This window comes from Chanos chanos, chromosome 8 (genome assembly GCF_902362185.1).
Source record: "Chanos chanos chromosome 8, fChaCha1.1, whole genome shotgun sequence".
In the NCBI taxonomy this organism is placed as follows: domain Eukaryota; kingdom Metazoa; phylum Chordata; class Actinopteri; order Gonorynchiformes; family Chanidae; genus Chanos; species Chanos chanos.
Genome location: NC_044502.1, coordinates 34,534,357 through 34,606,445, shown reverse-complemented (window position 1 = coordinate 34,606,445; position 72,089 = coordinate 34,534,357). Strand labels below are relative to the sequence as shown.

At 41.2% G+C, this 72,089-nt stretch overlaps 2 protein-coding genes across 2 annotated transcripts; one reads left to right on the top strand and one right to left on the bottom strand.

The window, feature by feature from the left end:
* Nucleotides 1-13,698: 13,698 nt before the first annotated feature.
* Nucleotides 13,699-35,268, bottom strand: emc2 (ER membrane protein complex subunit 2). The gene is made up of 11 exons (XM_030781405.1): nucleotides 35,216-35,268; nucleotides 33,720-33,833; nucleotides 31,200-31,264; nucleotides 30,010-30,095; nucleotides 28,475-28,532; nucleotides 22,506-22,591; nucleotides 22,282-22,341; nucleotides 19,326-19,407; nucleotides 18,974-19,084; nucleotides 17,401-17,505; nucleotides 13,699-14,091 (listed from the first exon to the last, which is right to left on the bottom strand). Exons 1-11 carry the CDS (start codon nucleotides 35,253-35,255, stop codon nucleotides 14,008-14,010), a joined length of 891 nt encoding a protein of 296 aa, XP_030637265.1. The 5' UTR covers nucleotides 35,256-35,268; the 3' UTR covers nucleotides 13,699-14,007.
* An 8,790-nt stretch (nucleotides 35,269-44,058) lies between these two features.
* eif3ea (eukaryotic translation initiation factor 3, subunit E, a) lies at nucleotides 44,059-71,114 on the top strand. Its single transcript, XM_030781644.1, has 13 exons — nucleotides 44,059-44,152; nucleotides 44,658-44,775; nucleotides 45,064-45,181; nucleotides 47,877-47,919; nucleotides 48,570-48,674; nucleotides 54,564-54,689; nucleotides 55,200-55,324; nucleotides 58,372-58,498; nucleotides 59,483-59,584; nucleotides 63,414-63,523; nucleotides 68,941-69,043; nucleotides 69,556-69,690; nucleotides 70,884-71,114. Exons 1-13 carry the CDS (start codon nucleotides 44,063-44,065, stop codon nucleotides 70,920-70,922), a joined length of 1,341 nt encoding a protein of 446 aa, XP_030637504.1. The 5' UTR covers nucleotides 44,059-44,062; the 3' UTR covers nucleotides 70,923-71,114.
* Nucleotides 71,115-72,089: the final 975 nt, after the last annotated feature.

Below are 72,089 nucleotides of genomic sequence, written 5' to 3'. Positions count from 1 at the left end.
AGCTCCGAGCCAAACGAATTCAGACTGAAATAACTCATTCTGCTATTATTTAACATTGAGATGATGGATGGAAGCAATATGACACTTGAAAAGATCTGTCTTCACTAATACACTGCATCTGTTGTGCCATTATGTCAGACTTTTACATCAGAGTGCATATGAAGGGCAGTGACAGATTGGAAATGATAAAAAGAGTAAAATAAATGTGTGAAAGTAGCTGAACGTCTGAGGAAATCCTGGGCTGCTGGTTAGTTCTACCCGTCCAGCAAGTACACCATTTCTAAGCAAATCAAAACTGTTTTTCTTTTTTTTTTCCTTTTGTTTTGTTTTCTTTTGAAAAAAGCTCTGCCTTGGTAGATGACCATAAGAAGGGAGAATTATGCCAAATATTTGAGGACTTAAATGTCTTTAAGACTTAAAAGAACCTTCATTAATTTTGTATTAAGGTTGTTTCCTTATATAACTGTCCAGATAACAGGACATGATATAATATAATCCATTATATAATATATGAATTATATGATATATACTTTAATACATTTTTTCCTTCCATTTTTGTGAAGGATGGTTTAGATTTTTTTTTTCAGCCTATAAAGGCATCACACATCATTCTCTTTCTCAGCATGGTTCCATCTCTCTCTGTCTTGAGCTTCATCTGGTCCTTCCTCTCATCTCTCAATATATATATATATAATACAAAACACCTGGATCAATCTTTTTCCCCCTTTTTCTTAAGCTGACTTCTTATAAGCATGTGGATGGCAGAAAAAAAAAGAACAATGGCAACAAAGCCTAACATGTGGTGTTTCACTACCACTCCCTCCTCTCTACACATGCGTGTAGGCTCATCCTCCAAGCATCACTGCCCAAAACTCAAGGCTCCATTGGGACTCATCTGTAACTGAGCATGAATCACCCATCTCTGGCCATCAAGATCTGCTGTCTGCCCTCTACATGGGGCTGAACCATGGTTCCTCCATTCGAGGCCAGGCACGAGCATGCTCATCCTCTGATGGGCTTCAGATGTTCTCCTCATGGGGGACAGGGCAGGGGAAAGAGGGATTCAGTCATAAACCGGATAGATGGCCTCTCTGGAGTCTGAATCTGGAGGAACTCAGTTAGGACCATGTAACTGTGTAAATCTGTGTTTTTTATATAAGGATGATATATAGCAATGAAGGCTGATAGATCCTTGATGTATTTTCGTGTGTGTGTGTGTGTGTGTGTGTGTGTGTAAAGGGAACAGAAGTTAATATACTTGGAGTTTCTATGCCTACATCCAATACACTGTCATGCATAGTTTTCATGTTCTTCCAGAGTAGACCATATTTTCTTGGGGATACATCAGTCATGGTGAGACCACAGCATCATGAACAAAGCACAGGACATAGAAGCAATGATGAATGGACAGTACAACCAGTGCACAACATCATCAGAAAAAACACTTCTCTTGACTTATACGCAGTATGCATCTTCTCAAAGCTTCTACAAGTCATTCACATGAAAAAGATTGTAGGAGATCTGTTCAGAAGCATATGCCTTTAAGGGAGTCATGGAGGTTAACTGGCCTCAGGCCTCGTCAGTCCCTGGCAGGTGCAGCTTGTTCCAGATGATTACATGAAAAGAGGCCCAGATTTGTTAAGAGTAAACAAATTAACCTTGGGCTTTTATAGGTACACCACACAAAAGCCTACAAACATAACTCTCTTGGGAGAACAAAAAAAACATGTGGTATGTGTTTGAAGTAATATCCACAAAACTGCAAAAATGTTTGATGAAATAACCTTTGGAGATGATGGAATCCACAGGTCTAAAAGTTCACTTGGATTTGATTTAGCAGAATGATTTCAAGAATGTTCTGAAGGATGCATATTTAATGCCAAAGAGACTATTCATTGGGATTTGTTTTGATGAGGAGTTAATAAATGCCAGCTGAAAATAAAAAGGTATCAGGGCCTCTATTCTTTTAAGCCATCCCATTATAACAGCAATTATTATAGCCTGTTTATAATTGTGTTATAACTGTGTAGTTACGTGGTAATTACAGTAATAAACTACCATATTAATACTGTGGATGATCATATTCTAAAGCTGAAATATCTATATGCAGTTGTCTATGGAGAAGGGACACCTCATTGTGATTAAATACAGTTACCCTCTGTTTAGTATGATAATGATATTTTCTGCGTCTAGATCAAATGTTTTAAAGTCATCTTCATCACATTACGTCATTGCTGATATCCTTTAGTAAATGTGATGTCGGAGGTAAAATAGTGGAGGAAATTTATACTTTTATTTATTTCAGTATCATTTGGTTCATTTTTTCACTCCCCCAATCCCATATCCAAGGATCTGTCTTTTTCTTTGACATTATTGTACTCCAAAGATGTTTTCTCAGGGCCTTACTGCTGTTACATTATAGCATAAATGAGGAAGACAGACAGGCAGATGAAAGCAGTACGGGGGTTTGAGTGTGTGTGTGTGTGTGCGTGCGTGTGTGTGTGTTTGTGGAAGAGCAGTTGTATAGAGAAAGAGAGAGAGAGAGAGAAATCATGATGAGTGTTCAACATGCACATGTATTCCCAGGTGATTTCCATGCTGAGCTACATGTGTCCTGAGCGTCACGCTCTCCCACCCTCCTGCTGTACTGCAGCCAGTCAATGAAATCTCTCAGCCCCAATGACCCTCTTTAGTAACTCAGCACCTTTCACACTGAGCCAAGAGCTCTCTGGGAGACTAATCTGACATGGAGACCCACAAGGTATTCCCACAGTCCCACACTCACTGCTCAGCCATGACAGGCTCGAAATGTAAAAGAGAGTGTTCACGCTGGAAAGTGTCTCTACCTTGGAAGTGATATATTTTGTAAGAAAAACTTATTTTTGTGACTGTGCGACTGTTTGAAGCCGTCTGTTCAACACCTCAGAGTGATGGGAAACACCATTAAAGGAATTCCATACATTACACTACAGGGCTGAAAGCAAGAGGTTGTGAAATACACTGAAAGAAACAGAAACTCAGTGGAAAACTCAAAAATGTCTTTTGCACTTGTTCCACATTGAACTTGACTACGGAGGAATTCTCTTACAAAATTATAAAATGCTTTCTCTATTTTATTATTAATTTTTTGATATCTTGGACTTATTGTGGTAGCCCCAAATACTGTAGATAACAGTTTCTAAAACAATTAATCCTCTAGAATCACTGTACATCATTTCTATTTGTGTGTTTCTTTCTCTTCTTGTGACAGTAGTTAAAAATGTACTGTATTTAGAGGTTAAAAATGTATAAATAAACTGCAATATTTCAGTGATAAGTGGATGCAAGCCAAATGACTCATCACAAAGCACATTAAACAAATGATTTAAATACCACCAAGCCACAGCACAGTCCTATGTATGTCGGACAAAGCAATCACTTCAATCACTTTTAGGTTTTCTCATTATTAAGACATCACATCAGCTGGAAAGCTGGAAAACCATGAGAGTGGATTAACTAGGCACAGACAACTGGTGTTTTATCATGTCGATTTCACAACATGGTCAGGACGTGACTTTTTCAAGTTTCGGGACTATTTGAAGGGAATGATAAAGTTTCTTGAGTCTAAGTATAGCCTCAGCAGACATTTATCAGATTGACTTCAGGGGATGACATGTGGATGATAGTTACCCCACCTCCACGCTCCTGAACCCTGAGTTAAGTTACTTTGCAAAGAACACAGCTGGTGGGCCAAAATGCCAAAATGTTTACGGCACGCCATGGAAGCTAAAATGGAGAATGGAAACTGGCACAGGCCACTTCCATCACCTCCAATCTTATCAAAAATGAGAGGAAAGGTAACAACAGAGACTGAACTACCTTTTTCGGCTGTTCACATGGTTGTTCAAAATAGACCAGTGTTTTAACCACTCAGTCACCTGCAGTGCCCACAATTTGAACTGTCACTGTGATTGTAGGATTGGGTCAAATGGTCACCAGTCTGGGAAGGTCCAGCTTAGGAATAATATTAATTACCTTTCTCAAATCACCATAGAAACATCGTCTCTTGGGCGTCAGAGTGGCATGTGTTGCCAAGGCGTCGCCGCTGTTAAAATAAAAAATGTTAGAAGTGCCAGTCTTTGTCCTGTTTGAAGTTTAAAAAAAAAAAAAGGTGGATGCTTGTCTGCAGGCATTAGTGGTTTGTGGAGCCCAGATCATTAATCTTCCCTGACTGCTGGAAACTCAGCCAGGTCAGTGAGTGATCTTACCCCAGCACTCATGCACTAAGGTTCAGCTTCCTCACAGCAGAGGAAGGCTATGTGTTGCTCCCAGTCGCAGACCAGTTGACCTCAAATCACCCCTCCTCCCCCAGCCTAAATATACTTTGGCAATCGAATGTGCCCCAAATAATTAAAAACAAAGAGTCCATCTGAAACTGACTTCACATGCAGATTTAAATACTCAACGGTCCAAGTTTCTGCGTTCAGCGCTTGGTCCTCTGTTCAAATGCAAATGGCGGGGGTGTTTTTGTCTTCTTGAGGTCAGATCTGTGCCTTATCCGTCAAGGTAGTCTCTCAGGCTCTCCATCCAGTCTTTTATTGTTTTCCAGTTGTGAGCAAAATATATTGAAAATAGCCCTACAAGGCATTGACACACAAAGGCTGAAATATTAATGGTCTTAGAGTGCATAATAACTTCGGATTTTAATACTTCTCCCTAAAAATGGCCCCAATTTGGGTTTTAAAGAAACCAGACACATCTTATCCTTGGCACTGGTTTTTAGCCGCAAAAAGTTTTAATGTGCACTGTCCATCATTTGTGGGTGAAAAGGCGCTTTGATCTAGTGAAAAATAAATAAAAAAACATGCAATATATGAATACAATCGCCCAAGGGCCTCAAGTCATCAGCATAAAACAGTTGGTATCGTGGGACACAGTGTATCATGGGACACTGTTATGAGTTAACCCATATGTATGTGAGGTTATGAGTAAAGCATGCCCATTCATAGAAAATAATAGATGGTTGGCTTGTCAGTGGCCTGTATGCTTCACTCTGTCATGGTCTTTTTCATCATTATTATTTTTATTATTATTATTATTATTATTATTATTATTATTAATATTATCAACTTCTTCTTCTTCTTCTTCTTCTTCTTCTTCTTCATCATCATCGGGTTGAAAATTGTTGGCTTTGTGCTGCCTTCCTCTCCAAAGAATTGATAAGACTAACATTAATTACTATCTTAGCCCTGCTTTACCTTGCTTGACAGTACATTCAACTTTAAATCACATACATGCCATGTGCCCTCAGTTTAGGACTCATGGATTGAAATACTTTGACTTATCGGTGGCTTCAACATGTCACCTCAGCAGAATCTTTGGATACCTAGTCATATGCTTAAATCAGTAACTATCATAGTATACAAGATACATTTCCCTGTATTCTTACCTTTTAAGGAACAAAGAGATTCAATACTTGATGTTACAGGCTTGTACTCACACAGCAGCACCACACAGGACTGCAAAGGTTCAGTGGTTGGGGTAAGAGTTTACAGGGCCATGCAGAATTGGATATCGTGTATGTGAGCTTTCTCATCTCGTAACCCCGAATATGATATTATTTTCTCTCCCCTAAATGTGCTGAATACTTTGTTTTCATACCAGAAGCAGTTTCTACATGTAATTTCATCTAAAAGCTGCATGATCAAATTCCTCATCGGTCTTCACATTCCATTTTGTGTGACTCAACGGCATTTCTTTCTTCATTATATATTCAGTATGTAGGCAAGTGCAATGAGCGTTTTATGCTGCAGCTTGGTAATCATCATCTTTTATCATCTCTCTTCTTCACTTCTCCTCTTTGCGGTGCCTCTTTTTTCCTTCATTTTGAGCCCTGTTTTGAAGTGTACAGTCATGATCTCATAAATCTCCAACCCACATGTCATTTTACTCATTTTATTTTAGGTTTAAAAAGTTATTTGGTAACAGAGTTGTTAGATTTCCTTAGCATTCTGTCTCTTCTGTTTTGTCTGGCAGCCTCTGTTTTTTTTTGCTTTATTTTGTGTTGTTTTTCTTCAAACTACAAATTTCGTAGTATAAAGCAACATAACACGCTTGGAAGATGGTGGTATTTGTACAATTCTGCCCTCTGCATCCTGTAGGCTCTTGACTGACAACGACTGTCGCCTAGCATCGAGAAGCCAACACACCCACTCAAGGAAACACTGCTAGTCCAGTTCCCCTGAAATCCCCATCACAGCTGCTAAATGTGGTACACTCTTTTGTTACTAATATAGATACTATTTATTTCTAAATTTTAATAACGAGATGCATATGCGAAAGCAGTTGAGACACCAGGTAAAATCATCCAAAGAGAATTCTTATATTTCTTATTGTTTGCTTCCACAGCAATCTGATTTTTTTAAATGGAAAATTCTGCTTCTTACTGCCAGGTTAATACTACTTTCTGAAAGCTTGAAATCTGTGTGGTGTTCACAATATTATGTTCATAAAGTTGTGATTCAGATGTGTTTTAACAATCTGCCTAAATAGAGCTATGCCGTCTGTGAACTCGTGCCACCGGTACTGACTTTCTGGACTTGATTTTGCCGGCCAGAGCAGTAATTTGGATTGAGATCCAGATCATAAAACAGTTCTTTCATTTCATTTCATTTCATTTTTCAAATGTCTTTCTATTATTGGTTCAAAGTGAGAGAACATTTACTGTTTAGATCCATAAATATCTCAGATATTGAATAAATATGCATAATTTTTTTTATGTTTTTATTTTTAAAAAAATTATACTCTGAAATAGCCAGATATATTCCACAAAGAGTATATTTTAAAATGGAAAATAAACTCAATGTATAAACCATCACTGTACATTTAAACATTCAAACAATGAATCTATAGAACAAGAAGTACTTCATGAGTTTAATGAAACACGTCAGGCTCAGGAAGACTTTAGAAATAATGATTTCTCGGGCTGCCATCCAGTTAAAATAAAATCTGTTTCTCGAGTAATATCTGTTTGCTTACGCTTCATCATCGACATCAACATTATTCAAAAAATATAATGATCATATTGTACAGATTTGGGGTGCTGTGATAATGGCAACAGTCTGAAGTGGCTCAGCCTTTTGCGTCATTCTTCAAGTTTACATTTTCTCTTCACTCTGTGTACAGTCCAAATCTCTTGCATTTTTCTTCAGAGCCTTATGAAAATAAGTATGTTTCATAACCATGCAACTGTAATAATAAAAAAAAATGGACTGAGAGAACCAAGAAAACTGAGAACGTACGAATTTAACAGTGAGATGGCACTTGGCCCCGATAAAAAAAAAAGGAGTAATAACAACAGTGATTTTTGTACTCAGCCACGTGTTGCTGATGGATGTGTAGAGATAGAGACTGAATGGAACCCATCATATTACCTTGGCTGCCGAATCCTGCCCTTTTGCCATTTTTTTCTCTCCACACAAACAGATGGTAGACGGTGATTCCTGCCAACTATTCAGTGTGAAGAGAAGCTTCAGCAGTGTGTTCGCCGTACCAATATTTTAGCATTAATCTCTTGCGCACAAATACCGTCCGACAAAAAACCATATCTGGCTCCATCCATGCGATCTCATCACCACAAATAAGGATGAGGAGAATAGCGACAAAAGAAAAAATGAAAATAATAAAGCCATAGCAATGCGGGGGGAAAAAAAACTGTGACTGATGAGATCATAACCTTGCTACTTCACATTACCAAGTCTGTGTTCCTCAAAAGACAAAGATCAGCAACATGAGTGGTATGTCAGTGATTGAGCTTTTAAGACATTACATCAGCAGGGTGTTTTAAAAGAAGATCCGTCATGAAATAGAAAATTAATAAATAGATAAATAAATAACCTTCACAGACCGTACACCTTAGCTACATGCACTTAAGTGTACAGGATTCAATGGCATTGTACATTAAGCATAAAGATTGAAAAAGTATAAAGCTATAAAGTATGCACGACAGTGGATTATGTTTCTGTCGAATTTCTGACCCAACTTGTACTAAATCTAACTGTCTGGCACCACCGCCCCGTCAAGCAAGGGGACATGCGCAGTCACTGTGACCGTACTGTCACCCTGAACTTGGAATGATCTCTTTGCCCTGCAGATGTGTGGGAGAATCTGCCTTTTTGCCTCCACAAAAAGAGAAATCAAAGAGAGAGAGAGAGAGACAGTGTGTGTTTGTGCTGTTTTTATCATATCTTTGGGTTTCTTGAAACCCTTACATGTCTCTCAATTATCTTTTCTTTTTTTTTCCCTTTAAATTAGCAGTAGCCAATTACGTCCAATTCTGTGGAGAAGTTGAACGTCCTCCATGAGGAAAACAAAACAGCTTACTGGTAAATCAAACCATGCGTGTCCACAGATCTCTTGAGCACATATGGATACCATAAATAACACAGTTGTTGGTTTAAGTGAAGGAAAAAAAAAAAGAAAAAGGAAAAACAAAAGCAGCATCAGAACTTTATAAAATAAAGTTTAGCCACAAGCAACTTCAGCATTGATAAGCTACAAAATGAAGAATCAGTGAAAGTATCATGTATGTTCAGTGAGAACCTGTTTTGCTGACTCATTCCTGAAAGAGTATGTGTGAAGAATGTCTTTGTGTGTGGCTGCGGATGACTGCTGTTACAGAGATATCAAAACCGAGAGGAGGAAGTGTCAACATCAAAGGATGGGAGTGTGGTGGAATTTCTGTCCTTTTCACGTCGGGAATTCTTCTAGAGCCTGTAGACTAAAGTGCCTTTGTCTTGAATCTGAATGAGGTCATTGTTTTAGGAGAGGGTGAAGAAACCAACGAGTACCTGGTTGTGAGGTGTTTAGTGTCAATATACCCTGTGAATTTGAAACCAGTTACCATTAAAATAAAGAAAAGAAAAAAGGAGCAACATTCACAAAACCGGTAGCACAGAGCTCAGAAAGGACCTCAATTTCCCTCTTTTTTTTTTGTTTTTTTTTTTTCCGGCTAAATTTCTTGTACTTTCTCATGACCAGACCATCTCTCTTGGTACTGAAAATTTTCATGCGGCTGCCAATGGTCACCCAGGCTGAGCTCATTTCCGCTTTGGGTCTTGGGCCTAGTGTGGGGTAAGCCACATGCTTCCTGGCCGTGAAGACAATCTGTGAGGGGATTTGTGGTCTCAGAGGATGAGGTTGGAAAGAACAACTGTCTACTGAAGTCGGCAGTGTGCTCCTCTCCTCCCCTTCCATAATTTGACACATGCCATGAGCTGTGACTGAGTGTGTGGACAGAATCTTTGATTCCTTACTGTAGTGTTGCAGTATGCAGAACAGAGAGATTTCTGTACTTCTTACAACGAGTGTTCAACACAGAGTTAGCTACCCCTTCTTAAGAGCCAAGAATTTGCACAACTCTGGCTAAGCTGCTGGATAATCTATTAAATTTGACAAATTTTCCAATCACTACTCAAACTGTTCAAATAAACATTGCACTCAAACACATTTCACTCTTTGTTCTACTGTTTGTAACAGCAGTATGCCTGTGAATAGAATAAAGCTATTGTACGGTTAATGTCAGTCTAGTGATATAAGTGTGAACTGTACTTGAATGAGGGCACTTTATGCTTGTCACGGTAGCAACTCTTCACTTTTAAAGAAAAAATTATATTTAAAAAGCCACCATGACCACTGTAAATCTATTCTGGAATTCTTCCATATATTGACTAACCATAATATTATGATTTGGTTTTTTGGGGGGTTGTTCCTTGACATCTAGTGACACATGGTGCAGTGTTGCTTTTGCATGTGGAATGACTAGTTTTGCAAATAGTTCACAAAATATACCTTTATCACAAAAGGACTGAAAAAAGGACTATGGAAAAAATTGAAATGAGCAACAGTTTCATTTCTTTTTTTTATAGTAGCATTTTCATATTTGCCAGTTGAGTGAGGAGTAAGGAATTTCTGCTTTGTTGGCATTTTGAAAACAGTGCATCAATGCCTCTTTTTTTTTTTTTATTATAACAAAAACTTATGCAATACCCATTTTAAATCAATTAACTTATGAAAAATTTGCTTTCCTCAACAGTCAATATTCTGTGGTTCGGTCTGTATGCTTGGACAGTAAGCACAGTAAGGTAAATGAGCAGTAAAACTCACAAAGCATCCTTCAGTCCTACAATGTGTGTTTGTCATGGCAGCTCCTCGACTTGGAGGATCATTGCTTGTAAAAACAGCTTGTTCCAGGAAAGTATGCATTTCGCTTTAAACAACAGTAGAGACTTAAGGACACAGAATTATTGCTGGGTGAGTTCATCAAAAGTTTGTGTGCATTATGAAATTGCCAATTTTATTGCCAATATAGCTAAGCTTACCCTTCACCCCCTTATAGCATACGAGCAACATGCTCTGGATGCATATGTACCCACACACCCCATAAGGGGCCTCTGTCTTTTTGGAGACAGGTATCATGAATCTGGCTATGTGTCACTGGTGAGTTCAAAAGCACAAAAAACAGCATTCTGTCCTCATTCTCAGTATACCACTGATGGAAATTTCAATACAAATATATTAACTATGTCTTGGACACTGATGTTCCTCTGTGTCTCAGTAGACAAGTTCACATCATGTAGCCTGCAGTCAAACAGCTCAATTATTACAGAATATTTACCATTGAAATAAACTGACAGGCGAGTTGAAGCTCCCTCTTTTTTAAGGGGGCAAATTATGCTGATTTGGTTGGTGGAGGTCAAAGCTAAAAATCAGAGTGTGATAAGGTGTTGCCAGCCTGCTGGGTAAACCCACATTTTTAATATTTCAGTTTATTTCTCAAAAACCTGTTTTGACACTAGCATAATGCTATTATACATCAGTGAATGTCGATGTCAAGGTTGGGCACTTTTTTCTTCTCATTTCCACAGTGCGTTGAAAATGTTATTTTGAGTTTGAGTGAACTGTCCTCTTGTGCTTAAACGCTATGGTTGTTTTTTTGAGTACCATAAGGAAGAAACATATACACACATATACAAAATAAAAGCGCGAGTCAGGTGCTATTTTGACACCGCTGAGGCTCTCTCTGTTCCCAGAAAAGGGAGTGAACAAGTGGGGCTCCCTGCTCCAAAGCAAAACACTATTTCATCACTATACAGCACGCTGTGACTGAACCGGGCAGGATTTAGCACCATATGCCACATCCATCTTCAGCAACTCCCAGTCTCTTCCCCCTAAAACAGACACAGATGGATATGCCCCTCTCCAACTTCAACCTTTTTCATAGACCCAGCTTTTTCTCCCTCTCCCCCCTCCATGGGAACTCTCCACCTAACCATAAACTGGCTCACTTGTACCTTCACACCCTCAGTCCCCCACCCCGACCCTCTTCTCTCCCAGTGAAACCCCTCTAAGAACAAAACAGCTCACAAAAACCTCACAGTTCACATTTGCGATTCGGCCTCTCTCTTGCTCTTTTTCATACGGAGTTGGCGAAGAGAATGACGAGTGTATGGGTTACTTATGATTAATACTCTTTTGTTGACGCATTACTTTGGGAGTTCCCATTAGAGGTTCACATGGTAATGCTGAGCAGACTCTGCGTGTCTTCTGTACGCCTAAAGCCTGTTTTGTTTCTCATGAGCTCCACATTACCATTTGGTGCTAACATTAGACAGCTCCCACTACCTCATGCTAACAAGAAGACGCGGAGACTGAGCAGTGGCATAATCGGGTCAGGCAGACTCGTATCAAAGAGCTGTTTTCAGCAGAGCTGTGAAAATGCAGGTTTTGCTGCTGGGTAATCCCATTGGGAAGAGGATATTGAAGGCAACACACACACACACAAAAAAACTTTACTTAGTCTTAACCTCTGTTTTTTCTTTTTTTTTCCCCTCTGCGTTCTGTTATGGGTACGTCAATCTGTAAACTGTTACGTGGGGCATATGAGGAGCACTAGAACTGCTTAATGTGCTTTCTATGCAATCAACTCACCAATATTGCTATCACTATCAGTTTCTGTCAGTTACCTGTCACATGAGAAAAGTAAATCTTTCTGATTTTCTTCCCTTTGGGGGGAGGGGGGGGGGGCACTAAACAAATAGCGAGCACACTTACTTCTCCAGAGTGGGTAATCAATCATTTTTAACCTGAGATGTTATCAAAACAAAGTGTCAGGTCAGCCCGACGCATACAGCAGAATAAACATTAGAGTCAGGCTTCTGGCTGCGCTCAAAGCACACGGTATTTATAAAAACAAAAAAAAATCCTCTTCCATCCCATTCGAGCAACTGTCTGTACCAACTTTAACCTTCTTCTTACTGCATTAATATGAAGTTCATAATAACATTCCTCCGTAATACTCAAATATAAAAGGACAGAGCTGTGACACTCCTGACAGTTCAGTTAATCCTCGAGTTCGAGAATAAAGTCTCAGTACCCAACTACAGAGGGCACTATTGCATTGGGCTGATATTTTACATTTATCATTCACACATCAAAGTGATTGACACATTCTTTTACACACCATTTATAAGTATTTAATGACCTTAACAAGTGAGGCCATTTACTTCTTTCTGTGGTTGCTGGGAAGACAGTGTCCACATGTAAATGATATTCTCCCTCAAATCAAACATCCTTGATGGTTCTTCAAAAGCTTCACTTCAATTCAGTGGTTCCCGTAAAAATAACCACTCTGTCAGTCTCTCCTTGGCTTTCACTGGTTACGCTAGTTTGGAAAGGAAAAATCAAACGCAGACACATCCACTGACCGAACCATTAAAACTGTTGAGAAAATGACTTTCTCTGCTCCTGCTTTGAGACTTCGACCCCTATTTTTCAACAATTCAAGCTCTTTCTGCATGAGAAAAAGAGGCCATAAAGTCAACGCTCAACTTTTCCACCGGTCTGTATGTGAAATTATTAAACAATTGCCACAACTTAATAAACAAAAGAAATGGAGGTACCAGGCGATCTAGCACAGGCAAAAAGAGAGTGAAAAAAAATCCCGCTCATTTTAATTGAGCCATGATTTAAGAGTTATAAACGAAAGCAATAGGAAACCAGACCTCCTTTTTTCATGGTGTTTACCCTCTTTAACTCTTTTTATTTCTAGAAAAGTTTCCAAGATTTATGTATTGGATTTGTCTTTGTTTTAATTACTGGCAGTGCTTGAATGCTCTCCTGATGGTGTTTCTGTAATTGAAGGGCAAGACTCACAGCTGGATCCTCTGAGTAGAGGGCTTTAGTGGGGCTGCCTGCATAGCCCGGCCTTGTTTTAATGAGAGCTCCTCTGCCTCTTAAGTGTTTCAGCAGATCGTTCCTCTCTGCCTGTGGGGTACGGCGAAGCTGCGACTACGTCGGTTCACATGCAGTCTCGGCTGAGGACACAGCGCATGACCACGCTAATGGTTATCATCATCTTTTGTTCTGTTATAGCCAGGCATAGTTGTTGCAAATCGGGGTGGTCTGATATGAATATTTGGTCCATTCGAGAGAGAAACAGCTCAGCCTCATAACCACAGTTACACAGAGCTGTCACTGTGCGGTAACATGCTGCTCTACCAGAAAAAAGGGGAGAGGCAGGTCAGCTGGATGCTTCCTGTCAAACATTGCTTAAGAGTAAGAGAAGAAAAAAAGATAGGGAAAAAAAAAAAGGAATGAGAGAACACCGTATAATAAAGATACGCAGAACAGCTAACAGCATTAAGTGAAGGAGCTGGTGAAAAGAATGCAGTCCTTTATTAAGACAGACCGAGACAGAAACCAGTCACAATAAAAACTTCATATTATTTTGACCCAGAAGCCACAAATGAATCGTTTTGCACTTGCTTTTAAATATCATTTACAGTCTATTCACATTCTAGTCCCTGATCTCAGCTGCAGTATGTACGCGTAGGTGAAATGAAAGGAAAAGGGCGTGTGATCAGGGAAACATCCAGGCCGTGGTCCGGTTTGTAGAGGGAGGGTGGATTCAGTCCTCAGGGGGAGCTGGAGCTGCCATGCTGTTGTGACAGAGGAACTGGGGGTGGATTATTACATGGTGATCTGCATGGACTCCAACATCTCTTCCACAGCTTTTACTGAACATTTGTTCTCCTTCTTCCCACGACCAGCAAGCTGAGAGAGAGAGAGGGAGAGAGAGAGAGAGAGAGAGAGAGAGAGAGTAAGATGTAACAGGATTAAAATAAGTACAAAGGATGTAGCCATAAACCTGTTAAGAGAAGCATACCAAATGCTATGCTTTAATCTCTGTTTTGTGACCTCTCTGCCACATACTGACAGTCTAATTATTGAGATAATTGATATAATCAGGATGTGAGGTCAATCATTTTCCATGTCTCTTGACTTGTGTGAGTTAGCAATGTTAAGGGTGAGAAACTGTTACTAAGTAACCCGTACACATCCCTCAGCCTAAGGACTGACTAGTGTTCACAGTGCACCTCTCTCTCTCTCTCTCTCTCTCACGATCAAGGATCTAGGCAGGAAAGCGTATCCACTGTGACTCATCACCAAGACCCTTTGAGCACTCTTCTTAATTGAGAGTGATCACTGTTCTAGACTTCCGGCCCTCCAACCATAAGCACAATAGAGCCATGCGTAATAAGTTAAAGGTCCTGCTCTCCATTAGTCCTCATCAGCAAATCATACTAAAAACAGACAACCGCTGCTTAAGGTACAGAGAGGGGAGAGAGAGAGAGAGAGAGAGAGAGAGAATATGAAGTTTCTTTCCCAAATGGGAGGTTGCCCTGAAACATCTGCCCTGTGTGGAGTAGTGGAATCCTTGGCATGGGAAGAGGAGAGGGGCACTGAAGCATCAAAATCTTCTGAGTGAACTCATTAAGTAAATACAGACAGCGGCCCGTAGAGCACGGCCTAGCACATGGCAGTGCTGTTTCTGGACAAGAGGAGCACAGGCACTGCCTCCTCACAGATAATGAATGTGTCTCTCAGGAAAACCCCATCGCACTTCACCGCGCGTGCGAGCGCACACACACACACACGCACACACACACACACGCACGCAAACACGCTCAGGGTCTTACCAGTAAAATACAGTCAATTTAAAAAAAAGGCTTCTGTAAAGTATGGACATATTTAACGCAACATTTGTGGATTCCATGACTTTTACTTTATCTATTTTGGTATATAATCTGTTCATTACTTGGCAAAAAAGGGGAGTTTTAGGGGGTGTTTATAAGTGATGCAATGCCTACGTCAGCAGTTTCAATGTTCACTACTTCATTCTTTTCATGCGTGTAACTGTAATCACACAAACACACTCACGCTTGGACACATTCTCCCACTGTGGGCTTGGCCAGTGTTTCCATGGTTAATGCATTAGTTTGCGTCCTAGTGAGCAGGGTAATTGCTGTATGACTCACACATGACATTAAAGAGTAAGGGGGTTAGATGATCACCCTGTCAATGAAGGGTCCATTATCCAGAGTCAGCCAATCATCCCGTTGGCTAATCTCCTTTAGGTGAAGACTCCAGTGATAAACGTCAAAAGCCCTCTGTTACGTCCTTATCCATCAATTAGGTTAGTCATACATCGGTTCAATTACAAAACATGAATTCACACACGCAGCGGCTGACCCTGCATTGTGCATGGCAAATGCTGAGTTTTGGTGACTGCTCAAGGAGTAAAGAGAAAGAACAAAAGAAAAAGATGGGCGTTGATAAAGGATATTAGCTCAGAATTCATTTAAACTCAACGTGAAACTGTAACCAATGTTTGACCTCAGTCGGTTACCCACCTCTCCTCCCACGTAAAGGTATGCTAAGCACTGGGTACTCTTCGCTTTAAACGTTAACAACCAACTCGACCGCAACCGTTAATGCTTCCATTAGTCAAACAGTACCACTCAACAGTGACAAGTGATTCAACTCCTCTTCAAAGAGCTCCGTGGGTATTACTCAAAACACCTGACAGACAAACTTGTGGCCTTTTACTTCTTCAAAGCCGTGCACGCGGCATGTCCCACAGGTGGGTGGTGTCACCTCAATGGCTAAGTGCTATGACCTGACAACTCAACCAATCGGAGTGGCCCATTTCCAGAATGTTTTCACTAAGTTCCTAGAAAAGGGAGTGGTATCAGCAGAGTTCTATTAGTTCCAGGAATAAATGGCCTAGAGATGCTACGCTAAACAAGGACCCTATTTTGAGAAACTGGGACATGAAAGACAGGCTCTCAAAATCAGATCATAAGAAGCAGAATTATTGCTGTACAAGATGTGAGGCAGACAAAGATCATGTTTAGCAAGACTAAAAGAATGAATGAGAAAGATTAAAATCTGCTATGGTCGCAAGGGGAATTCCTGACAAAAAACTGCTGAGGCTGTAACATACCACTAGTTCAAGAGTGTGTTCACAGGGTTGAAAAGTTATTTGGGGAGGGGGGGAAGGGGGGGGGGGGGGCAAGCCAGTAAAAGTTTGTTTTCCACCACAGATACTCTCCATTTTGGCTTAAAAAGAGCGAGTTGGCCAAAACGAACTGAATCTCCCTTTAATCCTCTTGAGTGGCTTGGAGTGAGGGTCTGAGCGAGTCGCACTGGTGAGGCAGGACGAGTCACACTTATTTCTGCTGATAAACCAAACACAGACATTTTCATTTCTAAAAAGGCTCTGTCTCTCTCACCCACAGTGACTGACAAGGGGGAGAAAGTGGTGGCGGTGTGGTTGGAAGCCCATAAGGACAGTGGAGAAACCCACCAGGGAACACTGACAGAGGGAGGGGAGGGGAGGGGAGGGGAGGGGGGCAGCTCTGGTTGTATGACAAGTTCCTCTGACCACACAGAGGGCACGCTCTGTCTGTGTGGTGGGACATAAAGCTCAAGTGCCACACTTGCTGAGTAAGAACCCCGTTATTACGCATCTAACTGTCGACATCGAAATGAGCGCTGCACAACAATCTAATGGTGGTTAAGAGCTTTATTAAACGTAAATTTATGCTTGACGTGCTATGGAAAGTGCACAAACGGTTTCGGTGATACCATCTGAGCTGCATTTCAATTTTTCCTCTCTCTCGCTCCTCTTCCCCTTTCCGTCAGTTCCATCTTTCTTTGCGTTTGTGGTAGAGTAGCAACATATTTTCCCCTCTCCCAACTCTTGGCGCCTTCGTTTCACACTACTCTGGATGACTCACACAAGGGAACAGATAGCAGTGCCTTAACATGCCAACACTGAAAACAGCTGTGAAACACAAAGCTGGCCCTGTGGGCTTAAGTCAACATATTAACTGAAACGTGTCCAAATGCATCACGACCATCGCGCTCCGCTCAAGCTGTTAGGCTTCTTCTGCCTCTACGGACTCTGGGAGGTGAGAGCGGTCCGCGCTTCGGCGTAAAGGGGGGTGGGGGGGCGCTGCAAAGAGGCTACAGCGGTGATAAATGACGGTATGACACAAGCTTGTCTGGCTTACTCACCTGATAGGCCCGGTTTATTTGATTGGCGGCCCAAGCGGCATACTTCACATTGTCTTTCTTCACCTTGCCGCTGACTTTGGGGCTGGCAGCGATGTGGCTGGCAGACTGCAAGGATAAGACAACATGAGATGGAGGGATATGGGGAAGAGAGAGAGAGAGAGAGAGATCTGAGAACAGGCCATAAAAGTGTCATTGGGATATATATATAACTACTAGATTCACGTCATCATAGAGGGCTGGCGAATAAGCCTGACGGCAGTAGAGAGCATTTACAAAGGCAGGAAAAAGTGAGTCCGTTAATGGAAGATACGTAAAGCCCTGGGCGTTCCCACCCTGCTGCCCAGGGTCATTTAATGCTCCCTGATTTCTCTGACACCAGAGATAGGCACTGATGACAGGCCAGTATGCAGCCAGCACAGAGCGATATGAATCATGTTTCCCGCCAGGCAGCAGCTCTCCTCAACGCAACCACAAATCCCATGTCTTTACCATGTTATTGCCATCAGTTCCACACAGCAAAGCCCACACTACCCAAGTGGGCAGTATACACAAGCTTTCCACACAGCCTGTGTTGAAAATATAACTACACACCACTACACACCAATCCACCACCTTTTTGGAGTACAGAAAACGGATTGGCTTTTGGATTTTTGTACATGTTTTTCTTTTTTTTTTTTTAACAGCCTCTTCTTGCCTTGCCGAATGTCATTTCAATGAGAGCTTTATAAAAAGATGACTTTGTCAAATCACACTGTTAAGCGTGGCTTTTATGTTACAGGGCTTAACTCACACACTGGTTGACCTGCGCAACCTGTGAGCAGAGCGAAACTCCAGGGTATTCCCTGTGAAGGGGTCTCAGACACACGTAGATTGGTTCTGTGTCAAAAGGAGCATAAGGACATTTTTGAACGTTTTAGAAAGTGTGGCCTAATTAAGGCATCTTCGTAGCACATATTCTAACAGCTCGTTAAAGCATGGCGACTAACTCTATCTGTCATGACTTTTCTGCGTAGGGCTTGGACACTCTAGGCCTATGCGCAGCTATGTGCTGTCACCCAACCCTCAGATGGAGTACACTGTTTGTGTTCCTATGTCAGGAGTCACTTACAAATGATGCATTGGTGTTAATGGACAACTTCCTGTTTAAACAAATAAGGAAGATGAAAGGGTTATTCAGCGCAGATATAAGCCATGCGTTCCACTGGACCGGGCACATATGACAGAGTGCCGCGCAGAGGCTGCCGCCCTCCTCCTTTTTTATTACCTCTGGTTTATTTATCTTCGTCATAAACATGAAAATGTCCTGTAAAAGTCTTGGGGGTTTACGTTACAATGAAAATAAGAGTCAGGGCTTTTCCACCCTGAGGGAAATTGTCGGGGTGGGGGTGGGGTGGGGTGGGGGGGTTGCTTGACATCTGAGTCAGCAGTGACTACCACTGTCTGAGAACACCAGTCACCTCCACCTCCTCCACTACCTCCACCACCCTGCGTGGCAGACCTCCGCCAAACGCAGCATGAACAAGTAGCAGAAAGATGTTTGTTTTCCTTAGCTGTGGCTCAAGGTGCTACTCACCATGTACAGGCCAAACAGGGCCCTCATGTTTCTGTTGTTCAGCTTCAGCGCCTGGGCAAAATACTTCCTGGCTAGTTCCAGATTTTCCAGCCCCCCCTGGGTGTACTTCACCTGCATGACACGTCGGAGAAAATACAAGCATGACATCGGTAATAGGCGTGCGTTAGGCCCACCTGACATCTGAATAAGCACTGCATGACAGTTTGAATAAACATTTCCAATTTAGCACGTAGACAGGCTTGTTCTGACAATACACGGCACCTGGGTTGTGCAGGACTTCTGAGAGTTACGTAACAGACCGCGCATTATAGTTAAAGTGAATGACGGAAAGCCAGACGGATATGTAGCCTACCTCTGCGTACTGTTCACAGTACAGGTGGTTGTGTGGGTTGGTCATCATCAGTTCTTCCAGGCAAAAAGCTGCTTTTGCATAGCTATGGCAAAGTGAAAAACAAACAGTACATTTGAAACGACTTTTCTGGTCCCTCTGGATAAATCAAAATGAGGGGAAAAAAAAAAAAAAATCCACAACTTAATCCAGTTTCCTCTTACACTGTACATGGGTTCGGAAAAGAGTGTGAATTGGTTGAATGATGTAAATTTCTCTTGCTGACAAGTCTTAAAAATGGCCTGCCTATGGTTTCTTATTTTATCAGCCTTTAGAAGGGCTGATGGTAATCATGGCGTTAACATCCATATGGGGAAATGATGGATGTAGGTTTGCATCAGCTGCGGCAAATCTGGCCTACTTTCCCATCTTTGATTTCTTGGAAGCTGATGATGAGAAAAGGGGAGAGAGTGTGAGATCTCGACCACATTTCTAGACACATAGCATCAATCTGTCTGCCTGCTTTCCTCTTAATTCCTGCTTAAACGCTGTTTTGAGGTCACTGTCTGACGCTGGCGCAACTTGCCATTCTCAGATGAGATCACTCTTCTCCGTACGCTGCTGAGGTACTGACCTCATGCTAATCTGCAACCATTTCGTGTCTCACCGAACGTTTTCCCCCTTCGAGAGCTCCAAAAGGACGCTGGCGCTGACGCACGCACAGACTACACATTCTCCCTGACCTTCAAACAAAACAACAAAACAGTTTTCCTGAAAAAAAAAAAAAAAAAAAAAAAACCTTTCCCATAATACTATTTGTTTGGTCATGGTGCAATCAAAACAAGGAGAAGAGCTACTGCCTACAGGCAGAATGTATGCGAGACATGTGGATATGTCTGAGGAGCTAACTGTGGTGCTGATGTCTGAGAGTGCCCAAACCACAGTGTTCTTTAGCTACTGCTAGTGAGCACACTTTCTCAGACCATGCACAGCCCACACGTCAGGCAACACACTGTGCGTGCTCAGGCACATATATCAACTTATTACAACACCTCAAATCCTAAATGCTGCTGGACTTGGAACTCTTCCAAACTAGTTGTGGATGCTAATCTAAAGCAATCTTATTGTTGGTGGAAGGGGGGGGTTGAAAAAGAAAACAGCTCTGACGTAAATACAGGCCATTTGGCGGGTTTAGAGGTCCAATATTATCACGCCAGACGAAATGTAGAGAGTATCAATCTGTTTACGGCACGTTTAAATGACTTCAAAGACTGTGATCATATACGACAGAGAGAGAGAGAGAGAGAGAGAGAGAGAGAGAGAGAGTTGTAGTAGTAGAGAAGGCAGGAATGGGAGAGAGACCAAAAGAAAGCAAGGAAGAGATCAGGCCACTCAGAAGGTTGAGGGCTGGATGCAATTACCACTTCCTCTCTATAAAGACTTTCAGATGTGTTCCTGCCATGGCCCAGGCTGAAGCAGAGCAGAGGGAGAGAGAGCAGGAAATGCAGGCATCAGCTCAAGTCTGAGGAGACAGCAGCCTCCTCTCACTGCCTAATGCGACACACACACGACCTGCTCACAACAACACAACACCTGATTCGCTCTTCCTCAGTCATCTGAGAAAGGCCTTGCCAGATCTCAAAAAGTGCTTTGAACTCTAAAAAGGCTAACGTTAAAAAAAAGAAAAAGACTGACAGCACACTAAAAAGTATGACGGCTGTAAAATCTGATTAGTATGAGCTACAATTATGTGTTTGTCCATGTTCTAAATCGTGATTGGAAGCTGGAGGAATCTCTTCAAGATATTAGGGAGTTGAATTAGGAGATCTGGTGGGGTGTGTGTGTGTGTGTGTGTGTATGTGTGCATGTAAGGTGGAGAGTTTATTTTCCTTTCTCTCTACCCCATAAAGCCTTGTTTTCAATGGCTAGGAAAAGAAAGTGCCACCACCTTCTCCTGGGAACCTCTCTCTCTCTCTGTCTCTCTGACTAGATGCGTGGAAAAGAGAGGTGATAATACCAGGCTAGCCGGAAGAGGAGGGGAAGGGGAAAAAGGGAGTCTGTGACCTAAAATAAAGAAAAGCAAGAAAAAAGAGGAGAGGAAAGAAAGGAGAAATTGACACGCCTGTAGATAGGAGGTTGTCAGAGTGAATGGTGCGATATTAGAAACGTTGGGCTAAGTGCGCAGATAATCCGCTCACCCCTGGATTTCCTCTGGCCACTACAGCAATAAAACCGTCCAGACAAAAACATTAAATATCCAATATGCAGCGCTCCTAGCACACTGCTGCATTCCTGGTGCCATCACACACCAACCGGGGCGACCGCGGGGTCTTCTCCCACACACACACACACAAATCACCCCGTTCCACTCACTATAAGCCCAAAACAATTAAAGAGGGATGGAGACGAAGTGACACAAACAAAATGATTTTCTTACAATGCTCTTGTCTGGCAGACAATCGCCCCTGGCAACAGAGATATCAGCAGGGGGGTGGGCTGAAGGGGAGCTCAGTTTTATCCTAGGAGTATGAGAGGGGGGCTTAAGGATCTAAATCCTATTAAACTCCTACTCCATGTGACAAACAGAGACAAAGCTCCATGCAGACCCCTCGCTGAGATTGGCATTTCACTGGCTCTCTCTCTCTCTCTCTCTCTCTCTCTCTGTGGCCATTTCGCAATCTGTGCGGATCAAGTGGTCATCCACTGAGGCAGAAAGAATGATGGGAATGACCCGGGGGTCAGAGGTGATTGATGTGACAGGCACTTGGCGTCAACAACTTATGAACGTGGCAATGACACATCATGGTGGGAAAAGACATTTCAATTTCAATCTTAACTCCGAGAGAGCGACTGTTCTATTTCATACCCGGGTTACATTTAGTGGAAAGGAAGAACTCTTCCTTGTGGCCTAACGTGAGTTTGGTGAAAGAAACAGTAAATGGGAGAAATGAAACTGTTCAGTGAGACAAAATGACATTACTCGTGTTCGTTGATGTAGAGTTCTGACAGTTCGTGCCACGCCTCCTGGTCTCCGACAAACCTGTAAGAAAGAGTGGCAGTTAGATATTTAAAGACAGGATGGGCTCACAAAAGAGGGGTTAAGGGAAAGGGCTGGGCTCACTCAATCCAATGCAAAACCCCTTTTAATTAAAAAGCTGGTAAGGGAAAGAAAAGGGGGCCTAAATCCCCTTGTAAAACACTCACTGCTCCAGATACTCATTGAGATCGCGGATGGCCTCGCTGCTCTTCCCTTGTGCTCTCAGAATGGAGATCTTGCGCTTCCTTGCTGCCTGTGAATTGACATCAACAGGGGATTAGGCCCTCAGTCCCTCAAGTGTTTGTCAGAGAGAGGGCTGAGTCAAGAGAGGAAGAAAGAGAAGGTATGTATGTATACATGATCATAGTAACCTTGTGTGCTGTGGGAGTATTATGACCTCACACACACATTAACACACACACACACACACACACACACACCCCTGATCCTCCACCCCACTTTCTACAATCCAGCGGAGGATGGAAATTTTAAAAGTGGTTATACAATGCTGCAGGTCACGACCTTTTTAGTGCAAGCGATCTTATGGGAGTGATTTTTTTAACAGGGAGTAATGTCTTCACAAATGATCAATTTTTATAGATCCAAATTTTTCTGAAATAACAGCAGGGTTCTTTGGATGATGACAATATCAGAAAGTACGTCCATTTAGAAGTGTGTTATTACTGATGCAGCGTCCATGTCTTGACTGACATACCAGTGCAGCATCAAAGTTAATGACTTTATCAGAGGAGGACACTTGCAAACTGTGACACATAAATCATAGGTTTCTCTTCAGGACTGGACATTGTCGAGTCAGCCTCACCACGGGGCTCGTTGAGGAGATAAATGATGAGTCATCCCATTTAAGTGCAGAAAATAGCACATTACCCAGAGCCCAGGCCTTCATATGTTCACAGGAGATTCTTAGGCCTAACTTGCATCAGCCTCAAATTGCATTTGTTAGGCTACGTTTTGACGTAAAAGTGACCTTGAGGCAGATTAGATTCTCATCAATTTGAATCCGAAAGTATTACACGCGGACACAACCGTGCCAAGACTGGGTTTTTTTTTTTCGCTTTGTTTTGTCAAGAGCCCTTAGAGTGAGTCTTCTCCCCAGCATCAGCAGTGTGCTCTCCTTGCCACAGAGATTATTTATGGACAGGCACTTGATGAAGTGAGTCTGTCTAACTTCCACACTCTCAACCAAACCCACTGAGCCTGTGCATGAGTCACGTCTGGACGACCATAAATCTGTCATTCTTCTGACACTATAGTCACTCCAAATCAACGTGTATATATATATATACAGACATATATATCACAGCAGGACAGGAGCCTCTCTGACTTTTACATAATGTAAAAATGCCCACATTTGATGCTGTCAAATCCACACCTGAGAAGGTTTTTTTTTTTTATGTGTTGATTTTTATCAGACAGCGAATGCTTTGGATTTATCATTTGTTTAATTTATGGCTCACATTATTCATTGGCCATTCATTTTTTTGAAGAGCCAGTGAAGCGCGCAATGCTGAGCCAAATTTTTCATTGTAAACCACCATTTATTAAAAAGTCTTTGGAGAGGCAACTCTTCTAAAGACTGTAATAACAAAAACTATTTGTGTTTTGTTAAAAAATAAGCATATTGGCATCAACTACATAGAATCAAGCATATATTAATCCATCATGATTCAGTAAATATTACATTTGCTATCATGGGAGCTTTAGATCTGCTACTAGGAAATCTATCACATTTTGAAGTTTAACCTACGCCCTGGCTTACATCCCGAAATATAAAATATAAAATCACAAATATAGTACATAAGCACCAAGTTGATCATACAAAATTGTCTTAAAAAAAAAAAATTTAAAAATGACAAATTGTGAATTGCTCTGCTGATTGTTGTGACATTAGTATGATTAGTCCACTGCCAAAACTCACTCGCCTGAAGGAGCAGCTTTACAGGGAAAAGCTCGACAGAGGTTAGTTGACTGGAAGTTTTTTGCTGCCGGACAGTTTTACAAAGATTAAGTGCTGACGGTTTATATTGAGACCAATGCAAACATTCAGTATAATCACTTTATATCACAATATCAAAACAAGACAGACACTGTTTACCACAAACTATCATATCCTACATGCCACATATTCTGAACAGGTCTGTTCTCACATGATCCTCAGAAATGACAATGTCAATACAGAGCTTAAAAAAGGTTGAAGGGTTGTTGAGTGAGAGAACATTTTTTTCAGCAGCATAGTTTCAAGAATTTATCAGCTAACAAGGGACCAATAGGGGGTGGGGGTGCTGATTTCTTTCCATTTTTCTCATTCTTTCCTTTCCACCCATAAAGCACACATCTCCCCTAGACTGTTGTGTGTGAACCATATTCCGCGGGGAATCAAAGTTATGTGAGATTTCTGAATTTATACTCGCTTCTCAAAATTGCAAACATGTGGATCTTTCCCCTTCCGACACCCATCAGGCCAGTTTGACCATAGGCCATACGCTTACACCACTGGTATCTCCCTTTCTCCCACTTTCACTTCTCAGAACTCACTAGGGACTCACAGGAACATATGGAAGTTGGTCGACCAGAGAATCACACAGCACTTTATTAAACACTGAGCTTTTCCAAACCACTCCCTTCTCTCCCTCTGTCTGTGCAAAGTAATGATCCTGACGAGCGTGCCGGGGAGGCTAAAGCTGCCATTGTCCTGATCCTTTTTTAATTAGCCTTTATGAGAGGCATTCGGACTGAGGCCCGACTGTTTACATCAGCCCTGGCTCCCCATTACAGTGGTTGAAACCATCAGCCTTACAGACTGAATACGGATGAAAAACACCAATCGCTCATCCCGACTGAAGAGTTTACACACTTGTAGTCAATTATCTTTATCCAAATAATAATAGTGGAAAGCATCACGAGAACAGATATTTTTAGGCTCCTTAGTGCTAATTTCTACTGCTACCAGCAGTTTCTCCAAACAGCAAATGATGTTGACAGTAATGTGAAACTGTTGTGTTAGAAAAATACAAACCTACGTGACAAATTATTTTGAATATGCACGTGAATTAAATTAACCAATAAGTGGATTTCAATTATATCAAAAGGAACACTTGGCTCAAGAGTGAGTGAGGACTGCAAGAAATAAGGAGATCCTCCTCAAATGTATTTGAGCTGAATTGTCTACTGTTCGTTCATTGTATACGCTTATTACATGCATTTGACCCAAAATGAAAATTGCTCACCCTGAAATCGACGCAGTCCTATGTCAGCTTCGAAAGAACTTGTTCTTTCAGGACATACTATATTTGTTTAGTCCAACTAAGGAAAAAAACGAAATGTCCAAAATTTCAACAAAATCATAATCAGATTCAAAATAACGATTTCAGTAAGAAAAAAATAAAGGGCATTAATAGTCATCCAGAGAGGGATAAAGAAATAATAGTAATTGCGTAAGCAATGAAGAATTTCACCAGATCATTGCTGTAGGTATTGGAACATAATAAGCCATGGAAGGGCTAAGAGTTCGAACATTTTTTGGACACCACCATGGCAGAGAAACCTTGAACAATTTTTGTTGATTCAACAATTTTGGTTAATGGGTACCACATCTATTTCACAACCTATAATTACAACAGCTCAGTTTTCAATCTCAGCTCCGCGTGCTGGGATGCCTCACAAGTTCTCGCAGTAGTCGCCAATTTTCCGCCATTTTTTTGGCTCGCGCCCGCCCCCCATTCCAAAGAACATGTTAAAAGGCATACTGTCTAGATAAGCATTACTTCAACTAGTATTAACAGACAGGTGACCTAAATGATGTCATCCCCTCCTCTACCACAACCTCCACCACTCTGCCATCTATCCAGCCAAGGAGGGTTGTGATTGTGGGAAAAATATGGTCTGGTCCACATCACACCACAGTTTTATTTTGTTCCATTCCCGCCCACATGTTTAAGGAACGCACAGGATCTGATGGGGAGGTTGCCGGTCACTAGAGATCAGGAAATAGGCTGATCCTATCCGAGGCCATCAGAGAGACTTGGGCAGGGCCGTGATATGTCAGGGCGGTGCCCCGTGTACCTACCCACTGACAAACCATTCCCATGAAAGGGTGAATCCTCTCATCTCTACCATTTCTTAGAGCTCTTACAAACAAGAATAAAAAAAAAAAACCTAACTGACCCTTGGGATCCAAAGAAATAAGTTTGACAGATGTGGCAACTTTAACATATATTTGGAGTCACTCTAAGCCCAGAGTGACTCCAAGAACAGCATTCGACTAATTACTCAGCAAATTTCTCTCAGTAAAAGAAAAGGAAAAGAAAAGAAATATGCTTTAACTCCTCTATTTATTCCTTTTTCTTTTTGTTCTTTAAATTTTGTCCATCCACCAAATGAGTGGACGGTCAGACCATGTCTATTTTATGACCACAAAACCACAAAAACATCTGTATTTGATGGCTCAGCCTTTCAGTAAGTTCACAAAAAAAAAAAAAAATGGACAAGTGTAAGTGATTGAAAATTTTTCTTAACATGCTTGCACATTTTCCACAAAAAATATTCTTACCTGCAGGAAATTCTATAATGGGCTATTATGTTACACCTGATGGTTTCCATTATAGCTTTACGCAGAGTTCATACAGAACACTACGCTTTTTTTCCAGGGACATTTTCAAAATATTTACACGCCTCATTTTTTTCATGTTGCTGTGAATAGTGTTTAACTTGGAAAACACAAGTAAATGGAAAAACAGGTTTCCCTGGGGCTACATATTGTTTTCATACCTTGAATGTAACAGGGGCCAGAGAGATATGATTACCAGATTTTGAAGGATTATTTGACCGCACTGGTTTGATGATAACCATTTGCATTGTCCTCCTCATCCTACCGTTTACACAGTCTTCAGCGCAATAGCAATTTAACAAGGGAAGAGTGAGTGTCTCAGCTGAAGAACAAAAACAAATAGAGCAAATTTTTTGTTTTCAGTAGGAGAGAGACTGATGTGATTTGTGTGTTCCAACAGAAACACACAGTTAAATAAATAATGACCGTAATTATATAATGAATGTGTGTTGAGATGGAGGACAGGCTGTGAATCTTTGTCTAGGATGAAAACGATGACAGTAGTTTAGACAGATTAGAGAGAGAGAGAGAGAGAGAGAGAGAGAAAGAGAGAGAAAGAGAGAGAGAAAGAGAGAGAGAGAGAGAGAGAGAGAGAGAAATATCCAGAAACAGGGGCTTTGTTGACTTTGTCAGCAAAGCCTACATGTGTTTCAAACAGACAGAGGGTGAGATGTAGAATCCTCACATGGTGTCCAAGGAGCAATTGTCTATGCTTCAACTCTAGCACTTCTGCCAGTCCAGAAAAATGTTTTAATATATCTGAGCAAGTCCATGTGTCAGACTAGCACAGGAAACTAGTTGAATATCTTCACCGTAGAGCCAAAACAAATATGGACATGGTTTCCTTTGAAAACTCTTGAAAACATTTATTTTCTTGCATGGCCAAATGTCCTTATGGAAACAATTAACGGCAGGTACAGTTGTGTTTTTGGTATTATGGCAGGAGGTGGGTAGCGGTGAGGAACTGGCTCAACACTGCACAGACTTTGTGTTGTCTACCATTCAATTGAAACTTGATGTAGGCAAACATGAGTACGTGAAAATCGACCACGTGTGTAAGTTTGGTTGAAAAGGTCTGAACATTAAGAATGCTTCAGTAAAAGAGGCCAAATTGCTATCTAATGTGTAATCTATTTGTGAAAATATCCCCCCCCCAAAAAAGGAGAGTACAGTAAGCTTTGCTTATGAAGTCATTTGATGTTAATGGAAGCTGAAGAACAGCAGTCCGATCCGTGTCTTCAAACACCAAGCATTTATTTTTGCTCGAGTTCAATTCGACATGTTTAATACAACAGAGGTCAGTAAATCACTGAGTTTTGTTCCCTCAAACACTTGTCATTGGTGTGGGTGAGAGCCTGATCAGGACTGTGGTTAAGGTCATCAAGGAGAAGGAGAGTTTAAGAAAACAAACTCACACCACTGATACCAGAGCTGTTCTGCAGATTTTAGGCACCAAAACAAATTCTAACCACAAATTGAAAGAGGAGAACAAATGTTTTTTTCTCTTACCGTATTGGTCGGATCCTCTTGTAGTATTGAATCATACAGCTTATTGGCATCCTCGTACCTTGAAAGCCAAAGAGATTGTTTTTTTGATTTTCTGTTTTTTTTTTTTTTTTTGGTGTCACTATCCCGCCAGTCATATGAAACTGAAGTGGTTGGAAAAATCAAACAAAGTTCACGGCAATCAACTTTTTTGTATACAGGGCAACTGGTCTCCATGGTTACAATGAACCGTTCTGTAAATCACTCACACAGCTAGCGATGTGAGCGGCTTGCGCTACTAACATTGAGTACACAGAATAACAAAACAGAGCAAACATCTCAACCTGTTTCTGCAACGACTACCTTTTGCTTTGGTTCACCTTGAAAGAAACCAGCCTGTGCTTGTTTTCATGTATCTGATGCTAGGTAAACAATGCCAAACCAAAAGAATCATTTTTAAACCTAAGCTGAACACAGCCCCTACGAAGTCTGGAGAAGAATCTATATGTTTTAGAACGAAATGAATCATATCGATTCAGACCGCAATTTCCAATCTATAAAAGGAAAGCTCCGCGTACACCTCACCTGTGACGTTGAGTAAGAGCTTAAATAAGAAAACAAGTAACATGTTTTGAAGTGAGTCTGTTTCTTTTTAATCAGAGACAATCTGTATGGCTGACATTTTAGCAGCCAAGGGCCCAGATTTAAGATCAAAACCTGTTTTTGCCCACAATGTGCAACAGAAGCAACTCTGGTTCCTATTATCACTAAGCAGCCCCACTTCCAATGCCACTCCTTCTCTCACATCCACTTTATTACTCAACTGCACACTGGCAGATCTCACATGGCACCAGGCAACCACTCACCAGGCCCTTTCCTCTGCTTTATTTCTCTAGGACTCAAGCATGTTTTCTGTCTGTGTGTGAGTGTGTGTGTGTATGTCTGATGGGAGGAGGGTTCATTTAAGAAGACCGTCTGATGGCAATTAGACCCAAATTTGCAGTTTATTTAATCTGACGGTGTAGCAACAATCACTCTCAATTATCACATGAACTCTGGCATAACTGATGAACAAGTCAAAGATCTGGTAAACAGACCAGTTTTACCTTCGCCGCTGGAATAGATATAAAGTTTGTTGTTACTGAGCGGGAAAAACACAGAGGAAAACAAAGGCTGTAACTACGTGGAAACATTCGTGTTTACAGTTTAGCCAGACGTTTTCTCCCAGCACAGACACAGAACAGCCAGTGGATGAAAAAAAGGAAAACCAGGGACCCCCAGAATAATAGTGGGAGCAACCACTTCCTTCCTGGGAAATCCTCACTCAGGCAAAAGAGCCACAGGACTACTGAGCCCTCAACCAATCATTCCCTCTAACTTAGCCAACAGAGCAGTGGCTTATAAAATAAACAGCGCACCCCCCCCCCCCACCTCCTCCATCCCAACCCACTCTAACCCCCCTCTCACTCATCCCACCACTTACAACCTGCTTACCCCCCCCTAAGCCTCCCCCTATCCAAGGCCATGCAGCTATATTGGTGTTGTGCTGAAGGTCTTACCTTTCCACAGCCTCAAACCGCATGCCCGCTAACCGCTTCACTCTGTGGCTATCTGGAAACTGCCTCTTCAGTTCCTGTAGACAACTCTGCAAGTAACGGAGAGGGCATAAAGAGGTCCAAACACACTCCAGTGAACAATGATGTACTCATGCGACACACAAGGCAGTTGTGGTTTCTGTTTTTCCTCCTAACTCACCACCTGTAATCAAGTGACTGGGCAGAGATTTCCCTATCCCAAATGACTCTGTAATCACTAGCAATTGGTCAAAATCCATGAGATATTTTTAGCCTTTAATGTGTCTTTTTCTTTCTTTTTTTTTTTTTAAGTCAAACCATTCTACACTCGAGTGTGTGAAATAACTGATTTGCCCCAGTTAAAAATCACAAAGCACATTCTGTCAACCCTTTAGTGTTAAATATAACACCTCACTATTCCATGTTCCATGATGAATGATTTGGTAATACAGCTGTGAGGGACGACAGGAAACAAAGTAACTGGTGTGTATAAGAATATACAATGGTACACTGTGAGCACCATCAATTCCCCACTGGGTACAATTTAAAAGAAGGGACAGAATTATATGCTTCCATTTTTCCATTTTGTTCAGTGATGCACTGTTTGTTTTTTTCACACACTCTTGGGGTGAACGGGGTCAGGAAATGTTATCATCCCATCGAATGTCCTGTGCGAAATGGAAAAGTTACGATTTGTGGCTCTGCCCGAGTGACTGTATCAGTAAGCAACACCTCTCTGGTCATGGAAAAGAGACTCTCAACCTGACTGTCTCAGGTTCCACTCTCAGCAAGATTTCATTTTGTTTTGTTTTTGTTTTTCACAGTCCTGTCTTACGAGCTGTTCATAAAAAAAAAAAAAAAAAAAAAAGTCTGATCAATACTTCTCAAGCTCTCCGAAGGGGCAGGGAAAAAAAAACGTCATTGATATTGGTAATCCTATAAAACTGACATCAAGGCTGCGCAAAGTAACTGTGCACTTCAGAAGTCATTTTCTAGAGTCCCAAGTGCCAATCTGCAGCAAATTGTTTTTCCAAAGCACAGACAGAGTGATGTTTTTTGGCCGAATAAAAATCATTTTACACTTGGCAAGCGGGGTGACAAAAATAGTGCTGACTGTGAGCGATGGCTTTAGAGGTGGGTGGGGGTGGGGGGGTAGACTGACTGTAAAAACCTACCGAGGCCAAGTCATCCCGACTGCAGTCCAACGCCGCTATCATCACCTGCTCATAAATAATCCAAACTGAACAGAGGAGACAAAAACAAAAATGCCAGAGTTTAGTGTCCCTTTTATTTCAGCATAGCATCAGAAATGATAAATTAACATATGGGCTCTTTACGCCCCTTTAAACTTAACTGTAACATTTACTGCGCTGGCTCATCTGGAAAAGATAAGTGTAGTCTTTGACATCCATCATCATCAACAAAGCTACAACCAGCTTTCTTTAATCTGCCGGCATGTGAAAGCTGTCCACAGTTACCTCGTGGCAACTTTTCTGGAGATATGTATGTATTTCACACCCAGAAATGCATCTGCGAGTCGACTGTTGATAGCTCATTTCACTTGGCCTGGTAAAAGTCACACTAAACACACAGGACAGGTTTCCTACACGAGAACTGAGACTAGTCTTTGACTAAACTGCATTATGAATAAACAGCTTTTATTGAGAAGTCATTTTGTTCAGAACTAGGTTTATCACTTGTCTGGGAAATCAGCCAATACTGTTTACAGGCTTCAAAACAAAATCAATGTTAAGAGTGAGTAGAGCAGGTAATAATTAAAGACTGACACTGTTAACAATATTTGATAGTACATCTTAAAAAACAGCCTTTTCCATTCAAAGCAACAAGAAAGCCATACATTTCTCCATAATCTCAATACAATCCTATTTTTACAACCCTTTCCTAAAGCTATTTCTGTAATGCAAAAATCTTAAATATGTATATAAGACAGGAACAGAAGCTTAAAAGATGTTATTTAATATTCTGTACTATAATTCATTTTATGCATTTACACAGTCTAATAAAAATCAAATATTTATTGAGAAGCTTTCTAAATCATTCCACTATAACAGTAAAATGCACAGATTCATGGGTTTGGCTAATATATTCAATTAATGGAATTAATGTTCCATGTAGGACAAGTGTGTTTTGACAAGTGTTAACTTGTTAACTGAGAGAGAACAATAAAAACTTACTCAACAAGAACTATGATAGGCCAAAACAAACAAACGCCTGGAGTTTTTCTGGCAATTTTTATGATTCCAAGTCTTGCTTTGATAATTACCATCTTGTTTCACAGCCAATTTAAGAGCTGGTTTCAATAAAACCAAGCTGTGTAAAGTGTTTATTTTGCTCTTCAAAGATTGTATGAATCATAATAATGGCATGAAAAAAAGAAAAGAACAGTTTAGTTAAACATGCCTGATGAGGCATTGATAAAATATGACTCATTCCGACATCCCTGAAAGTGCCGCTGAATTTTTTTACACTGCTATACATGTGCCTTTGGTTACCAGAGTACCAGAATCACCATATTATGCTTAGACTCTCACTCGCACCATAACTACAGATGGTCGTGGAGATGCGCTCTCATCAATGGGGTTTTAATAAATTTTCTAAACACCTTTTCCTAGATGTGAAAAGTAAAGAGGAGGAAACACAACTAAGATCCGCACAAGTGCAAACTGCATGCACATTGTTTCACACTAAATTATCAAAGAGGCCCTGGATAAAAACTGAACTCATAGCACTATGGTTAAAGAGTGTATGCCTCCAGGAACCGGCACATAAAATGCTAGATGCAACCAGGATCATAATACTCGCAGGCACAGCACTGGTTATTTCAAGAATGAATAAAGCACCACAAAGTGTGTCTTAACCTTCATTTTGACGTGCTGCAGTAAAGCTTACCATTTCCTCTGAATTTTCAAGAAACAAAAACACACAGAGACCTGGACGTCAGCGTCAGTATTCACTGAATCTGATTCCAAATATAATGATCCATCTCCTGGACATGAAACCTCGCATTACTCCCATCAAAGCTATGGAACTCCTGGCTACATTCACTCAATCCACTTCAATATTAGCTTACGCAAGGTTCATATCATCTTTACTATATTTAAAAGGTACGTTCGACGCAGCTGAATTCCACAATTAAACCATTCATTAAATCCACTCATGACTGTTGAACTGATCTTTAATATCCTGAAACCCCATTCTGACATTTGGGGCTTTGGTACCTCTGATAGGCGTGACAAGCCCATATCAATCTTTTCATGAGATTTAACAACAGAGAAACCACTAACCAAAGCAGTCTAGACTCAGTCAGGCTGAATCCTCTCTATTGCAGCAGTGTTCCCATATGTTCTGGCTGACTGAGAGTATGCCTTCATTTCCCTTGTAACCCACAGACTTTGTGTATTGATTATGAAGCCAGATCCAGTGATAAGTCTGACTTAAGAGCATCAAAGAAAAGGCCTACATCTTAACCATGTCATTTCCACTGTTGTTATTTATGTTCTACTCTGCACTGGGCTGAACTGGACTGGTGCCGTTTCAATGCTGTCTCCCATTTGCAGTTCATAGAAAGAAGAAAACACTTTCAAAGAAAAAAAAAAAGAAAGAGCTCTGTTTATTATTAAAAAGGGTTACGCAACAGTCGCTTAAGTTTGCCGTGAATTTAGGAACACACTTACTGTCATCTCCAAGTTTTGAAGCATGCTCACATATCAATTCTTCACCAACATCCACGATTTGCTCGCTGTTTCTGTAATTCTCTTCTCTCCACTGCCTAAGTTTGTCACGCATTTCTGTGGAAACATTCATGAGCAATATTATTCTTCCTTCTAAACCAGTGTGGTGTGATTGAACTCCTCAGAGACAAACAGACAACAGGCTACATAATTGAGGCATATCTGTCCAGTGTTAAATCAAGTTGAATTTATCAATAATTAAGTAACTGACTGGTCAACATAGAAAGGTTAGCCTACTTCAAAGTAATAAGAAATTAGACGCCTGTGATGTGTTTCAATCAGCCACAGTTGCCTCCAAGGAAAAAGGTGAGAAACACTGCTGTGGGCAATGTCCACTCGGTGTGTTGAATGTAGTCAAAGAAGTTAAAGAATATAAATATACACCACATGCAAACTACACCGAACTGTGCACATTGACAAGAAATGCCATAAATTCTGTGATGTACAACCAATGACTGTGATTTTGGTAAGGTCATCAGATATAACGCTTGCTGATTTACAGTAGCTAAGTTGCTACGTTGAGAATTTGGTATATCGTAAGTTAGTTGAAAACGGCGATGTTTTCTATTCTTGCATTTGGCGTACTCATATAATAATTACACCATTTGAAACTAAACTGTTAGAAGGCTGATAAACATGTAAGAAAGGGTCTAGCGCTAGTTAGGCTACGATTTGACAATGCTACGTATTGCTATGGTTAAATGAGGCTAAACAACAGTAAAACCTGAGGCAGAAACACCACATTTAGGTCATATTCATATGTAACATAAATTATTTGCAATGTAAATCGAAACATCATTTCAAAAATAAAGCCCGTTCACAAGTGCTGTCATACCATTAGCCAGTGTTCAGGCTATCCGGCTAATTTAACACACTACTAAAAGGTTAGGATACCAAGCACGCTGACAGAAGTTCCCCTTCGCTCGAACAGAACAGAACAATCTGTTATGTGTTATCTGGAACATAGCTATCTTGGTGGCATAACAGATTAATCAAAATGACGTACCAAAATAATATGTCACCCAAATCCTACGATTAACAAGACTGCGGTAACTGGCAGCCAATACTTAAGCTAATCATGGGTGTCGATACGTCTGCACAGAGGCCGTTGCCTTACTTACTGATCTATTTAGATTTATTCGTATCGAGGGTTCGGTATGTTTTAGGTAAGGATACTTTCAATAAACAAAAATAATACAGTGCATACCATGACCAGAAAGCTACTAAACCAAACTGTGATGGTTAGCTATTGTTATTTGGACTAGCATAGCTAGGTTAGCTTAGAAACAAATTCCAAAGCTGCCGATAAACTAGGTTTATTAACTATTGTTAAGCTAGCTGATGTAACAGAGGTTCTTTCCAACTACCAAGCGGTAATATCGTAAAAGGAAAACATGTCGCTCAGATAAACACCAAGCGTTCAATTGAAAATCCTTTACCTTCCCAAGTAACATCGTACAATTCCGAGACCGACGCCATTTTTCTGAGACCAAACTGACAGAATTACGCTGTGACGTAGGTGCACAGAGGTCAAAAAGTGACCAGCGTGGAGGACCAGTGTCAACGAAGAGAGGCAAAAGTGTAGTAAATGTTAATCGCCACCACTTAAATCATGTTCTTTTTCAATGTTGATTTGTTTTCCTTTTTCAGCCACCATTAAAACCTCTCTCTCTCTCTCTCTCTCTCTCTCGTCCATTACGCCCTCATAGGTTGAGCAATAGACACTTTCTTGAAACTTCCAGATTGCAAGCTACGATAAAATTGATGTACTTCGCTATATGAGCACATACTGCATTGTTTGAGAATTTCTGCAGGTTTACTTTTTTTTCAGGGCACTGTGTGCAATTATAATCTCACAAATACAAGTGCACAAGACAGTTATGAAATGTCATCATCTCTTTCACCGATACAAAAAAAAAACATTAACTGAGGTTCATCTTACATGAAGCTCTGGCAATTCGTGGACTTGTTATTTCCATGTCGGCAGATGGCAGTCAGTTGATATGTGGTTGGATTTTTGCTGGAAACCCGAATAGTGCCATGACCACATGAAAACAAGCAAAGACTGGCCTATGGGGTAAAGGGCTTCTCCATCGCTGCCAGAGCAGTGTGTTAAAGGCCGGGGGGGCCCACACGCACAACCTGCATGACAGACCAGATGACAGTGAGGCCTGTCTTAAAGGATGTTTGAGGATGATAGGAGAGGCCTCCTGCTCATAGATTTAATAAGGCTGTCTTTAACCATGTCGGCATGTGATACAGCTGGATCTACAGGAAGTTTAAAAAAGAAGGACCATATGGTCAGTGTTTACCTTGGAGCACTCCTCCTAGTCAGAGATGTCATGATGAGGGGAGATCAATTGCGACCATCTGAAAACCTAAATTGTGCTCCTTGACTGATTCTTACAAAGGTTTCCATGCTTTGGAAACCACTTCACATGTCATGCGGGATAGACATATATTTCCCTTCATATGCATGATCTCAAAAAAACAGAAAGCACGCTGTAAAAACACTATGCAGACATTTTGTTTTGATTTCTGACAGAGGCAATCAGAGTTGGAGATCTCTAAACTGAGCAGTTATGAACCAAAAAATTTAGAGGTAGAGGTGAAGTGCTCTGTGGTTTTTAAACAGCCCTTAATGTTTCCATATATTTTTTTTTTTTTCATCTAACAGTATCTTCCTATTGCAGAATACGAGGAGAGATGCAATTTGCAGCAACATTTTCACCCCAGCCTTTGGAAACCACAGTGTGGTGTTTTGCTCTGAAAAGCTGATTTGGACCATGATCTCATGGGATCACTTTCGTCCTCAGACAAATTGTTCTCTTAGTACACAAGACAGCACACAGCAGCACGCATTGCCTGTTATGATGAAGTTTCTTCCACAGAACTGTATCCTCACTGAAAGAAAGAGAGCAGGAAATTGTCACACAGTCACAATATTTATTTCTTCCTCACCTCTTCTTCCATTTTTCTCTATCACTCTGTTTCTCTCCCTCCATCGCAAGCACGTGGAAAATGCACTCAGAGTGCCAAGGACAATATTAATTTTTCTATCAATTCCCTGATGGTTTCTATTGACAGCACCTGAATGGTTTAGAGCTTAGGACATATGGTTCCCTTGACACTTTGTGTAATAGCATGATTGCTCATGGTGGATCAGTGTATTACCACGTGCACTACATTATGTGATGCTGGATTAGCTTTAATGGCTGTTTTTCCCTCTCATTAAATTCAATTTAAACAAAGTCTCTAACAGCACCTTACACGGGATGATTTCAGTGGCCTCACTGCTCGTGCTATACATGTGCACAGATGTGTTAACACTTGAAAGTAATCTCCAGAAATTATATTTATTAAGGATTAATGGAGAGCCCAGTCAAATAAGATATAAAAAAACTGCTGTACCTCATGAGGCAGCAGGACTGGTGCACTCCTTCATGTATTGCTTTATTATCATCTGCTTATAATTTAGCCCCATAACTCTGTATGTCAGGAAAGATGGTAAAGCTCAACTCTAAATTCAGAGAAGCTGGTCTCTCTTATGTTTCAAGCAGTGTCCTAAACCAATATTTGCTGAAGTTGTGACTGTTGATAAAACAAAGGGCAAACTTTGAAAGAAGAAAACATATTCTAGCATTGTTTTTTGTCTTTTCCGCCCACATCATTAAACTGCTACATGTGCTGGAAAGATGTAGGACCACAATGCGAAAGCACCTCATTAAAGCTGACAGGCTGAATACCTTTTTCCTGTTCTGAATCTACGCTTTTCAGATTTGGGACACCATGCATTAGTCCCAATCTTCAATTGGACTTCATTTCATTCATTAAAACACTTCCTGAACAGAATATGCATCACATGTGGTAGCAATGGAGCATGATATTCAACTCATCAGTGTCACTTAAATCACAAAGAACATTTTAAATCCAGGATTCAGCTTCCACTTGATATCAGGATTGTGTGTATCAATGACCATGAAATGCTCTTTTTCCACATGATTCTGTGCATTTTTCAGTAACAGTATGCTGAGCTGGTACTAAGGTTTAAGGATAATCTCTGTTGCATTTAAATGTGAACATAGTTACTATAACCCAGTAAGAATATCACTGTATTTCATCATGTGGCTTCACTGTCCTGAACTTTATTCTCATTCTTTGAAAGAGAAAAAAGATGTCCATTTGACTGTCCTAAAAATGTATCTCTCCCCATGGATCACCAGAGTTGCTGTATCCGAAGAAGTAGTGGTCTGGCCCCTGACCCTCTGCTATTGTTGCAGTCTCAAGTATGGGAGACCACAAGAGATTACCATGTCTCTTCAGAGTGACTGTGAAATTTTGAATTTTTTTGCAATCCAATCAATTTCCTTAATTATTATGAGAGCAGTTACCATTCTTACAGCTGCCAACAAGCAACAGCAATTGTTCTAAAAATTGGACACTATGTGAATCAGCATAATCAAATCCCACTCTTTTGCAAAAGAACAAGATCTTGGGATATCATATTACACCCTTTTCTTCCAGTAAGAATATCCAGAACCTCAAATTTGACGTATTGATGCACTCCATGCAGTGTCGTGTTTTCAGTTGAAATTCTAGGGGGGGAAATCAGCTTTTTAAGATCTTACTGGATTGGATTGCCAATAGAATGCCAATGGGTTTGGAGTGAACATCATCAGTTTTGGTCGGATATGATTTACTCTGAATTTCAAAATAGACTGTATAAAAATGTTTCATGAAAAAAATACTAAATTAAACAAAAAAACCCTTATTCATCAAAAGATCAGACAAGGAAATATATGTCGCAATACAAACACATATTTCATGCTTACTTTTTGTTGAGCTCCATTTAAGAATAGGTCAACAACAGGCCGCTGTTGTCTTTTTGATTTCTAGTTTGTATCTGTTATGTCAGATATGGTCATTAGCAAATAAAGCTAAGTTTGTGCACCATGTAAGATGTAAATAAACTAACAGCTAATAGTGAGACATTAAATCCTTAGATCTTGAAAAAAACAGCCTGCAAAGGATTCTCCAGGGTGACCCTTATATGTTTATAATACTCTTTGCGCAAGGTTACAATACATATGCTGTGCAGATGTGTGAATGTGCATGGTGCAAAAAAAGAGAAGCTCAATGTGAGTTTGTATTGTTCTCGGCTCCCCTGACTCCATCGATAACCCAAGTCCAATGGCACCAAATACAACAGTGCTGAAGTCAGCAGTGGGCTCAGCATCAGGAGTCTGGGCTGGTGATTTATAACCCAGCACGGCCAGCAAGTGAGGTGATGCATATACAACAGCCGACAAAAAAAAAAAAAAAAAAAAATCATTTGAATTCATAATGCCAGTTTTTGGATCCAGAGTTAATGTTTGACTTTGCAGTATTTAGCACGGAGGCATTCATCTTCAGGAGTTATTGATCTGAATTTTTTCTTTTGTTACATTATTGAAAAAAAAAAGAGGCAGTTAGAGGGATTTTTTTGGCAATGTCATCTGCTCTGGCAGCCCTGGTTTTTGACTGAGAAAGGCAGTGTTTAAGGAAATTATCTTTGTGGAATCCTTGCTTTTCTCTCATTGGCAAGTCAAAGACTATCCTTTTTTTTAATGTTATTTACATGTCATGGTTGCAATGCACTGAGATATGTTCATGTATGAGATGTGATGGTTGTTTAAGATTATGACAGAGAAATCTTAAAACCTCATCAAACTTAACTAAGTGTAAGCTGTCAGCCATCACCACAAGTGTCCTCATATTCAATATTTATTATTTCAAAATACCCTGCATCAGCATTGTAAATTGACATTTTGACTGGTGAATGAAAACTCACATTGTTTTTGCCACAGTGGTCACTATCTGAAATAGGAGCAGCAATTTCAACTGAAAATCAAATGCTAAATCTTACCTGTGATAAAAATCTATTATTGAAATTCCCATGTTACCTGAAGGAAACTACTGTGACAAGTTAATAGTTTCATTTTCAGTCATTTACAAGCATTTGTTCTTCCATGGTTCATACAGTAGTGTTGCTGTGCCATGTTTCTGCTATTTTCCTGTTTATTTATAGTCTTTGTTTGAGTGCCTCATTAAGGCCGTTTTTGTCCATAGTTTGGTATTTTGGACAGCATGTGGCTGCAGTAGCCAGCAAAGGTGCAGAAAGATTGCCCTAACATGTCTGTTCCATGGACCCCCCTCCCACCACAACTTAACTGGATAAATAACAGCAGGGGGTCTCCTCAACAATAATTCCCCACAGCTAAGAAGGCGCCTGTAGGGCTTTAAAATACCCAGTGAGAGGGCATAGTGCCAGGCATTTCCACGGACATAGGCAACTCACATCAACCCCTTCTTCCTGCAGTTTTCCTGGGCCCTTTTCCTGTGCCTGGCTAGAATACAACCACATACTGATGCCATGTGAAAATTGTCACTCTGTCTTGTGTGACTCTGGAGAATGTCTGCTGCCTTCCCTTTGCTGATTTCTTTTGTTCACATTAGGGGGGGGAGAGCAAGAGAGAGAGAGTGTTTGCTTTGGAATGGAATACTTAATTGTGCAAGTTATTATTTTTGTGGTTATACCCACTACTTTGGTTGGGATGGGAGGGGGAAGAGCGTAGGCGTGCATTCACTACAGTGCATTCTGGAGCATCCGCATAGTAGACTTTCCAGACAGAACAGTAGTAAAAAAGTAGCAACAACATCTGGGGCAATCAGAACTACTCCTGCAAACATTTTACTGTCTACCACAGCCATTTAAACCATCTATTTCCATGTATATATAAACAGAACCTGTCCAAAAACATCAGGGTGGATAGTTTCACAAAATATTAATTCAGTCAGGTTTTTATTTTCAGATCAAATTGATTTGCTGTATTTTACTGGAAACCAAATCCTGCACCATGAGCTCATTCAAAACTTCCTCAGTCAAATGAGGAATTGGGTCTCTTTTCATGCAATGGGGCTTAGAGGCCCCAAAAGGCATGGGTTTAGCAACTTCATCAAATTGCAAACACAGACAGGTCTGCCATTTACTGTGGCTATGTAAGTGTTTCCTTCAGTGGAACTTCAATGTGCTAATCACTTTAGCTCTCACAGTTTCCCTATGTCTAAACCAAGCCACAATTAGGTATGATTCACCATTTAACACAGTTTCTCCTTCTAACTGACTCTGACTTAGGTGAAATGACCTGTTACAGAGAATTACTGAGACAGGCTGAAAAGTGTTTTAGTGTGCCTGGATTTTGCACCATTTTTGTCATGGATCACAAAGTTCACCTTTACTGAAATGGATGCCCCAGTCGTCAAAATAGACTTCAGTGACTGAGTTTCATGTGAAGTTTGCTGTCAAAGTCTATAACCACTTGTAATAACAGACCATAGATTCAAGTGCTCTGAGCCACTGCAATAATATGTCAGTCTTTCACATAACACTCTCTCTGTTTCTCTGTTCCATGGGCAGTTTTTCCTCTAAAGATTTTCTTCAGCTGGTTGTGTAAGATGACCTCTTCATTAAGTGTTTTTTTTTTTTTTACATGTTGCTGAATGTTATATGACACAAGAATATTGGAAAGCATGTTTAGTTAGACCTCTCTCTCTCTCTCTCTCTCTCTCACTCTCTCTCTCTCCCACACACACACACACACACACATACAGTGCTTCCCCTTTCCAGCAGTAAATATTTCATATTACAAGGAGAGTATATTCCCTCGCTTGGCTTACAACAACCTACTCCCAGAGGCACCCTCATTAAAATGATTGGCTGTTTCAAACAAGAGAAACCAGATCAATCTGGCCTATAATAAATATTGCAAATGCAAAATTCTTTATCAAATCAAAATGTTTTTGCTTTATTTCATCTATGCTCGTGATGTGTTTACTGGCAATGTTACAAACCCAGAATTCTTTAATATAGGAAAAGTTACTAAGGGAAGGTTCTCACAAGGTTCTGCTTTATTCATGCCAGTCTTACCTTCACATTACAGAAGGTATTTGGTGTCTTTAATTAGGAATATCAAGATAAATGCTCAGTGAGGTATTCAGAATTTAGTGTATATAAATTGTAAAATGAAAATGCTAAAATGAAAAAAAAAAAAGATTGTTGAATTAAGAAATAAGCATAATATTCCAACATTCGATAATTTTAAACATTTTTAAGTTTTAAACGTGATACTGGAATTCATGCATATTCCGTCTTTATCAAAATACATACCAATTTACCTCACAGGGAGTTTAACATATTTTTACACAACACACATTATATGATGAAGGAAAATAGGGAGGAGAATGTTGGGAATAGGAAAGATGATGGGAAAAAGTCAACGACTGAATTCCACCTTTTAAATATTTGTGATGCTATGCAAAGTTTGCCATAGAATCGACCAACTTTGTGACAGGAGGCTATTTCTCTATATTAAACCACAAAAAATGATCCAAGTGTGTTCATGGACAAACATTTGAAACACTTGGCCACTAAGAATCTAAGCTGGACAAACACATAAAAAATCAAATAAAACATGCTAACTGTGAGAATGGAACAATCCTTTTAGTATTATAGTCAAATACATTTTTTTTTCCTTTTTTTTTATTTTGCACTTTGAATCTGTCATAAATTCTTCTGCCAAGTTCATGTTTTTTTCTTGAAATGTTTAGGCACAGTGGTTTTCCCTCTGAGGATGTTGTGTGTATGTGTAAACTGCAACAAAATACACTTGTTAAACTAATTGGTTGAAAATATCTTGAAAGCTGCAGGAATGGTCCACATGAAAATAAAATAAGCCTGAAATGGTGATAGTTTGGTATTTCCTGTCAGCTTTTCAGAGTGGCAGAAAGAAGTTCAAAATCATGTCCACCCAAGCTTTAAGCAAAACCAAAAAGATGTTGTACAGCATATCTAATTAAAAATTAATTTACGTGCGCACGCACACACACACACACACGCAAACACACACACACACACACACACACACACACACACACACTCCCATACACATATATATGTAATAAATCTCTTGCATAGAATGTGTCCCTCCTTATTTCTGCAGTCTAATCTTCTATGAGAAAAGGGCAAAGAAGACTGGAGCTGTGTTATTGTCTCTGTCTGTTTCTTTTGCTCATTCTAAGAGTTTGAAAACACACTGACATACAGATGGGGTTGTCTGTGTCACTAGCACCCAATAAAACAGAATTGGCCATGGTGACTACTATGTGTTTATGACTCATTTCTACCTGAAGTCAGATGTTAGAGAGGGTGCACAGTAACAGGAGAGCTGTTTTGGGAGTAGGACAGTGCCGTGTGGTTGTCAGGAAAACACGGTTGTACTGGAACCTATTAGAGATGGACCATTTAGTAGCTGATATTGGCTCTTTACTACTGGGTATGGCCAACACATGGGCATCTTTATGAGGCAGCAGGAAAATGAGTTATGAAAAGAGTTGTGTTTTTCTAGCTGAGACTACATTTACACTATAACAGACAAGTAGACATTTGTTTGATTAAAATATGGACAAGTGATTTTTAGACTAAAAGTACTGTTTAGTTCTGTTGTTTTCATATTTCTTAGGAAATGAAATTTGATTCTATTCTGAAAATTCAAGAAGTTCACTTGGCAAAGCTCTCCCACTTTATAAATGAAATGTTTCATTATATCAGCTCTGGAGTATAGTTTCAAATATTTTGAAAGATTTAAATGAACATACATGAAAAGCTTAGTTATCCTTTTTAGTTTCAAGTTTTATTGTCATTTACTAGATAACAATGTGGACATCATTATCAGCAATGAAATTCTTGGGCTTGGGGCCAGCTCAACTTGCAAGTGTAGCAGTTAAATAATAATAATGAAAGAACAATAAAAGGTAAATATAGGGGTAATATAAGGAGGTATATAAGGGAATATATATGTACATGTGCAATAAATAGAATGTACAGAACCGTAGAAATATAAAAATATATGAGATATAAGAGTATAGGAGCATAAGAGTGTGTAGTGGGTGAACAGTCCTGAGTGGAACAGTCTTTTAAGATGACTGAGCATGGTGATAGATATATATATATATATGTGTGTGTGTGTGTGTGTGTGTGTGTATACACATATATGGATGTATATGTATACATACATGCATGCATATATATTTGGATACATCTAATTGCGTGTGAAGTGTGTCGAAAGTATTCCAGTTTAATGATGTGTTATTCACAGCGATGGACAGAGGCAACAATTTTTGTTTTTGTACGGAGTCACACTGGTTAATAAAGTTTTCCCTTTTGTACGTCATTCTTTCCTGTTGCCAATATGGCGGAGTACGACTTGACTACCAAAATTGCTCACTTTTTGGATAGACATCTCGTTTTTCCACTGTTGGAATTCCTTTCTGTTAAAGAGGTATATCCGCATCTGTTCTTTCGATCTGTGCAATGACTTCGACATACTGTAGTATTCACAAGAAATGTTTTTTTTAAGCCACGTGCGACAATGGAGCCACACGACATCGCCCGATAGCTCATTGAGTAGATGTGTTAGCTAGTTAGCGAGCAAGCTTAGTCACTGAGCAGAGCTCGCTAACTGCTTAGCAAAACCAGTCAGTTTTTCATTTTTATAGTCCTTGTTCACAAGATTCCCCAATGATGTATCTGTATAATCATAGTATTATAGCATAAATATTCGTTAGTAATTTCGCAGTTTTGGCCACTAACTTTTTTGAAACATACAACTGGCAATCTTGGCATCTGCTATGAGTTTATGTTGTTAAATTATAGGCTGATGTACGTAAATTTAAGGAGCAGACCACACTGCGAGCATTTTTACAATGTTATTGAGAACTGGGAGCAGGTGGCAGTTTAAAACAGTTTTTATAGACGCTAAAATGTTCAGTCTTTTCACCAATCAGATCTACAATGAAACGGAACTTCTTCATGGGAAGCTGGATCTCCTCAGTGACACCAACATGGTCGACTTTGCCATGGATGTATACAAGAACCTGTTTCCTGACAAGGAAATACCACAATGTGAGTCGATTTCTTTATTTTATTTTTGTTGTTCTTTGCCAGTACGATTTAAAGTATGCTCACTGGCATAATTCACTAGGGGCATTTATGCTTTCAGTAGTTTATAATCCTGGAGTTGCTGTGCTCAGCATCATGACTGAGACATCACAAAGTGAGAGCCAATATACACAAAAAATAAACAGAGCATTCTAGATATATAGATGCCCTATCTATTAGCCAATTCCCACCTCACACTGATGAAGAAATAAAAGTCTTTGTGAAGTTTTGATGTAAAATGTTCTCTTACAGCACTGCGAGAGAAAAGGACTGAGGTTGTTGCTCAGCTGAAGCAGCTGCAGGCTGAAACCGAGCCCATTGTCAAGATGTTTGAGGACCCTGAGACCACCAGACAGATGCAGTCAACAAGGTGAACAGAGAACAACCTTAACACAAACCTTTATCTTTGGCCCTTGGCTTCAATAATCAACCATCTTTGACCACGTTTTCATGGTCAGGTACATGTTATAATGTCTGGTCATGGTGGACCAGTCCTTCAGAGTGATTCATCTTAATACTTACACTTGATACCTCTTTTATTTTTGTAACTGTATTGGCACTGTCTGTATAAACAGTCATTGGCAGTAATTATGGGGGTGTAGCTTTGCGTTTACGTTTATCCCTGTTTGCACTGATGAAACCTTTAGGCAGAGATTTAAAATCACAGCATTGGGGTATGTTAGATTGGACTGACTATTGTAGATGGGTTTATGAATTTAGCCAGAAGGTGTAAGAGGATGTTATGGAGTGCTGTAACACTCTGTGGTCAATATTTTTATGACTGTTACTGTCACTGTGGGTTTTGCTTGAAGTCCACCTGCATATTTTACTGTATTTTTGACAGGAGTTTCTTTGTGTCATTAAAGATTATTTCTTGTTTGTTGTTTTGGAGTAGAGATATATATTAATTAATCTTAATTTTCTGTATTGAAATGAAAAGAAAATTTACACTAAATTGACTTATTTTCCTGTTGAGCTCACCTTTAGCACATTAGTATGTCTTCTAGTTGCTTAAGGCTGCATTTGGCTGAGGACTGACTTCATGTCCTCCTGCTATCTTATTGTGAAGTATGAGAAATATGTGAGTTGGGCTTGAGTTAAGCTTCAGAAAAGCTAAATTGTGCTAGATTTGGAAAGTGATTTAACACTCATGACTCAATTAAACACAGCTCCTTTAAAACAAAAGGACAAGGATTGTTGTAGTTCCTTTAGCAGTTCTCTCTGTGGTCCGATGGTTTCTCTTGGTTATGTAGAACGCTTTCGGTTTATTTGTGCACGTGGCAGTCCTTTGAAAGCTAGAGATGGTAAAGACGTTAAAAGCATGAATCTACTTCTGGGTCCCAGGCAAAGTGGTGTAAATGTAGTCACTCTGCTGTACAATACAGTGTTTTAAGGGCATTTTGAGTTGGTGAGACTTTTTCACCCCTAGTATTTTTAAATCTCTGCCAGTTTTTTCATTGTTCAGGAATTAGATGTAATGTAAGTGCATCCTGAGGGTGTAATGATTTTTATGTAGACCCACACATAGGCTGGACATGATTTTTGTTAATTCGTCGTGGATTAAAATTTGACAGCTTTCCTGCAGGAGACCATGTAGCATGTGAAAGCGACCACCTCTTTGTGTGAAGTGTGTCAGTCTCCATTAAGTGCTCTTTGTAGGTGGTACGCTTTACACTAGACGTCTTTACAACACAGTTTTCTCTTCGTTCCTCCAAAAACACATTTTTATCACAGTGAAGGATTAAACTGTGGCTGAAGACTTGGGCACAGTTTTAATTAAACCACTTGGATGAATGTCTGCACTTAATTACCCCCCAAAAGCTTTGAAGTTTACTGATTCTATTGGAATATTTAGTGTTCTGGGGGCATTCTTTTGGTGTCTGGTGTTTCACGGGCTGAGACACAATTAGGACCTGTGGCACATGACTGGGCTTTATTTGTTCCTGTGATAAATGACTGCTTTCTGTCTTGTCTGTCGACTCGGGCCATGACTGTCTGGAGATTGGCCATTGAACAGAGTGGATGGTAAGCACATTAGACACAGCTTGGAGCTTATTTAAGGTGTCATTGATTGCACTGTCAATGGATACCCGTCCATGCTTGAATCACTGTATTTTTTTGGGTATGAAGACCTTTGGCCTACTGGTGCTCTTTCTTCAGGTGAATTTCAATTGGCTGATTAATAGGCCATGATAAGTGGCTGGGAACTGTGTGTTCTCCCTGCGCTCATGCTCAGCAGGAGCGAATTCAGTTCCACAGGGAGACCAGTCTCCTTAGAGCTGCTGCTGTCTGCTCTTCTTTATTGCACAGACGGGAGGTGCTGTCAAAGATGTTAGCCAGTGCCTAAAACACACACAAGCATGTGAGGTAATAAATAAGAGCACAGAGAGGAGTTTACTGGCTAATGTGGGTGAATGCAAAGGTACATTCACACTGAGCCTTGCCACTTGGACCATCCAGAGAGACTAATTTATGCCTGTAGTAACAGTATCTCTTGAATGACAGTATAATGGTACAGAAACAGTGCTTTGGAGAAAGGCTTTATAACCAGGCTTTGAACATCCTGTCAAATAAAGTAAAGTGGTAACGTCTTCTTTCTACACTTCTAGGAGACATACAGTTTCATTTGCGTTTTCATCAGAGGCTGGCCCTATTTTAAGGCGATTGTCAGACAGTAGACATAGTTACAAGTTCCCTTTTAGGCTTAGTTACAAGTTACCTCTATCTGTTCATTTGTCAGAACATATTGAGATACCACTTACATTACGACCGCATTATGTTTACACAGCATTAGGTCTGAACTCCCTGACCTGATGTCTGGAGAATATTTGATCTTACATTTTTACAAAAATTTCCTTTTTTTTTTTTTTTTTTTTTCTGAGGCCTTTCCTCCATGTGGTCATCTTTGAAACCTCGACTTTACCTTAGGATTTACAAAATACGAAAACTTGACATTTTCGAGAAAGATGAGCTGAAGTAAATGAAAAAGAGAAAGAGCGCTTGGTTCAACAATTTTGCTGACCTTTTTAAGCCCTACTGACTGCAAAACTCTTGTTCTCTTTTAGGGATGGGCGTATGCTCTTCGACTATCTGGCTGAGAAACACAATGTAAGTAGCCTAGTCTCTGCTGACTTCTTAGTTCCTCTGTGGATTTCTCATGACTTCTTCATGAACCTAGTGTTGTTCCGAGGGGTTAGCGGAAGGGGCAGCTCCGAGCAGAGAGACGTTAAACGACTTCCCAAAACCCTTAACTCATTTTCGGGGTTTTTATGGCTTGCAGAAATTCTGCGGACATTTGCATTCTGTGGTGGCTTGTTTCGGAATAAACGGAACAGCTCGAAAACTGTGGGTCTGGCCGCAAGAATGCTGGGGATTCTATATTTGACGTGACAGCGCTCCACTCCCGGCCCGCATCCCACTGACCTGCTCCCTGTCCTCAGTGCTCCTCTACTGCACATACAAGGGCCCCTCAGCACTTCAACTCTCCCACTGCATCTGTTTCCACAGGACCTCAGCCCAATATGACCTTACTGACACTAGACAACACGATAGCTTAGCGTCATACATGCTACCATTCTCAGATGCCCCCTCCTACCTGAATATTCATATTTAGAGCTATTCAGACACCCTGGGACAGTTTGAGCCATGCTCTGTGTTTAGTGGGTTGGAGTGGGAGTAATGGGTTGAGGGGTTTTATGTTCCTTTTTAACGTTCATGAAGTGTCCGTGTTTTGACGTATCTTTTGACCATCTTTGCAGTTCCGCCAGGAGTACTTGGACACTCTCTACAGATATGCCAAGTTCCAGTACGAGTGTGGGAACTACTCCGGGGCTGCAGAGTACCTCTACTTCTTCCGTGTCTTGGTAGGTCCCTTGTAACAGCGCACATACGCTATCAGATGAAGGAGATCATCCAGTGTGGCAGAAGTTTTACATAGCTATGCCAACTCTAAATTAATTCTTTTAAAGTGATGTAATCGAGAGTATTTGTTTCGGGAAGAGGACACCCTTTAAATGTTCTCTTTCCCAAATTGATGCCTTTGAGCTCAATGCATTTTAACAAGCCCCTGTCTAAAGGACATGGCAGTTTTATTTTGATTGAAGGTTCACTCGTGAATGCTAATTCAGGATAAACAATCAATCAAAAAGGATTATTGTTCTCATGTCATTGCATTTCAGTACCGGACAGTGCCAAAAGCTATGAATTATGAGTATTACACATGCACTTAGCATTGCATTTTTATGAATGAAATGGAGGGTAATACTTTTTTTTCCTCACAAGTATCTATCTAAATAGAGAGCAAGGTGATATCGCGCTTTTTATGAGGGAAAAAAATTGAATTATGTTTATCGGTCGCTTAATTTGTTTGTCCAGGTTGCTTTTATTTTTCAGCAGCTCTTGCATTTGAGAGAAATATCTTTAAAAAAAAAAACAGAAAAAAAAACAAAAAAAGATGATCAGTAATGGCTTGTGAAAGGTATACGTCATGCCCTGTTGAATTCCCTGCACGTCCTCAGTTTAAAGGAAGCCTACTCAAGGACTTGGGTAAGAGTTTTCACTGAGCCAAGTTCTCAGAGACAGACTCTGTAATTTGTCTTCAGTCTCCTTACTGGCAGGGCCCTTCTCCGTGGATTATTGATTGCGATTCTGTGGCCAGATCACACTTTGTCAGGATTCCCTTGAACGTTATGCAACCATATTCCAGTGGAGCAAAATGTGAGCCTTTTCTTTCTGGAGTGGAAGACAAGAGGACAACATATGTTTGGAATATCCAGAAAGCAATTCATTTGGCCCTTTCAATGGAATCACTTCATTAATGTATAACACACGACACAAGCATCCATCCCGATTTTTCTACTTCTCCTATTCCTAGATTCAGCGCTGTCGCTGTCAGAATAGGACTCTTCACATACATCTCTCTTTGTTGTTGTCTGATTAAAGATTGAGGCAGAGGTGCACTGAGGGCTTGGATTAAATAATTTTCACCAGTGGAATACTTTGGAAATCAGATAATACCAAAGAAGGTTTGCGGGGGAAGATAATTGCAGTTCACTGAGAGTACTGGCAGTATCCGCATTACACATGCATATGTCTTATTTCCTCTATAAACAAAGGGCTCATTGCTTGGGCTCTGGTGTTTGTGGCTTCTGTCCCACCGCTTGCAGAAAAGAGTGAAAGATGAACTAGGGCCAGAGTGGTGGAGGTGCAGGGCTCCTTGCAACACTGTCTAGCTAGCCGGGAGCCTAGCCCTGGGGGGGTGGGGTCGGAGTTTGGGGGCGGGGGAATAGGGGTAACTCAAGAGAGAGTCTGAGAATGGACAGCCTCTGACCCTCCATTCCTCCCTCCTTTCCTGGGGGCAGACCCTGCAGAGGGAGTTTGGTGGCTGAAGAGAGGTGCCTTTTGTGCTGGTGGCCCAGAGCTCTGAATCCGCTGGGGGGGCTCCACGCTCGGCTGAGTAACTGGCCTGAGCTGATTCCGATTGTTTCGGAAGTCCTCGCAAACTCACTTCCCCAGCATTTTCCCATGTAAAGCTGTCTCATTAATTTCATCTGCTACGTTGGCTTCTTTAAGACGTGTGTCTTATTTTTTTTTTTTTTGACAAAGAAAAGCCAAACAACATTTATTTGAGAATAAGAATATACCACATAATAACCCTAATTTCCTTTAATATGAGCAAGGGTGGATATTATTTCAGTTCTCTTTTAAATTTTCATATTTACTTTCCATAATCTGCTGCATGTGTATTCTGAGTTGATTTGTAACTGGTTTGCCATATTAGGTATGCTGCTTGTTTGTTTGTGTTTGTCTGTTGTGGTTTCTGCGGTAAGGACAACAGACCATCCTTGAGTTACAGTCTTGATGCCAGCTATTATTTCCACATTAATTAAATTAAGGACACGTTGCTATTAAAATGAAACACTTGAGATCGATTACAATAGAGACACAAAATTGAAGTCAAGTACCTCCCAGCTGTCTATGTGATGTGAAGCAGACTTCTCGTCCTGCACGTTGGTTTTAGTTGGCAGGGTGTCGGTGTGCAGAGTTCTGCTCTGTAAACAGGCTTCTTAACCCTGAGCATCTGAGCAATTCAAGGCATCGATTCCCCCCCCCCCCCCCTCCTGAGTGATACTACAGAGCAGCTCACGTTTACTACATGTGTGCACGACAAGTCTGAGACGAGGCTAACAAATCGTCATTTTTTTTTTCGAGAGCTTAAAAATAGCATAATTCTCTCCTGAGCACTTCAAAAGCCTGTAATAGATGAGACCTCAACCCCCCCCATCCCCACCCTACACACATCAACCAAAGTTGTTTATGGCATTGCAGCTCAGTCTAAATAAGCCGAAATTGTTCAAACAAAGTTATACTGCACAGCTCTGTTCTTTTTTTTTTTATTTTTTATTTTTTTCCAAGTCCATCGTGATTTCTAGCCCTCAAATCATTAACCGCTCATTTTAAATTCAAGGCAGAACAAAGGGTATATAAGCACATTGTAACTCAATACCGCACGCTTGCCCTGACAATGCAAAGGCGCTAGATAGAGGCATGTAGAAATGGATTCAATCAGTGTGGGTCTACAGCCTAAGTACCTGCCTCATCTTATCCCTTTACTTTCTTTTCTTTCCTTTTTCTTTTGGGTTTTTTTTTTTTTTTTGCCGGACCTCCCAACTTCTCAGACGGGCCCGAGTATGGGAGAGGTTAGGCTCCAGAACTCATTTAACGTGGGAAACACAGTCATTTAACGGAGGAAGCCAGGCTTGCAAAATCCAGACCTGAGGTCCTGTTACAGTGCTGCTCGGTGCGAAAAGAGCAACTTATTCATATCATCTGTTAATGCAGGGATTGGATGTTGAGAATAAAGATTGAGTGTCTCGTCGGATCTCTAGCAAGCACAGTAAATTTATTGTTGCTGGTCAGTCAATGAAAATGTGCCCGTTAGGAGAACCAATGGAAAGTTAAGGTAACTGCTGGAAAAAGCCAGGTATTGAAACTATTCTTGCATAGCCACTGCTGAAAGTCAGGCAGTGTGCGCAGAAAGCTGCCATAATGACATGGAGCTTCGCCAAACGTAGCAGTCAGGGACTTCCAGGAAAAAAAAAAAAAAATACACTTTTAGAAATGAAACGCTGACCTTTATATTGGCAACACAGCTGGCTTTTCCCCCCCTGCTCCCTCAGTGCTGATCTCTCTTATGAGTTTTTCTACTTTGAAAGTCATTTAGAGCAGTCCAACTTGGGCTTTTTTTGATCAAAGAGCTCCACTGTTGCAAGTGGATGGGCTCAGTTCTCCGATGGGTTCAGTTCTCTGTTGGTTCAGTTTTGAAACTGCTCTGTATAAACTCCACTTGTTTCAGAAACAATGAATCCATGTTTTTTGCCCCCCCCCCCCTCACTGGAAGTTCCTTACTTTTCAAAGTATTTTTAACATTTGACTTCAAGTTTCTCCTCGTGTGACGGGGTGAGCCAAAACAGTTTACGAGTTTTCGCTTCAACTGCTGTAGTACTACGCATCTTATTTTCTGGTTTTCTTTGGTTTGTCCATGTCCAGTCTGTGGTGGGATGTTAAATTAGGGGCAGACCTACCCCAGGCTTGAGTTTCCATGGCCAGACACATTCCCTCTCTTCCTGGTTGACTCATGACACGGCATGTTTAGTGTGGCTTTATCATGGGCTACTCGCTGTTGGCCTGGCCTTTTCTTCTTTTACCTCAGTTAAGCCCTTGGGTGTAACCCAGCGTTCAGCCACTGAGTGATTGCCTCTCAGAGCTGTAGAGGGCTTCAACCTGCACCTGATTATCTGCTTACTCGTGTTTGTTTTTCTCTTCCTTTTTTTTTCTGATGTAATGAAAAACAGAAGCTCGTGACCCTTTGAAGTTGATTTTCACAACACAGATCCATCTTGTTACTTTGAGTTCATATTTCAAGTATGTGAAGCCTGTACAAACGTCTGTGAAAGGTTTAATAACATAATTCAAGAGGATGTTTGCTTTCTGGGTTAATGATAGGAGATTGTCACAATTATCATTTAACCCCAGTGCTTGAATTGAAGTTAACATTTTGTAAACAATTTCTGAAATGTAATTGTTAGAAGCATCCCAAAAGACCTTATTTCTAAGACAACACCAAAAAGCGCATGGTCTAGAGATATGGAAATGTTGTTGATGGCCAAATGCTTTGCACTTAATCAGAGACCGTAGATTAACCGCTATCTCCAAAGCTTCCCGCTTACTGCTGTACACCTTGTTCAAAGAAACAGACACTTGCGTCAAGATTTCAGTTCAACAGGCTTGACGACTAGTCCCTTGACTTATCGTCTGGACCTCATCGTTTGTGAACTCCTCTAGGAACAGACACTTTGATTAGTCTCCCACTACTGTGGGCTTCTCTCCTTTGTGAGCCTGATCAAAGCTCTAAGACATGTGTTCAGCAAAGTTCCAAAAAGCAGCAGCAGTAGCAGCACACTTCATTAAAGATCCATCAACGGACGCTGAGGATCAGGACTCTGAGGTCAGACCAAGGCCACAGGGGATTTCTACCTCTCTGTTGCACAGCCTTTTCCACTCCATTTTGAATGAACATTTTGCTGTGTGTGAGTATAATAAAACTACTGAATTCATTTGGAGGGATCGAACTTTAAGAAGGTGCTCTAGTAAAAGTCATCCTCTCTGCGACCCTCGCCGACGGGGTTTTGATGTCTCAGTGTGTCCAAGCAAACATTTCCCCCCGAGATAGCATTTGACCCACGGGCGGGTTACAGGTTGCTTGTTTAACACATGTAATTACGCTTCAGCAATGTCACATACAAGTTGGACCTTTAACCTTTGCCCTCGCTCTTAAGACCATTTCAGCTTAACCTCTCCAAAAAAGAGGGGCCGTCTCAAGGCATGATCCAGGCCGCTCTGAAAAAAATAAAGGATCTTTTATAAGCTGAAAAGGAAAAGCATGAGAACCCCCCTCCCTTCAGAACAAATCTTTTTTTTTTTTTTATTTCTTAACCTTTCACAGGGTATTGTACTCAGAGCACACACATATGCTTCAAATGTGCTCTCAGTTACTGTGGTAATATGAAAAGATGGTGGAACATGGCCCTGTGTGACACAGTGGTTGCTTTATCACTAAGTACAGCAAATGAGGTTTTATACAAAGCTAAACAGTCTTTCATGATCTATTTCTTTCTTCCTGTTGAGCCCCATTCCCTGAAGATGACATATTTAATCCATTTATCCAATGTAAACAAATAAAGAAGCTACTGCAGCCATTGGCTATGCTGCTCAGGCCAAGGAGTTGAACTGCCTCTCTGTTTTAGTTTGAGAATGGTAGGCACTTGTCAAGACTGCATTATTCCAAAGTCTTTTTTCCATTTGTAGGACAGTTGTCTTTGGCTACCTAAAGTCTATTCATCGTAAGACATTCTCACAGTAGGTTGGATTCTCATTGAGTCTCAACTGTGAATGTCTTGCACAACAGCAAAGTATGAGCAAATTTCATCAACAAAAAGTAATGACATGTAAATGATCTGATAAGTGACGTATTACTGGTATGAGAATGTAGTGTGATGCAGACAAAACCTGGTCAGTTTCAGAATTGTTAACCAAGAGTTCTGTTTTGGCTGTGTGTTTTGGGATACTGTCTCCATCAGGCTGTCATGTGGGTTGTTTTTGAATTTGTGTGTGTGTCTGTGTGTGTGTGTGGTGTGTGTGTGTGTGTGTGGGGTGTGTGTGTGTGTGTGTGTGTTTTCTTCCCTCTTGATCAGGTCCCTGCCACGGATAAGAATGCTCTGAACTCCTTGTGGGGGAAGCTGGCCTCGGAGATCCTGATGCAGAACTGGGAGGCTGCCATGGAGGACCTCACCCGCCTGAGGGAGACTATCGATAACAACGTAATGCCCCGCTGCTCAGAATTCAATACCGTGCTTGGATTCCCTTACATAGGCCATGATATTGACCGCTTTGAGTTTCAGTAAAGCACTACCTCTGCTGTTACTGCTGTTTTTCCCTTTTGCTTCTTTCTTCTCTCTCTCTCTCTCTCTCTCTCTCTCTCTCAAACTCACTCACTCACACAGAGCTCAAGCAAAACCTTTAATTGCATAGTTCTGTGGGTCTGGTATGATTTTTAATTGGAGAGATAGACTGGGAAAAGGGGTGAGGGGGTTTGGCTTGAAAGAAAGTACAAATATAAAATTTTCTTTGACCTCTTGTTTCTCTGTGTGAACTTTGAATTGGACAGCAACTTGAGGGCATTTGAGGTTGAACCGTTGACTTTTGGGAGTCAGCAGTTCAAGTAATCAACAGTCATTCAACAAACCCCTACGCAGGATCTGTTCTGTTCCTTATTTGTTATTTGAACATTTTTTTTTTCTGTTTATCTCTCTTTCTCTCTGTTTCTCTAGTCGGTGAGCTCTCCTCTCCAGTCTCTTCAGCAGAGGACATGGCTGATCCATTGGTCACTGTTTGTCTTCTTTAACCACCCCAAAGGCAGAGACAACATCATCGAGCTTTTCCTCTACCAGCCACAGTAAGCACCTTCTTCGGCAGCGGCAGCAGAAGCAGCGGCAGGACGTTTATGTCTCGGCCTTTGTTTTGCTTTGGTTGGTTCTAATAAAAACGCATGAGGTACGGTCCAGGTTGGAAAAGGCTCACCGCAAGTCCACAAATGAAACTGCTGATGCTGCGCCCGGGAGCCCAGCGGCCCAAACCGCCGCTCTAGGCCACTCTCCCCGCTCTACCCTCCCTTCTCGACCCCAGAAGCCTGGGTGAAAACAAGCCCGTTGGCAGCCCCAGAGGACAGGAGCGCAGAGCGTGGCGAAAGCAGGCTGTGCTCAGGAGCTGGAGCAGTGTTGACTTAGAGAGAGAGAGAGAGAGAGAGAGAGAGAGAGAGAGAGAGAGAGGCTCACCCAAGCTCTGGGGTTCAGCTGGCAGCTTTTACTGGCCTTCCAGTGCGATGGCGAGAGAAGTCAACAGTTTTTATTACGAAGTTCATTATGGAGAGAAAACCAAGCCCTCATAATAGCTCACGGCAAGGGCTTCAAGGCCCTGCTGGTATTTTTTTAAAGTGGTCTCCATGTGAGTGTGTGTGAGCAAGTTTTTTTGTGTGGTCTGTTCCACCCCCCCCCCCCCCCCCCCCCCCTCCAAAAAAGCTTGGGAGTTTAGACCATATGTATTGCAGATAGGAAACCTGACCCATTACATTAACTTCACACACCACCTATTTTAAGAGTTTTTCTTCCCTGTGTACTGTTTTTTTGCATGCGCTTAATCTAAAGCATGGAATCTTGCCACAACATATGCAATAGGGCTATCTGGTTTTCAGTTCGCTTCCCTTCCGCCTTACTATTGCTGATGATTAAGGATGCCTGCCCAATAATTAGTCTTGAACAGCTCACCATAGAGGCTGTGTGGACAGATGAAGGCAGTTTGTTGTGTTGTGCCGTTTCAAACAGAAAACCACCGTGAGACTTTGCTTTTTCTCCTCCTCTTGACCACCATTTCCTTTGGAAATTTTGTCAAGACCAGTAACCTGTGACTTTGAGTCTCAATCACATGTTTGACCGTTTGACTGGGCTCTCAACAAAGGCTACATGGAGCATTATCCAGTGACCACGGCTTTTTCCTCAACAGTCGACAGTTGTTTAAAATCGGTCTTTCGTAACCTTTAAACTTGGATACTTTTGCTCTTTGTTGTAGATAACTTTTCATTTCTGTGGAGGCGTTATAGGTAAAAGAGCTTTTTTAATTCATCACATTGTTTGGTTATCCTAATCTAAAATGATTTGGCCACGCACCGAAATCTTGTTTCCTGTCTCAAGGCTATCTTCTATATCTGATTTCTTCATAAAGAAACTAGTGTTGTGTTTTCATTAGTTTGAAATAACAGAATTTGCTTTTGCATTTGGTGGATGAACACTTGAGACGTGTAAAAGAGGACCTACCAAAAATAATTATATTTATTAAAAAGGAGAAAAAAGAATTTTTTTAGTCAAAGATAAAATGGCTCACCACTGATTGACGTCAGTCTGTAGATTCCAAATTGATTTCATCTTGAGCTGAGCCATGTCTGATAGAAAAACTATGGAGATCTCTTGAGTGTGAAGGTAAAGTTGTTGTAGCCTTGCTGTGTAGTGGAGTGCAAAACAAAAAAAACAAACAAAAAAAAAAAAATAATAAGAACTGACCACTTTCAGCAAGGGGAAAATGATCCTGAAGATTTGATATCATTATTCAGCCAGAGAGAGTATTGTCACAAGATGACCCAAGATAGTTGCAAACAGGAAAGACAATACTGAAGTAATTCTACCCAAGCACTTGCTGAGTGGATTCAGTGTTTCACTTGATTTACCTCTAATTTCACTCTCTTCTCTGATGCATCTTGAAAGTGCAACTGTACACTTTCTCTTATTTGTCTCTTTCAGGCTCTTTTTTTTTTTCTTTCTTTCTTTGCCTTACTCTCTCTTTCTTAGTTCCCCATAGTCTTTTATCTTCTTATTTTCATTTTAAGTCCCATTGGCTTGAAAACATTTTCACTGGGAGTTGGAAAGAGAGGCTGAAGGAGGGGAGGAAAAAAAAGGATTACTCCGGGCACTTGCCCTCATATTTCACCTTTGTTGTTCAGAAACATACTAATTAATTCATCTGCCCAGATAGCTATCCTGTAGTCCCAAAACACAGAGAAAGGGTTTGTTAGATAATACTTTTTTGCAAGTCCCAGATATGTCATTATGACTCATGCGAGCAGGCCAGCTATTGAAGCCCCCCTCTGAAGAGGGAGTAGGTGTAAGTTAATGAGGAACACAGCATGAAGTGTTGTGGTTTGCCATGGAGTCAGACAACTACAAAGGGAAGAGAGGGATAGGGCTGTTCTAACCAGGCTCCCGGATCACATACCACCAAGCCCGCTTCTGTTTTTAGCCCCGACATCACAAGTGCCACAGGCCCCTTGTCCCTTTAATTGTTTTGACTAATTAAACCATTGCTGGGTGCTCCCTCCTTCTGAACAACATGTGTTTCTCTATTCTCATCCATAAGAGAGCTTTAAGGGGCCGGTCAAGGAAGAAAAACTCAACTTCCCCCTTTGAAATTTAATTTACTCCTCGTAGGAGGAGAAGGAGGAGGAGGAGGAGGTCGGCGGTCAAAAATGTTCCTTCAGATATGAAGGATATGGAGGTTACCTTCAGGATTAACTTAAAAATGTTAGGTGCACCTGAAAAAGAGCTCTTATCCCTATGAAAAGACATCTGTTATTTTTTTTATTTATTTATTTATTTTTTGACGATGGGAAACTCTGGCTCTCACTGAATTGTCATGGATTGTAATGGTATCACAACACAGATTTTGGTCTTACTCTGATGCCACAGGTAGTTGACCTGTGGCTGGAAAACAAGCTCTTGGTGGATAGAGTTTCAGCTACTGGCCAGCCTTGTGGGTGCTGATCCATATCTAGAAAGGGGGCTAGTAAACAGAGTTGCTTTTAGAATCCTCCACCTTTTTTTTTTTTTTTTAGGCTGAAAGGCCAACTATCCCTTTGGTTCTAAACCACCTCTTTACCCATTTTTCTTTTCATTTCAGGTACCTCAACGCCATTCAGACCATGTGCCCTCACATCCTCCGGTACCTCACCACGGCTGTCATCACCAATAAGGATGTGCGCAAGCGTCGACAGGTCCTGAAAGACCTGGTCAAGGTCATACAGCAGGTACCAGAGCCGGCCTTTCAATTTTCTTAACTGACTCCACGGTCTCAACTGCAGCCAGACTAATACTGTGCCATATTAACACAGAACAGGCACAAATGACTAATGCACTGAGTGATCTTATCGACCAGTCAGGTACCATTCCCCTGGAGGGCTGTTATTTCTTTACTGCCTTTCTTCAGTAACCCATTTGGGCTGTCAACAGTATGACAGATGTTTTTGATGATGAACAGGTCTGAGAATTCATGCTACACCAGACAAACAAACTTATGACTCAAATTTGTTGTTTTTTTTTTTTTTTCCCCCATTCTTGTATCATCTTCAAACCGCCGTTACTGAAGCACTCTCCAGTAGGGAATCTGGGACAAGAGAATAAGCATTCGCGTGTGTGCGCATTTGTTCGTTTGGGATGGAAAATAGGAACTTTGCTCGCTTTGCGTCCCGAGGAAGACTCTGGCTTTTTATCGGGATCCCTCTGCAGGCATAGCTTTGAGTCTTGAAACCATTAGGTTTGATGAATGGCGCTGGACGGTCTGATTGCAGTGTTTGGATGTCTCCTCATCCAGCAACAGTAGCTTCTTCAGAGATCAATGGCTCTGAAATCTAAATAAGTGCTGTCTCCATGGCCGTAGTGTAATCTCTAAAACATCTGGGCCCATTTGCTCACCGGGCTCTCCTTTACTCCATCTCTCCTCTCATGGTTTCTTAAAAATTTGCGGTATTTATATCCAGGGAAGACCCAAAATCTTTGCTGCATATCCCTGACAGTGTCCCCACTGAAGGCATTCTTCATAAGTCTTCTTCTGTCTGTGTTTATTGACGTGGCAGCAGAAGCTGAAGTCTCAGTAACCACTGACTGAGAAACACCTGTCTAGTCTGAGATTATTTTGAATAGGTACAAGCACACTTATACTGAAGGTCCGAATTTGTTATGTTGTGAACTGAATGTCTGTTGACCTTGCACCATCTTTGTTCTGTCCTTTAAAGGAGTCTTACACCTACAAAGACCCCATCACAGAGTTTGTGGAGTGTCTCTACGTGAACTTCGACTTTGACAGCGCTCAGAAGAAGCTGAGAGAGTGCGAGTCGGTAAGTCCCAGCTGTCTCTGCCTTTTACCTTGTTTTATAGGGTTGTTTCCCCTCTTCATTTCCAAGGGACTGGCACACCCTTTGCTTTTTACGGGTTGAAAGAACCCGTTCAACGCAACGACCTCAAGACACTTTTCCAATTTCGTGCGAGCTCTTTTCTCAAAGCGTCCATTGCGCGATAGATGCCCGCAGTATGACGTTACAGTTCGAGGGCAGTTGAGCTCATCTAGTTCCACTTGTCTGACCACACTACGTGTACGACTTTTCAATTTGCTCCTTTGTGACGACGCTTTGATTTTTCTAATGACCAGTTCCAATGAAACCACACACAAACCTGACCTTTGATTGGTCAGAAAAGCCCCTAAGAACTTTTTCCCCCCAAGTGGTGGTAAACATCATTAGTGTCTACATCTGGTGACCTGAGTCCCCCCCCCCCTCCCCTCACTGCCCCCACCCCCCACCTCAGACAGCATGCTCATTTGTCTTAGGCTCTAAAAAGGGGGCCTCGAAAGCCTGGGCACTTTCGGTGGGCGTTTGTGTCACGAGGTGGTGAGAGAGTGAGACAGACAGAGAAAGAGAGGTCCTCTCGGAAAACCAGTGACTCACTCTCTGTAGTTTCTTTTTTTTTTTTTTTTTTTTTATGATGGTCAGTAATTGTCCATCAGTGGGATGGTTAACAAGAAAGGCTTTGGGAATGAACGTCATCTTATGAGTGACTTATAGACACACACTGGTAAGTGCTTTCTGTGATGTAGATTGGACAGAATTGATATTTTAGCATTTGTGCATTGGCCTCTCTGTTAATATTACTGTCACCTCTCTTTTGTGTTTTCCTCTGCATACTTGTCATTATGACAGCTCAGCGCAGGAGAACACACAGATTTGTAAAACTGATGCTCTATGGACATTCATAACAAATGCATAAAGACTCATTCTTCGTTCTATGTCAGTTGTGTTCAGGGAGCTTCTTTTTCATTGATCTGTTTGTTTCACTTTTTTTAATTTGAAGATCTTGCTTGTGTTTTGTAGTACGTTTTAATCCCATATGTGAACAATGAGTTCGCAAGGACTCTTGGGAATAAATAATGACTTGTGTGCTGCTCTGGTTTAGGGTCACAAACAGGAATGGCACAGCACACAGATTAGCATAATCATCTGTTCCCTGGAAAACATTACTACTGAACATACATTTGTTTGCTAATCGGTTGTGCAAACTTTGTGGCGTAGTCTTAAAAAGCATTCTTGAAATATGGAAGTGTTTAGATGTTGTTTCTTTGTGGCCTAAACTAAAGATGCCCCTTCAGGGGATTCCTCACTGAAGTAATTCCATTACAGTGGGCACATTCAAAAGAGAGTCATTCCAATCCGAATTAGTTCAATTGCTCTAAGCCTCAGACCACACTCAGAATAAAATGGCAATTTTCCAAGTGAAAACTTGCTTGTTAGCTTTTCTGCTGCTTTTTTCACCACAGTTTTGCTCATTTTAAATGGGGCCTTTGAAAGTCACACGGTAAATGTTGTAGGGTGTTTTTTTTGTTTTTTTTTAGGGACACCTCAGAAATCTTTGTCGTGGTAATCTGTAATCTCCTGGTCATGACCCTGGTAAACGAGGACGCATTTTGCGTCTGAAACCGTGGTCATTTTGAAGTGAATCACCCAGTACCACCATTGAGAAGTTATAGAAAACTTGGTGGGTTCGCCTGGCCCGGTAGCCAGAGGGCTTCCATATCCTGAGTCTGGGCAGGTGTACTAATCACTGTTGCTCTCTGTCTCCAATCTCAGAAGGCCTCGCCTTTTGGCATACAGAGTGTAATGGAGAGTTCCCTAATGATTTGATAATTTGGACCTGCAGAGACATAAAAGGCTAAACTCGGGGCGATTTGTGCTCGTTTTAGTCTCTTTGCCTCTTGATGATAAAAGTCTGGAATGAAAAACATCTGGTCTGATCAAATGGCTCTTTCACAGAAGTAAATGTTTATAAATCATGTCAGTGGTTTACTGTGGGTTCCATTTTATCATAATCTATGACCAAAATCTCATATAAAAAGCATACTGCTTTCCTACCCAGCTTTGAACAGATGAGGAACTCTTGACTGAAATAATTTGTGAACTTTTATTTATTTTATTTTTTTTTTTAGACTTAAAAGTAGCACAATGCCACTAAGTGATCACTGAGTCACCGGTCTCTCTGTGCACAGACTCAGAAAATAGGGCTTCCTTTATAAACAGCCTGAGGCCATTTGTTCTTTGGGGACCCCCCAGCGTGTGAACTCTTTTAATACACTCGCAGCCTTACCTTGTAAAACACCCACACGCGTTTTCAACTTTGACTCATACTCATCCTGCCTCCATGCTTGACAGCCAGCAAAATTATTATAACGTCCCGTCTCCATAGAGACAGTGTTGTAGTTGTACGATTAACCCGAGCGATTATGGATTTATCTACGAACCGGATGTCAGATGAGTGTCAGACGGGGAGATCGTTTGGACCTTAATTTGAATGAAGTAAGCACTGCTGTCCTCGCTGTTCCTTTCCCAGCAGTTTGCATCCTCGTCAGACGCTTATGCTTTTCGTGACAGAGTCGCGGCTTAACCGAAGAGAGTTTTAGTTTTCAAGAAAAGGGGGTTGAAAAAACGGCAGCCCTTCGTTCATACTCTAAGGTTGCGTTTGAAAAAGACGTTTTTTGTGCCTTTTAAAGACTTGTCTGAGTGTCTCCCTCAAAAAACACAGATGACAGTAATTATGGCACTTAACTCTTGAGGTTTCATCAGGCAAAGATAAGACTTGTCCTAGCTGAAATGTGTGCTGGCTGATAGTAACATGTAGTTGGGATTTCCTCAAGCAGAACTGCCGAGATAGCGTCTCTCAAAGCCTAAGCAAACAGAGCAGGCCATGTACACACAACAGCTGAAAGTTGAGGACTCCATGTGAACCATGCCCAAACAGCAGGGACTCACTAATGTGTTAACCATTGTGGAATGTACTGTATGCATTAGACACTCTTCCATTTGAGAGTCGAGGAGGGTCACCGTGGGGCTACTCCACAGTAAAGGTAGCGTCTCTCAACAACGCAGTTGGAGAACTTGTCGGGAAGGGACGAAAGAGGGTAGCTGCGTTAATCAGAACCCAGCTGGTCTTTGAGTTTTTTTTTTTTTTTTTGGGGGGTCCGTCGTTAGACGGTAGTAGAAGCGTGTGAATGTAGCGGCGTGTAAATTGGTTCCACGGTGCAGCACGGCCGAGCCTGCGGCAGTGGGCAAGATGAGCGGTGATAAGTCACAGCCGCTGTGGTCGGTTCGGTGGCTGGCTCTGTTCCTGCCCTGTTTCATGTGGAAACTGTGGAATTCCAAGATTTGCGGTCAATTCGGAGCACCGAGAACGGCCCCCGTTTTTTTTTTTTTTTTTTTTTTTTTTTTTCCCCTCTCCCTCCAGATAGGGATTTTCTTCTTTGTGGTATTGCCAGAAAAAACTACTTCTGGGTTTAAAGTGTAACTTATATGTGGCACAAAAGGACTGTCCCATATTTGTGTATCTCAATACATTGTCGTCTTTTTTTGTTTTAATTTACTGTTCATTTGTCATATGTATCGGTGATATGATATTTTCCCAGAATTGAATCAGACCAGAAAGAGAACCTGTTGCTATTTCACTGTTGGGTTCTGTTGTTGTAATGATTCCCCAGTAACAGTCAGCTTTCCACTTTGTCCTTATTTAACTGTAAACTCTCTCTAACCTCACATTAGGCTGGATAAAAATGTTGACTTTTCAAAAGTGTATCCTTAAATGGAGGGCATATGTGTAATACTATCTGTGATTTGATTTGCTTCAAAGGTCCTTGTGAATGATTTCTTCCTGGTGGCTTGTCTTGAGGACTTCATAGAGAATGCACGGCTGTTCATTTTCGAGACCTTCTGCAGAATCCACCAGTGCATCAGTATCAGGTGAGATGGTGTGAGGGAGTAGGTAAAAGGGGCCTCTAAATTTGTCCTGAAGTTGGAGTGTTTCCTGTCTTTTAGAGGGCTCCACCACAACTTAAAGAGTACTATATTATTCCAGCTTGTTAGATATGCCATGTTCAAGAAGATGGCTGGACAAACCTCTATACACACACAGGCGCACACACACACACACACACACACACACACACACACACACACACACTGATATTCTAGACACATCCAGTCATATGGTTTGAACTAGATCTATGAGATTATAGACCTCTATGAGATCCACACAGTAGCTGTTTCTCTCTCCCCGTCTTTACAACCACAATGGTCATTTATTTATTTATTTATTTTTCTCTCTCTGGTGCATCCTGTGTCATCTATCAGGACGAAAAAAAAAACCCTTGGATTTTAACCAAAACCAAAAGATAGCTCTGTTAATTTCTGTGAGCTTGTGGAAGACAAACACTCAGTAATTCTAAGCAATTAAACAGATTAAAGGAACTGGCAGAGGATGAAATTGTTTTGGCTCTGAATTGGACCTTCTTGCTCGTGCCGTTCAGACATTGCTTCTACTGTCTGTGTTGTAGTCCATTTCCCAATGTGAAAGCATCTACATTTGGTTGAATGTGACAGGTGGTTTATTGCCACCTTACTCAAGTTGCACATTTTTTTTTATTGGCTTCTTATTGTATTTATTAGCCAGTATAGACTCCTAGAGAAGACACACAATCTTGTCAGTACCCCAGATCTTTTCATTGCTGGAAAGAGGTGGTGGGGCTGGAATGAGGGGGTGGAGGACGCCACTGATTTCTTCCCGCCTGCTTCCCATTAGCCAGCCTGTAACGGAGAACAGAGACAAAGTAGCAAGCGGAGCAGCAGCGCTGCACTCCTGCTGCTTTAGTCATGTTTTGTAACTACCAGTCTCTCTCTCCCCTTCTCTGTCGCTCGCTCTTTCTCTCAAAACACATTTGTCTCGCAGTCTGTTTCTAGCCTCTGTCTTTGGAACAGGCAGCACTTGACTTTGGCTAGAGGTTCCATTTGCTGTCCTGTGAATCCCCAAAGGGAGGTGGGGCTCTCTCTCTCTCTCTCTCTGATAAGCACCTGTTAAACCATGTGTTGAATCACACATTGACAAATCACACTTGAGTAGATGGCCTTAAAAAAAAAAACTGTAAAAGAAAAAATACAGAGCGAGTAGTCACAGTAGGCTTAGAATTAGGAACTTTGGAAACACCACCGCCACATCATAAACATGCAATCATTTATAGAGATTATGCCTATTAGTGTAATTACTATCAATATCAAAGTTCTGTTTAGCTGAAGGTTTATAGTCAAGGTTGAGACAAGGAATTTGATCAGGCCCTGTCCAAATCTCCAGTTGCAGATAGTCTGGAATTGATTAGGAGTCTTGGCTCTTTTTGGCAGCCCTTCTGCAATTGGATCCATTTACTTGTTAAAGACCACAAAGGTTAGTGGTAACACTGAAGTAGGAAGTTGAACAGTGCTTGTCTTATTTTTATTTATTTTTTTTTTTATCATAGAGTTAGGTCTTTGTTAGTTTTGCATGGATGTGACATCGGTGGTTCATACGTGCGTTAAGAGAAATGTGACGTGGACCGAAGGTGTTTGGATTGGATTTCCGATCCTGTGTCATTAATACGTTACACAGAAGCCCTCTGCATCCAAACATGGACCGAAATGAATCTCAAGCCTGTATTTTAATGAGGAAAATTTTACAGCTGTTGGCCAGAAGGTTTAGCAGATATTTAGCTTGTTTTTTGCCCGGTGGCGAGGTCCAGAAATACGAATAATTGAGTTATTTTATGCAAAAAGGCATATGTAAAAAAGGAGCCAGTGGAAAAGTGAGCCTGTGATTTGGGCTTATGGACTGTAATTGCATCCACATATCCTTTTGTCTAGACTTGTGAATTCCCCATGGTTTGAATTTGCCTGAAATTGTTCGACTATTTTCTTTTCGTACAAATGTAATAAAGCCTGGTTTTTGTTTCTGCCTCACCATTTGGTATTGATAAGATTAGTGAAAATGATAAGTTTCTCCATTTGTCTTCACCACAGGGATATGACTGGAACAGTGTGTTCTACATGAAATGATGCAGTTGTTTTGGAAGTGGTGTTTTCTGGATAGGAATGGGCTTGTATCATCTATACAATCTTGTCAATGTAGCTTTGTGCTTCAAGAGCTTTGGAAGTTTAAAGATGCCCGCATTTTGATGTAAAAAGAGGATCTTTCCACATTACAATTGAGTCATTAAGACAACCGCAAGGCGATTTCGGTTTCCCTGAAAAAAATCCATTTCACCCTAAGCTGAAAAGCGGGGGTCGCTCCAAACGGCCTGGAATCTCTTAATGCCTTCATATGGAAGTGTTTAACAATGCATTCATTTAAACCCTGCTACGCTAAGAAGGGGGCACTTCTGTGTAGTCCACTCTTCTCTCTGGACCCTAGTTTTCCCACCCTTCATGCTGACCTTTCTCCTGTGAGTAAGGCTGATTTGAGTGAGACTGGTTGGGGAGTCCTGCTCGTCTGGAATCGGAATTGGATAAATCAGTGATGAGGAGCCAGAGCAAGTGTGGGGTTGAGATGAAAACGATCCATACCGCTCACCCACCCTCCCACTCCAACCTCAGAGGACCTGTGTCAGATCTGTGTGAAATGAAACTGCACAAGGAGGCAGTCACCTTGGACTTGAGCGGTTATGTCATTTGGTGAAGTGTGTGCGTGTGTGTGTGTGTGGTGGAGGAGAGGGGGGGGGGGGCTGTGTTGTCTCTCTTTCACTGTGCCAACACCCCCAGATTTGTCTGTTTTAGGATAAAATGAACATTCACTGCTTGTCCAGGCAGAAATAACAGTGCTGTTCTTTTCTGCCCCCCCCCCCCCCCCCCCCCCCCTTGCTGAAATTAGATTAGTCTTTGCTGGCCCTCTCCCTGGGCTCCGGCAGAGGTCCGTGGGTTGATTTGGGTCCCTGTAGTACGATGCCGTGATCTTGTTTAAAGGGTTATTGGTTCGCTTCCCTTTGAGGAAACAGGATCATGTTTGTTTTGATCTGATCTTTGACACAGCCGTGACTGACATGGGTCACCACTAAATCAAATCACTGAACAAATACGTTACCCCTCCATGGCAATCACCCGACATATGAAGTGAGTATGACCCGGAACAGAGTTTGCTTGAGTTTGACATTGATTAATAACATGAGTTATATGGTATGTAGTGACCCTGTCTTTGTGTTTAATAACAAATCAAATGATCTTTCAGCTTGAAACTCGAAGTGAGTATCAAGTCATGTGTTTCATATATATATATATATATATATATTTTTTTTTTTTTTCCCCCTTTTTCCTTGGAATGCTAGGCCACATTTGAAAGGGATCCTAGATGGATTTTTGCCCCTCTGTGTTCATAAAATGCTGCATTTGTGTAAAGCATAGAAATAGCCTGGTATTCTAATGGGTTTCCGGTGCTTTTTTACCCATGATTGTTCATCAGAGAGCTCTGTGCATTATCGCTGATTTTGGGGTCTCTACTTGAATGCCAGTGCTGCCAGTTGCCTCTTGACAAGTGCTCTGGTCTCCAGTATCAGTGGTGTGACATACTGATGCTAGACATGTGTTAACCATCACACTTTTAGCTCTACCGATTTGACAACTGGCACTTTTGTCAGTGGATGTTGGATCTTCCATAATGATCGTTTATGAGCAATCTTACCTGTCACACATCCTTTTCTGTTGGTCCTAGCAAGAGTAAATGAAATCAGCTGTTAGGCTTCAAACGTGTGTTAACACTACCTGATTTACCAGGGCTTTACTTAACATCAGAGAGTAAAGCTGCTCACCACTCCGTTTGACCGAAGGGACAGCTCCTGTGTTTGAAGTTTTGGCTTAACATATAGTTTCATACTCTACCTTCAAGCTTTTTTTCTTTTTTTTTTTTAAACCTCAACCATCCTGTCTCAGATTTTGACTGACTTGCGAATTATGTTTCATAGATACTTGAAACATTAAAATGTAACCTGTTTGCTTTTTCACTGGAAGGAAAGTTGTTTGTTGTTCAGTGATTTTTCGAATCTGATGGTGGACGATGATGTCATTCGTCCCTTCTCGCTGCGGTTTGCCCTACAAATGCAGCCTGTAAATGGGTCAGAGAATAGAGCACATATCTGTCATGGCCAGAGTTACAGCAAACATTATCCTAAATTAGCTCAATTTCAGACAGACTAACCGTTGAAAGTCCTGGAAGCTGGCATCAAGAAACAACAGCAGAAATGAGCCCGCAGTTATTTGTGGGGAAAGTTCCTAGACATAGCGTTAGAGTTAACTTGGTATAACTCAGGCTTATTTGCAGCTCTGGTATATGACCTGGAGTGTTATCATTTTTAAGGTTAAGTAAATTGGATAGATCTCCAAATCATTGTCATTTTCATCTCAGTTCATTGAGAGAGTGCAACTTTTTGCCTTGGACTACATGCGATTGCGGCTGTAAAAAGCAGATTTGAAGGGAGTGGTGGGTGTTTATAGGCTTCCTCTACTTTACAAAAGCAAGCAGGAAACACAATGCTGGTAGGGGGTGATGGTTGAGATGACTGTGTTTGGGGACTTGGCTGCAGAGAAAGCCGCAAGGGAGGCCAGCTGGACTGGAAATGCTTTGGATCAAAGAGGAAGCTAAGAGCCTTCATCTTCCCTCCTTCCCTTGACTGTGACACGTTCATGTCCTGCAGTCTCAAAGTGTAGCCCAGGTGCCTGGCTTTAATTTAAAGACAGTAGTAGCTCCCAAATGGTTATCTAAGACAGGACATGGAAAAAAAAAAAAAAAAATCAGGCCCTGCCTGTCTCTCTCACATCTCAAACATCTCTATGTCTCATCTTCAGACGGGTTAAAGTATTCTCTATAGTGACTACCTTGACTCCCAGTCAGCGTCTGTCCTCTGATGGAACTGTGTGGTTGTTTTCAAAGAGTTTCCAAGACCTATTATGAAACATCTTTACTACATATCTTGAGCAGCCCGTGGCCTAAAGGTTAGAGAAGCGGGTTTGCGTCTGAAAGGTACCCGGTTTGATGCGTGGTCCATGGTCCAAGACAGCGTTGTGTGTGAGGTGCGGTGGCTACTTACCATGCTCCTGAGGACACCCAATTTTATCCACTGTGTGTATGGTTGGGTGACAATAAAGAGAATTATTATTATTATCATCACTACTATTATTAGGTAATATTTGTAATGCTAAAAATGACTACAAATGCTAAGAAATCATAGGTTCCATGGTCCTTAAGCCATTACTGTCAACTGATATACATAAATACAGTGAGTTACCATTGTACATGCCAGGTTTTTTTTGTATTTATTTTCATATGGCTCGCAAATGTCTCACTCTTAAGTTTTTGTTTTGCCTTGTAGTATGCTGGCAGACAAGCTGAACATGACACCTGAGGAGGCGGAGAGATGGATTGTCAACCTTATTCGTAATGCCAGACTGGATGCGAAAATTGACTCCAAACTGGTAAAGGACTGCTCGCACTCCTGTCTTCTGGCTCTTGTTCTCAAAGTGGATTGATAGCTGATATTTCATTACCATGACTTTGATGCATGAGAAGGTCAACTTTTTTTTTTCTCCCCTCTCCCTTTGGTGGTTTATTTTCTCTTCTGCTTTGAGACATGAGGGAAAGACTATCGGTGCATATCATTATTTGCACAGAAACATCTCAGTGAAAAGAGAGCAAACACTCATGCCATTTTTAGAGTTTCTCTGAACCTCCAGACTACCATTACTGTCTCTTTTTAACTTTGCCTAACACAACAGTCCCACTATACTGCTAACCGTCTGTAATCTTCAAATCACACATCATTCTACCAGAGCGGCCTAGAATTACCTCTGGTGTTTTTGGAAACGAATTTGGTTTTGGTTGAGAATGCTGGCGTGCTTTTGATTATATTTGGTGTCTGAGAGAATAGAAGGGGATTGGTATTTGAAGTGGCAACCCGACACAGTGCCTGTCCTCTTACCTGTTCCAGGGCCATGTGGTGATGGGCAACAACGCTGTGTCACCATACCAGCAGGTGATTGAGAAGACCAAGAGCCTGTCATTCCGCAGCCAGATGCTGGCCATGAATATCGAGAAGAAGCAAAGCCATAACAACAGGAATGAGGTGAGAGCATTACCCCTACACCCCCCCCCCCACCTCTCCCACCCAACACACACAAAAAAAGGAAAAACACCCTGCTTTCATCTGATGTCACCCTTCTCTGTGTCTGACTGGAGCCCTGTAGTTTACGCACTCAAATGATCTGCTCAGAGAGCTGAACCTGAAGAATGTCGAACAGCCATCAACTGAGAGCTCTCTTGACACGGTATAAACCAGTAAGAGCAAGTCTTAACAGCACGCGCGCTTTCATCATTCTGTTCTTCTTCAAAGGGCTAATGACAAGGTAGATGTCAACGCGGCCGTAAAGGAGAGGGGCTGAGTCCAGTGACTCAGCTTGCCAGCGTAAATAACACTATCTCTCACACCAGCTCCTCTCTGAACTTTACTCAGTGCTGGACTTCCCTGCACTTAGCAGTCACCGCAGATGTTTTGCTTGAGGTCCACCATGTCCCCTTTTTGATCTCAGATATGTGTGTGTGTGTGTGTGTGTGTGTGTGTGTGTGTGTTTGTTTGTTTTTGTGCACGCACACATATATGCTTTGTGTCTTGATTGTCACAGCAGGATCCAAAACGAAAATATCTGGCATATCGCTACCCTATGAACTTTTGAAAATTTCAGAATAGTGCTGCATAATAACAGCTTATACGTGTCCCGTCTCCTCTAAACACATAGATGGATCGTAAAAGGTCAAGACCTCAGAATCATGATGGATAGATTTAAATGTCTGTCATTGCTCTTTCATCCCATGCGTTTGCATGTCCTCTGGAAGAAATCCTTCCTGTAGTCTAATAAAAAATATGGATACTCCAATGTAGGAATAGTTTGACAATAGGAATAAAAGAATAATTAGAGCGTTCATAAAGCACTGTCCAGTCCCTCGACTTTATGTATCACATATTAGGTATTTATATTTAATGTCCACCATCAGAGTACGCTTTTAGCACTCACTGTGAAGATCTCTTTCAGTTGATGTTTCAGATGTGATTACAGACCGTCTCCACACACAACTCTATGTCTCAGTATACAGTAGGTATAGCATATACCTAGTCATTCTCTCACACTGTGGCTATGAAATGTGAGCTCACTTTTCCAAAGATCCTTTTACAAACAGATGTGTTCAAACTACTACAGTCATCTGTACTTGTGTCCATTATAGGTAATTAAAGGCTTTGTTTTCTTACCTTTTTCTCCACAGACGCCAAATTGGGCAGCTCAGGAGACTGGCTTTTATTGAAAAAAGAACGGAGGATCACGCAAACGACCTTTTTATTCCCATTACTATGCAGCAACGCACCAGTCTCATCCAGCTACAGTACATCCTGTTTTTCCTTATTGTCCTTCAAAGGACAGTTAGGGTATTTTTTTTTTTTTATTTACACGTGGTTCAAGTCATCTGGTGTTCAATAAAAAAAGCATTTTCACCCTATGTTTGTTCTTTATTTCTGGACATTACAAATGGTGGTTGAGGCTAAGTGGTCTCACTTTTTTTTTTTTTTCGTTGTTGTTGTAATAGAAATAGAAAATGAACTTTTAATGTGCACACTGAGTCACTGAGTAGCAGTGTTAGCGTCTGCGTTTTTGCAGTGCAGCCCATGTATGCGCTGTAATGGTGAACGGGGTGTTTAGTCTGCTGGTTTTACAGTGTTTTAGTGCCCCACTTGGCCGTTGCGGTCTAATGGGGGTGGGGGGGTGGGGATACGGACGGGGTAAAGAGTTGATGTCGACTCACTTGTTGCCATATTCTCTGCCAGTCATCCCCCTACTCAAGAGGTCAGAGACTCATAACCTTCCATTAGCCTGACAAAACAATCATCTCAATGCCTGTCTGCTATATCTCCGTCTCTCCCTCTCTCTCTCTCTCTCTCTATCTCTCTCTCTCTCTCCCGCCCTCTCTCTCTCTCTCTCAATCTCCGCTCTGCTTCTTCTTTCCTTTTCATTGTTTCCTCTGCCTCTCCCTTCGTTTTGTCATTTTGATACATGACAATAGAGTAGAGGCATTTTCAGAGGTTGAAAGTGAGGCCGTGGTTCTGTCTGTTGTTTGGGACTCTCTATCAGCTGACACATTTATGGGTTCAGTGTCTGGACAAGCGAGGATGAGGCTTACGGCTGCTGTAGCACCCGGGCTCTGGGCCAGACAGCTAAAACACTGACGTCACCCTTACTTTCCCAGCGAGTGGAGAGCAAGGGGGGGGGGGGGGGGGGGGGGGGGGGGGGGGGGGGGGGGGTGTGGAGGGGTGGTTTAAAGTGATTGGTTTACCGGTCGTCTGCCATGACACATTAAGAAAATAAAACCCTCCTAGCCCTTAATTATCACATCCACCTTAAGAGTGCTGCCTCAGATGTTGTTTTAGTCAGACATCCAGACCAAAAGCCAACTTGTGGCTGACAACCCTCATAACCA

What these genes read in the sequence shown, in the direction of transcription:
- emc2 (XM_030781405.1), bottom strand. Translation starts at nt 35,255, where the DNA reads ATGGCGTCGGTCTCGGAATTGTACGATGTTACTTGGGAAG. An exon ending in GTCGGGATGACTTGGCCTCG is followed by an intron (nt 30,096 to 31,199) that starts GTAGGTTTTTAC and finishes CGTTACTTGCAG; the next exon opens with AGTTGTCTACAGGAACTGAA. An exon ending in AAATAAACCGGGCCTATCAG is followed by an intron (nt 14,092 to 17,400) that starts GTGAGTAAGCCA and finishes TCTCTCTCTCAG; the next exon opens with CTTGCTGGTCGTGGGAAGAA.
- eif3ea (XM_030781644.1), top strand. Translation starts at nt 44,063, where the DNA reads ATGGCGGAGTACGACTTGACTACCAAAATTGCTCACTTTTTGGATAGA. An exon ending in TGACAAGGAAATACCACAAT is followed by an intron (nt 44,776 to 45,063) that starts GTGAGTCGATTT and finishes GTTCTCTTACAG; the next exon opens with CACTGCGAGAGAAAAGGACT. An exon ending in TGGTCAAGGTCATACAGCAG is followed by an intron (nt 58,499 to 59,482) that starts GTACCAGAGCCG and finishes TGTCCTTTAAAG; the next exon opens with GAGTCTTACACCTACAAAGA.